This window comes from Gymnoscopelus braueri (assembly GCF_963280865.1).
Source record: "Gymnoscopelus braueri genome assembly, chromosome: 13".
NCBI lineage: Eukaryota > Metazoa > Chordata > Actinopteri > Myctophiformes > Myctophidae > Gymnoscopelus > Gymnoscopelus braueri.
The window spans coordinates 30,976,574-31,048,662 of NC_137615.1; the positions used below are offsets into that span (position 1 = coordinate 30,976,574).

General features: G+C 42.0%; 3 protein-coding genes across 4 annotated transcripts in view; 2 read left to right on the top strand and 1 right to left on the bottom strand.

Annotated features, from left to right (window-relative positions):
* The window catches only part of emp2 (epithelial membrane protein 2), an 18,975-nt gene extending 12,869 nt beyond the window's left edge, over positions 1 to 6,106 (top strand). For both annotated transcript variants that reach the window (XM_080446905.1, XM_080446906.1), the window contains exons 2-5: positions 1,784 to 2,074; positions 2,240 to 2,348; positions 4,081 to 4,221; positions 4,380 to 6,106. In XM_080446905.1, coding sequence (XP_080303031.1) covers positions 1,997 to 2,074; positions 2,240 to 2,348; positions 4,081 to 4,221; positions 4,380 to 4,549 — 498 coding nt within the window. In that variant the 5' untranslated portion in view covers positions 1,784 to 1,996 and the 3' untranslated portion in view covers positions 4,550 to 6,106. The remainder of the gene's footprint in view (positions 1 to 1,783; positions 2,075 to 2,239; positions 2,349 to 4,080; positions 4,222 to 4,379) is intronic.
* Positions 6,107 to 20,219: 14,113 nt separating this feature from the next.
* LOC308098939 (deoxyribonuclease-1-like) lies at positions 20,220 to 27,158 on the top strand. Its single transcript, XM_080447413.1, has 9 exons — positions 20,220 to 20,259; positions 21,663 to 21,801; positions 22,931 to 23,019; positions 24,123 to 24,209; positions 24,446 to 24,561; positions 25,042 to 25,154; positions 25,400 to 25,554; positions 25,746 to 25,842; positions 27,052 to 27,158. Exons 2-9 carry the CDS (start codon positions 21,664 to 21,666, stop codon positions 27,100 to 27,102), a joined length of 846 nt encoding a protein of 281 aa, XP_080303539.1. The 5' UTR covers positions 20,220 to 20,259; position 21,663; the 3' UTR covers positions 27,103 to 27,158.
* Positions 27,159 to 35,007: 7,849 nt separating this feature from the next.
* Positions 35,008 to 45,828, bottom strand: LOC308099508 (GTPase IMAP family member 7-like; the record flags this gene model as incomplete). Its single annotated transcript, XM_080448252.1, has 6 exons — positions 35,008 to 35,064; positions 35,172 to 35,206; positions 35,862 to 36,095; positions 40,881 to 41,498; positions 44,838 to 45,458; positions 45,804 to 45,828. 6 exons carry the CDS (start codon positions 45,826 to 45,828, stop codon positions 35,008 to 35,010), a joined length of 1,590 nt encoding a protein of 529 aa, XP_080304378.1.
* Between the last annotated feature and the right edge of the window lie 26,261 nt (positions 45,829 to 72,089).

The following is a 72,089-nucleotide window of genomic DNA, read 5'->3' on the forward strand; positions in this document are numbered from 1 at the left end:
CATATCACTTGGCACTAGTAGGGCATGGTCACCAATTGGCACCAATACAGTACCCACAAACAATGGGTCAGGACCCATTTGTATCGGTCGTGGATACATTTGTATGGGTCGCGAGTAAATATATATATTTTTCGTTCCCTACATTTAAGATTTAAAAAAAGAAAAAATATTTCATAAATGTTCAAACATTAAATAAACTTTTAACCACCGCGCTCTGACTCCCCTGGTGCGTTATCCTCTTAAAACATAACGGCAAGTGAAGGATCACACTTTTATTTTTCCATATGCCCTAGAAGTGGAAACAAACGCTTCATGGATAGAATATCTAAGAAATTCCATATATTTAAAAACCTTTAAAGAAGTATAGTGAAAATACACGCTGTACAGAATTTAGTTTTTACTAGACTAATTTCTCTTTTGGGTCTCCACCTAAAATGTTTCGGAACCAATGATGAAGATACAGTGTTGTAAGTTGTAAAGTTTCTACCCAACCAACATCATTGTGTCATGAAATGACAGCGTGGCAGAGCTTCTGTGTTCTTCCTAAGACATGTAAATAATCAACTCCTTCTGTCATTAACTCTCACCCTCCAATTCCTGTAAGTATTCCACTCCCACATAAACTGAACTTGTGTATACAACACACACACACACACACACACACACACACACACACGGCTAGATACACACTCACATTAACATGTAAGCAGTATTTTGTGTAATTCGAGGCGGTATCATAATGTAAATATTTCCCTGACTTTATCATTATCCTGCCAGTTTTCTTTTGTTTTGAAATATTTTGGTAATTGGTTGCAGATGTAAGCATTGTAGTGGATGGGTCTGGGAATTCCGTTTGAAATGCCCATATAGCATTGCCCCTCCTCCATGGGTTTGAACTCCCCCAGTCTGGATTGAGATGGGAAAGAGAAACACACACTCCCTTTATTTCAGTGGTTCTCAACTGGTTTCACCGTAGGAACTTGGCTTTTTTTGATTGTGCATTTATAAATTTGCTTATGAAATCACACAATACAAACACAATGCTATACGATGATAGCTCTTACTGAAGGTTTAACTCTGCTTAATTTTGTGGGTTGGGACAATTGTGCTGCAGCACTGCAGCAAACACTCATGATCATGACGTTTTTTTCTTTTTCTTCAGTCGGGGACATTTTCTGTGACACATTCATGGTGTGCATTTGTTTTACGTCAGTGATACTAAAGCACTGTCTTTTTTGGATGTTGTGCCAAACATCTGTGTTACGTCCCCATCTAGGGGAAAAAGGGATGCAACATAAAATGGGTTAATGAATTAAAGACACTTTAACAAAATCATATATGACACATGGAGCAACTCAGAGATAAATATAGTCATCCAAAATCTAACCTTGATTTGACCACTAACCTAACAAACACAAAGCATACATATTCTCTACTGTAATCTAACAAAACAGGATTTATAAAAGCTGGCTTCCATGGCCCAGTGCTTTCACATTCAATTACTTGAGGACTCAAAACATACTAACTAATACAAAGAACACAGCAGAGTCCATGTAGGTGGACAGCATAACTGCAAATGCTACCAGACACCACAGGTGTTCACAGATTTTAAATAGTCTTCTCCACCCAATCAATGGAAGCAGTGGTGATTGGCAGTCAGCAATCAGGTGATGGTCAGCACCTGGAAGTGAACACTCATACTCACACACAATCCCATACATACACTGACACAAACCCACACACACAATCACACAGTACTAACACGTAACAATCTGTCTTCCAGCATCCTCAGCCAGCAACCATCCTGTTGACCATCCACCCTGCCCGCCTCTCAACCAGTCATCCAACAACAAGACACTCAGCCGCACGACGGGTCAGACACTCAGCCAGCCAGACAGACACACAGCCAATTAAGCAGCCTGCAGAGAGACCCGGTTGCTCAGGAAGCAGTGCACAAGTACCAGTGAAACATTCAGTCTAACTCAGAAGGACAGCCATGTTGATCGTCTTAGCCTTCATCATCCTCTTCCATGTGGCCTCAGCTGTCCTGCTCTTCGTTGCCACCATATACAATGTGAGTACATGTACGAATACAGCCTATCGTGGTGGACATGAAGGGTTTCTCTGAATGTAAAGCTCTTTTTGAATAGTTTTTAGATAAATGTTTTAATACAATTATTGAGATGTTTTGATGATTTTCTTTCTGTTCCCCATCTATGTCTGTCTGTCTGTGTTGTAGGCGTGGTGGGTGGTGTCACCACCTGGATTCGATGTGATCTATTCTGACCTGTGGTACTCCTGCAATGCCACGTGCTACCCTGTGGAGAAGAGCCACACAGCTGATGCAGGTAACATGCACAAATCAAGCACACACACACACACACACACACACACACACACACACACACACACACACACACACACACACACACACACACACACACACACACACACACACAGTAGCGCACAGCGAGAGAAAGGAGGGGATAAAGCATGGGAATTATTCTACATATTCTCTCAAGGTATGGGTGCCTGTATATACAGTTCTGTGTGTTTTAGTGAAAGAGTGTCTATGTGACAAATACATTGCTGTTTTCTTTTCCTCTGAGGTGGAAGGGGGGGTGCTTTACCTCTACACCTCTACATAAGAATTTCAATACCCTCATCAGGGAAGCAAACCAAGGTCTACTTATCCTCTCTAAATGGTTCCAACTAAATAAGCTCTCACTAGATATAAAAAAAACTAAATTTATAATATTTTCTGGAAAGAAAAAATACAACCCTGAGGAAGCGAAACTCAATATTGAAGGTGTTGAAATAAGCAGAGTAGCCTCCACCCCTTTCCTAGGAATAATGGTGGATGAGAAATACTGTTGGAAGGATCACATCAACCAGGTAACAAAGAAAGTCTCAAAATCAGTGGGGATTATCAGGAAAATCAGTCCATTTCTAAGTAGAGCCTGTTTAATAACCCTATACTACAGCCTAGTATATCCCTACCTAACCTACTGTAACATTGTATGGGCTAGCACCTACCAAACTTCTCTCCATAAACTATATATGCTAGAAAAAAAGTCTGTCAGGATAGCTACAAATTCTAGTCCCCGGGATCCGTCCTCACCTCTTTTTCTAAACTCAATTTACTTACTATTTTTAATATAAATATACTTCAAACATGTATATTCACCTACAAAACAAAATACCAGTTTTTAGCATTCATTCCTACCCAACCAGGCAAGCGAATCAATTACATGTCCCACTAAGTACCACCAACAGGGGGCAGTTCGCCACAAAATATAGAGGTGTTGTGCTATGGAATGCCCACTTCCACCTAGTGGCAACCACATCCTCCCTTCCTACCTACAAGAGAAGTCTGTTAAGTAAATTGAATACACTAGATGGTAGGCAACCATAATTGGTGTCAAGTATGGACCTTCGAAATATCTTATCTTTGCTATTTTTACATGGCTATACTGTAGTATCATGTTTTTGCCTTGTCCCAATCATTTTATTTCCGTTTTGTTTTTGTCTCTTCTACCCAGTCTGTAATTTATTTTTCCTTTATCTTATGTTTAGTTCACAGATGTTTTTTTTTTTCTTTCTCTGTTCATTATTTTTTTGTTTTTGTTTTTAATAATAAATTAATTAATATATGTAATGTAAACGGTGAGGTACTCACATAAGCCCCCCAGGGTTTCTTACCTCACCGGCACAACAACTAATACTATAAACTTTCCCATGGAAAGAGCTATTATGTATGCCTATGTTTAAGTAACTGTTGTGCAAATCAAATAAATCAAATACACCTCCTGGATAGCTGTGACTTAGTGTACCGTTTCTCAACATCATGTCCGGGGACCACCATGGGTCCAAATGGACCCTTACGTGTCTATTTTACAGTGCAGATTGGGGTCCCAGAGATTAGTTCCAGTCAGTAGGCCTACAGTACAGTACTTTACTGTTTGTCAGTCTGTCAGACTTGGTAGCTCTAATGCGACTGAATATTGTACACAAGGTAGAGTCAATACGTTTATAAGTAAGATTGACTATGTATGTTACTGTGTGTGTTTGTGTTTCCAGCCTACCTCCAGGCGGTCCAGGCCACCATGATCCTCGCCACCATCCTGTGTTGTGTCGGCTTCTTTGTGTTCATTCTCCAGCTCTTCAGATTGAAACAAGGAGAGAGATTTGTCTTCACTGCTATCATCCAGATACTGGCCTGTATGTAATGCGCGCACACACACACACACGCACAGCTGCATCAACACTCAAACAAGAGAATCATTCCACATTCTCTGTTTGTTCAAGGTGTTTTATCTCACATGACCCAATTACAATCATCCCTCTTATATATGTTTTTACCTCTCCTCTCCTCCCAGCTTTGTGTGTGATGATCGCGGCGTCCATCTACACGGCGGAGAGGGACAGCTTTCACGTGGACAGTATTAAGAAGGGCTCCTACGGTGCCTCCTACATCCTGGCGTGGGTCAGCTTCCCCATGACTCTGATCAGCGGCCTCATGTACCTGGTGCTCAGGAAGCGTAAATAGACACAGGATGTTGGGGCTGTGGTGGGCGGGGCTTGCTCTAAATGTGTTTGATGTACAGGTCCGGTGTTCATCACAAACGTACGCACGCCTGGACTCTTCATCTCTATCTCTCTCCCTCTCTCTCACACTCACACACAGGATTTCATCTCAGTCCGATGCTGCCACCTAGTGTCAATATTTCCAAATAGCACAAACCACCAGGTTCATGAACTGATCCAACATTTATGTGGATTTTTGTAAGTTCATGAAGCCTGTGCACATTATTCCTCTATTAACTACAAATTTCACAAATCTACAAAATGGACCATTATGGATCCATTACATTTTTACTCTCACAATAAAACTAACAGAGAGGAATTGGCTGTGTATGCAGAAGGTTGATCTATTAGCTCCTAAACTCAGGTTCAAAACCGAATGACACACACACACACACACACACACACAACACAACACACACACACACATACACATCAGTCCCCAGCCATCGTACCTCCAACCATCTTCATCTGACACCTGCTCCTCTCTCCTCCTCTTCCTCTCAGCACAGGACGTGAGCTTCGTTCCAACAAACGGATTATTCTCCTCTCCTTGTCTCCTGCTTCCTTGCATCTCACTTATAGGAAGGAACCGGTTCTTAATCAGTGCCAATGAACGGAAAGAGTTAAAGGAGGCAAGGAAGGAGACTTGCCTTATTGGGATCCATCCCAGGACTTTCCATTGGGTCCATTCTGTTTTCTTTTTTTTTGTTTTAAGTGAAGCTAAAGACAAAGGAATTTATTTTGTACATATTCACTTTGTATGTATAGTTCAAGTAAATGGCAACAAAAAGAAAACATATTGCTGGAAAAATTAAAAAAAAAAAAAAAAAGGTACTCTTATGTTAACCACGTAGAATAAAGGAAGTGTAATGAAGTTGTAGTAGTGATTATAATATGTAGGATTTTAACACTTTTTGTTTGTTTGCTTTTATCATGTTGCTGACTCTTGTGTTTTAATGGTGACAATGACTCTGTGGTGTGCTGTGACGTTTGGGATTTAAAAGAAGAAGAAATAGAACTTGAAATCAGAATAAAAAGAAGAGACGTGATTTTTTTATTTTATCGTGTTCAAGGCTTCACTGAAAAACAATGAAAGTTATTTATTGTTTGAAACCACTATAAGAGTCTTTAAGGCGTTGTGTGTGAAGTACTGAAGTGACACATCCTTAGCTCTGAAAGTGTCATCAGAACCTCTTTGTGACTGCGTATAGTGTTTCTCTCTGTGGCCAGGCTGCTGTTTCATTTGGACAACACCAACAATAACCACACCCATGACAGTACTCTATGTTCATGTATGTCTGATAGAACTAACATCTGTGTGCTGCCACTTCCATCCAATTTATGAATCCACATTGCAGCTGCATTTACACCGTGACAGAAAATCTGATGTTGTACCCTTGATGGGAAAGATCTGATCTCATGGCCAACTAAAGAATACAAAAACGATCCACGAGTCAGTGTTGTTTTTGTGTGCCATAAGAAGGTCAAATCTGAGTCAAAACACACGTAAAATATTCACATGCATTCTTTTAAACATACGCAAATAAGACATTTGTGAAAATATATTTTGGACTCGAATTTCACCAATATTGTTCACTTTTATAGCCAACCTAGTTTTCTGCTTTGTGCAGAGTTAAACAACGGTTACTAAGCCCAAATGAAAGGGCAGAGAGAGGAGGAGAGTCTAAGGCATTACTCAAACCAAATGTCTTTTAAGGTGGTTTATTTTACTAATCACACATACAATACATTTAGGTAAATAGTTAGGTAATAAAACCTGGTAAGAGAAAACAAGCACAGAACATTCACAGTATTAAGATATGACTTCATCCCATTATGAACACATCAAACATACAATCATTTACAATGCTTTACTTACTATTGACTTTCCACTCTCTTCCAGATGATCAATGGGTCACTCAAGAACCCATATTCGAGGGACAACCCATGGCCAGTTACTTATCGAATCTGAAGTTTGTTCCTAGACAGGCTCCTTTATAAACTTCTCACACAGTGCCCTCCTTCAGGGAGGTTCAAGCAACCGGAAGTTCTGTTTACCCACAAAGCCTTGCGATTGCCTGCCGCTTCCTGTCACACTCTCTTCAGAGCTCCCCCGCTCGGAGTTGCTATCTCTTTTGTTTAGAAACCCACCACCTGATAGCGAGACCTGTTCCCTATCTTCCACACAAAGGCCTATTGTCTCTGGTATGCAAGAAGTCTTTGAAGCTCAGGAGCACAGCAGGGAGCCTGCCTCTGCCCACTCTGTACCACTAGGCTCAACTCAAACAGTACATGTTTGCTAATTCCTGCAGGACAATAAAAGCACATTGCTGTTGCACCAATAATAATACACAGTTATCTTTCATAATCATGGATTATTCCACACCTGCCACCTGTGATAACTGAACCCTGTTCAGTTCTCTCACAACCAACCTCTACTACCACCATTCACTGTGAGCTTTTTTGGCTTCTTAAATCATGGCTTAGGTCAGTATTTGGCGAAAGTATGGCGGAAAAGTTCGATTTCATCTCTGTAAACTGCTCTGATCCCACACTCATACAGGTTACATTCTCAACACAATTTTCACTCATTGTCTTTAAGTGGCTTCAATCCCATATTTTGGAATAATTTACAGTTCAACTTAACTTTCTCAATTTGTAATCTTTAAACTTTTTTAGGAATTCAAATTGTTTGGAAAACTTTTCTTCTCCCACTTTTTTCCCTAGTAAGTCAATGTCCTATTTAGGGCATGTTGCCATGGCAATTGACATAGTAACTTGGGTAAAGGTTTTAAAAGATTTTAAAATGGCTGATCTACAATCTTACCTTTAAGAAACTTCACTCTGCATTTAAACCGCTAGCCCACATCCCAAAATGCTTTTTATACAATCAACAAATAATCAATTCAAAAAGGCCTGATTGCTCAGATCATGAGTCCACATCAGTACTGAATAATTTTGTTGTTATGGAAGAACCTCCAAATTATTGTTGCATTTTGACTTAGTGGCATATTGTCGGCAGTAAATTAATACATTTCATTATGCAAGTTATTTCTTCTGGTAATATCGTAAACACTACAAATGATACATTCATTTACACAATATCTCTCGAAATTCCTAAGTAAACAGTCGCTCAAATAAGACATTTCGATTTTTTAGACACCACGTTGGCATCTTTTTCGCTTATTGTCCGCACTGCGTACCACTGTCCACAGCTAATAACTGGATAGACCTGTTAGTCAAGCCTATTGCAAAGGCCTAAACCCTTGTCTAGCCAGTCACAGCTGCCATGCCGCTTTCTCATGGACCTTTCCATCTGCACTGCCCCCTTACTCTGAGGGTGGCAGTGCAAATGTCAGTTCGTTCGCCAGCGTCACTTTGCTGGCACCACCAGCCACCAGTGGAACTGCTTTTTTAGCAACATCCAACTGGGGGCTCTTCTCGGCCGCTGCCAAGAAAGAGCGTGGGGCTTTGCTCCACCTGGTGGCCCTCTTCCCCTCCTTCGAGGGTGGAGAAGGGATTGTTAGTGTATCTTTAATCTTCACCTTTTTTCTTCTAGTTATTCCAGCCCCACCAGGACGAAGCATTCTCTTTGCCTGGATCCTGGCGGTAAGAACTGAAATGACCTGACGTAGCACTCCGCCCCTCTCTTTCCGAGCGGGCGCACGGATGCCAAGATTTGCCCACTCAGACTTCTTTCTGAGGGGTTTTGGGGGAGCTGGTCTGGCGCCCAGTCCCCGTTTTCGGACAGACCCGACTGGTCTGCCCTCGGCGGCTCCCTTCTTGAACGCCACCGGTCCGCTGGTAGCTGGTCCCCTCTCGCCTTTCTTAGACGGGCGCTTGGAGCAAACGCCACCCTTGACAGGCCTGACTGGTCTGCTTTGGGCCATCTGCCTGCCACCTTTCGTAGACGGGCGCTTGGAGCTAACGCCACCCTTGACAGGCCTGACTGGTCTGCTTTGGGCCATCTGCCTGCCACCTTTCGTAGACGGGCGCTTGGAGCGAACGCCACCCTTGCCAGGCGACTCGGATCCCTTCTTCTCCGTGTTGAGTGGGCTGGCGGCGACGTCCGTCGCAGTAGCGGCGTCTACTGACGCCCTCGCCGGCTTCTTTCCTGGTTCAGCGACCTCCAGTGACTGGCTCCCCTCTGCGTCGAGTGGATTGGTGAAGACTTTCACCGCCGTGGCGACGTCCATTGAAGCTGCCTCCCTGGCGGTCTGCTCATCTGCGACGTTGGCTCCCTCTGGTCGATCCCCCTCGGCTTCCTCCGCAGGCGTCTCGTCCCCAGGTCCAGCTCCATCGATCACCAGTGGCACCTTTGCAGCTGCTCTCTTGATCGCAGCGTGGAATGGGGTCTCCCCTGCAGCTTCTCTCGCTTCTCTCGCGATCTCCAGTGGCACTTCCCCCGCCGCCGATGGCTCCTCTCCGCCGGCCGTCACGACCTCCTCGGCGCCTTCCCTGCGTGTCGTGATGAGGAGATATCCCTCCGCCGCGTTGTCCATCGAAGCTGCTCTCTCGATCTCCAGTGACTGGTTCTCCGCAGTTACTTCCTCAGGATTGACCTCCTTCTCCGCGTGGTCCCTCGGAGCAGCGTGGAAAGGGGTCTCTGCCTCCCTCGGAGCGTGGAAAGGGGTCTCTGCGTTGTCCCTTGCAGTAGTGATGCCATCTGGTTTCACTCTGAGGACTGCTGGCCCAGCTGATCCATCTGTAGGTGTGACATTCCTACCCCCCTCTGCAGCGTGGTCTGCTTCCTGCTTTATGACCGAATCTGCTGCCTTATCTGTGGAGATAGTCATTTGCCCTTCCCCCACAGCAGCGTCCGGCTTGTCTGTATCTGTAGGGGTTACAGTCTCACCTCCTTCAGCTGCTTTGTCCTTTACGACTGGCTCATCTGTAGGACTGGTGATTCCAACCCCCTCTTCAGGTACGACCGGCTCAGCTGCTATCTCTGTGGGGTTAGACAATGGCTCTTCCCTCACAGCAGGGGAATGTGGATTCACTGGGGGCTGTGTGAAGTGGGACCCTCTCTCATCCTGGAGTGATCTCTCCACCTCAACCCAGACCAGCTTCAATGTCTCGATATACTCTAGGACACAGGCATCCAGTATCCTGCAGATCTCAGATGAATCCTTGCCAACTTCTTCTAGTATGGCGATAGAACTAGTAGCAATCTCAAGGAATCTAGCTAAATCGGCTTTTAGCTCCCTTCCCGCTGCACCTATCTCATTTGTTGATAGATAACTAACAATATAGAGTGTGTACTCTGCTGCCATCTCAAAGTCTGACTGCGCTTCCCACACCCTTTCCACTAAATCAGCTAAATCTGCCATTTTCCCCCTTTTACCTTGCCTTCTTGGCTTATAGGACTTTAGGTATAGGCTTTTTCAGTTAGTCTAAATTCAATAGGCTCTGACAGCAATCGTCAGTTATTTTAGCAAGTAGCATTGTTCAGCCTTTAGCTCATAACAACACTAATTAATTAACACTGTTCTAACCTGTAAAATAGCACCCACCCTATCAGCATTCCACGCAAGAAGCCTTTTAATGGTCTACTTACATTAGTTAATTTTGTTAATTAATACTGGATAGGATATATTTTGCTCTACCAATGTACATTCTAGTATTTAACCCACAATGATTACCATTGATCCATTATTATTGTAAACTAATCATCTAGTTACTCATACTTTTAGATCTATCATAAAGTTTAGTTAAACATTGAATTACACTGGTAGTAACCTCCCCCACCCCTTATCAGTATACAATGGCTTTTTAACTTCCAATGATAAGATAACCTCACATTCACTGTCTGTTAGTCTAATTCTTTAGCTACATTGCAGTGTCTGGTCACTCATAAAGCCTAGTTAAACCATGAATACTCTCTTAATGTTTGTTTAATCATCTTAAAGCAAGCATCTCATTGCTATGATTAGATTATTAACCAAACCTAACTACTCCTCATCTCAAGGTGTGTTAGTATTGGCTGTTAGCTTAGCACTGTATGCTAGACAATAGAATAGTTAGCTTAGCACTGTAAGCTAGCGGTGGCTGTTACCTGAGCTAACTAGCCTCTTCTGTGCTAATATAACCCCCTTAGTAACCCGCGCTAGCTTTGCTACACTAACGGTATCTCAGACAATAGAATTGTTAGCTTAGCACTGTAAGCTAGTGACGCTAATGGTAGCTCTCAAGTCGGATAGCTTTAGCTTCTAAACCCCCTCTGGTACGCTAATCAAACTTTTAACGGTAGCCTAGCTACATAACCTGTGGTTAGCTTCTAGCCCCTGCCTCCTAGCTCCTTATTCTTAGCTCAGTCAATAGAATTGTTAGCACGCAGCGTTTAACAAGCTACAGTCTCTGTTCTCCACGGTTTTCGCAAACTGTGGGGCTTCGTTCATAGCAACCTGAGTGAGTCTTTTTCCCGGAAGGTTCCTCAGTAGGCCCGTACGGTATTCAATGCCTCGGTCCTCGCGCCATGCTAGGCCGCCGGCTCCGTGTATCCCCTTTCGCCTCCGTGGATTCGACCTTCTGCAGGCTGTGGTTTTTGGAGACCCTTTGTCCCCACACCGACTCCTTCGGCGCTGATTTTCACGCTAGCACTAGTTCATTACGCCAGTGTTAGTGCTGTTAACCTATTTTAACCTGTCCCATAACCAGGTCTAATAGATACTTTATTTCGTTACAACTCACTTCTCATCTTAAAGAGACAGTGCGTCTTTCCTCCTAAGGCTATAGGAGCTTTTTATGCTATGTTATTTCACAACATAACACGCATAAAATCCAGCCTCTAATGGTTTTCACCATCAGACTATTGGCAGGATCATACAATTATGTGATCCGCTTACAGGACTGACCTAATACCTTTCTAGAATCACATAGGCTCCAAGGGTTTATAATTGTTTAATTACTCTGTAACACTCAATTACTATGTAATTTTACTTTAATTACTGCGTAACACTTAAACTCGAAAGAAATCTAGTAGCTTAATGACTTGGTAATTTCTTTAATTACTGCGTAACACTTAAACTCGAAAGAAATCTAGTAGTTTAATGACTAGGTAATTAATACTTAAACTCTGAAGGCCTTATTAAAAACCAGCATAGTTTAATTACTCTGTAATAAGCGGAGTTCAATAACTGTGTTATACCTCTGTATAACACGGCTATTCTGCCTAAAACTCATAGATGCCTCCTCCGGGGGCATAAATAGTTTTATTACTGTGTTATACCACGTATAACACGGTTAATCAATTTAAACTCATAGATGTCTCTCTTAAGAGACACTACAGTTTAATCACTTAAACTCTAGCTAATCTCCTCCGGAGATTACGATAGTTTAATTACTGCGTAATTTAACGCTTAAACCCTAAAGAAATCCCCTCCGGGGATTACAATAGTTTTATTACTGTTCACTTTTATAGCCAACCTAGTTTTCTGCTTTGTGCAGAGTTAAACAACGGTTACTAAGCCCAAATGAAAGGGCAGAGAGAGGAGGAGAGTCTAAGGCATTACTCAAACCAAATGTCTTTTAAGGTGGTTTATTTTACTAATCACACATACAATACATTTAGGTAAATAGTTAGGTAATAAAACCTGGTAAGAGAAAACAAGCACAGAACATTCACAGTATTAAGATATGACTTCATCCCATTATGAACACATCAAACATACAATCATTTACAATGCTTTACTTACTATTGACTTTCCACTCTCTTCCAGATGATCAATGGGTCACTCAAGAACCCATATTCGAGGGACAACCCATGGCCAGTTACTTATCGAATCTGAAGTTTGTTCCTAGACAGGCTCCTTTATAAACTTCTCACACAGTGCCCTCCTTCAGGGAGGTTCAAGCAACCGGAAGTTCTGTTTACCCACAAAGCCTTGCGATTGCCTGCCGCTTCCTGTCACACTCTCTTCAGAGCTCCCCCGCTCGGAGTTGCTATCTCTTTTGTTTAGAAACCCACCACCTGATAGCGAGACCTGTTCCCTATCTTCCACACAAAGGCCTATTGTCTCTGGTATGCAAGAAGTCTTTGAAGCTCAGGAGCACAGCAGGGAGCCTGCCTCTGCCCACTCTGTACCACTAGGCTCAACTCAAACAGTACATGTTTGCTAATTCCTGCAGGAAAATAAAAGCACATTGCTGTTGCACCAATAATAATACACAGTTATCTTTCATAATCATGGATTATTCCACAAATATATATACTGTATATTTCACATATATGTTGGCTACTCAAATATTTTCTCTAAAATATACAGTATATAATTAATATCTACATTGCAGAGCCTGAATTCAACGTTCTGCCTCCTTTGGCTTGACCTGGCAGATTCTAGAATCAACCCTGTTTCTAGACAACATGTAGCGTAGGCATGAAGCTAGATTCTGAGGCTAGTTGAGTACTTCGGTCTACACTGTACTGGGTTGATTGTTAGGTTGGAGTCCATGACCAGTTTGACCACAGGGATAGGATCGGGCATGGTCATTATTGGAACGCTAACTGGTAAGCGTTCCAATAATGACTATTAAAAGATTGAAGGTGTTTTAGTTTTTTTGCTATCTACAGTAATAATGATACTTGAATAATGATCAAAACAAGATCGAACCTCTATTTGTGTGAAGATTAATTTCTAATTACAATTTACAAAGTAAACAGAAACCAAAGCAGTTGTTTGTGATTTATGATGCTCCTATTGGTTTGAGTTAGAACATGTTTTTGAATAATAGCTGTGAGTCTTTGCCTGTATAGTTATTACTATTTCATGTAGTCATCGTAGACATACAGTAGGTGCACACAGTGGAATCATACTGGCTCTAAATCAATTCAAGCCAAATAAATAGATCCTTAGTTTCAAAGTAAAACTGTATTGATAATGATTTGTTCTTTGAAATTTCTCTTTTTGCAGTTGATAGATAATAATTCATGAAGGCTTAATTCCACAGGACACTGCATCAGTCTCACTTTGCTGTTCATTGGAGACTTGTTTAGATGGGCAGTGTTAATGTTGGTCTATAAATTCCTGAATTGTATCTATCTCTGTAGGCTATTTGACTATTGTAAGATGTAAGTGGTAAACTCCAAATGACAAGGAAAGTGGATTGATATTATAAGCTGGTAATGACTATCTATTTTCTTTTCTGTATTAGACAACCATGAAATGAACACAGATGCTTAGTTTACATTTTCCTGCTTTGTGTAAAATGACAGCAAACATGAGAGCAGGAAGTGAAGACATGGGTTGCCACCTTGCTTCATTAAATGTAATGGTTATCTAGCTACACCCTGTGGACTTATAGAAAACTACATCTTCCTTCTTTTTCTTTTCTTTTTGTATGAACTAGATTTGAACATGGATGTGAACCACACAATGCATTGTGCCTGACCATTGTGCTGCATTATGGGAACCGATACTACACTTGCCTCAACCTTTAAACTAATGTGATGTTGATTCTGCCTTGGTGTCAGAGCGCAGCCATGATGAGGGTACATTCTAGAATAGATTCTGGAGCATAGAAGCATATGACATAGAAACCATGCAGTCTTTTCTGTTCATTCAAATGGAAACGATCACACACCCACATACATACCTGTTGTTCATCTCAATAAATGTATATTATGAAAAGAAAATGTCTTGGAAAAATGAGTATTTTATATTGTTCATTGTCTCTAGACCTTTATTTTACAGAATAAAAACAATCAAAGCTACAAACTGTGAATACATACTATAGCCCCTATAAAGACATGGTAACTGTGTTTCAAAACAGCTCCAATAAGCTCTTCCCCTCTCCTGAGGAACTTCCCACTCATGCCTTGGGTGCAGCACCTCACAAAAGATTACACAGATACAGATCGTCATAATGACCAATCAGCTGAAACAAAATAAGAAGTCATCTTCCGTTGGAAAATCAGTGAGCATGGTCTACAAGCTCACAACAAATGCTCATGTGGTCTAGAGTCACTTCTTTTGGGCTCGTTTTCATAGACCTGGTTCTCACAGAACAGAACAGAACAGAACAGAAGACAAACAAAAAGAAAGCACAGGAAAGTACAATTCAATACAAGGTCTGCTAAGAGGATTTTAAACCCAAGAAAGCCTATGGCTTGTTTCCATTGGGGTCCTTTGTATCCAATTCATCTAAACATTAATGACAGACAAATAATTATACACTACTATGCAAAACATCATATAAACAGTTTGAAAACAAAAACAACTATAAAAAGTGCTCCTCGGAGCACAGGTCTCCGCCAGGTCAGGTACGTTATTGTGGCCTCCTGGTGGCGCTATAATAGGCCAATGTGAAAAGGGTGCCATTTATTCTTAGGTCATTCACGGCAATCGGACAATGCATTCATGATTTGAGGCATTTTGTTCCAAAAATTTGTTTTGCTAAATTAGACCTGCTGGTGGCGCTATAACAGGCCAATGTGAAAAGATTGGCATTTCTTCCTTGGCCTAGTGGGAATGTGCGTGTGCAATTTTATGGAAATGGCAAGCTGCGTTCATGATTTGAGACAGTTTGTTGAAAACGGACCAATCCTGCAAACTTTGGAAGCCAACCTAAGCCAATGAGGATGGAATATGGGAAATCGGACAGATCCGGGTTGATCACATGACTAGAGATACTGTGTACAGATTTGCATGACGTTTGATTAAAAGCTGTAGGAGTAATGGGAAAAAAATGGGTTTTGCACAAATTGGCTTCCTGGTGGCGCTATGACAGGCCCATGTGAAAAATGTGGGGCAGAGGTTCTGAATTGGCATCCAGTGGGTGTGCACAGTTTCGCAGCGACCGGGCCAACGGTGCCGGAGATTAGCTGGTAACACACGGACAGGACACACAGACGGACGGACGGACGGACAGACGGACGGACAGACGGACGGACGCAGGGCCGGACTGGGACCAAAATTCAGCCCTGGCATTTTGGTCCGGACCGGCCCACCACCCCCCGGACCGTTTTGTCAACGGGGGGGGGGGGGGGGGGGGGGGTTGTTTCAGCCCAGCCCTGCACATGAACTCTGCAGCCGCACTGAGGCCCCTGCTGGAAAGCATCCCAGCCCAAACATTAACGTAACTAATAATTGGGCCACACGACCCTGAAATGACCGTAATAATCCTAAAACGGGAGCAAAAATATTTGATTAAAAATTTTTTTTTTTTTTTTTTTTGGGTGGCCCAGCGGCCCACTGGCCCGCGGCCCACCGGGCATTTGCCCGGTACGCCAAATGGCCAGTCCACCCCTGGACGGACGGACGGACGTACGGACAGGGGGCAAAACATACTCTCTCGCCATGCCTTTCGGCCTGGCGGAGACAAAAATCCTCTACCCTGGGCCATCCGAGTCTAGCAAAGTGAGCAGGGGTTAAATGAGTTGTACTGTAGATGTGAGGCCAATAAGTAGCCTTACCAGTTTGTTTTGGGATGTCTGGAGCCTTGTTTTTAAGGCCTAAACTAAATAGAAAGGTGCTCTCTGCAGAACACAATATCTCCAATATGGAAGATAAGGTTTGTAAATGAACTTCTTACTTGATTCAGCGCTTGCATGCCTTGACCCTGTAGCATATAGGCTTGTTGTTGGGCAGCTTATGCAAATCATTACTCAGAGCACTATACTACACGTGAAAAAGAAATAACAATCAAAATGATAACCGATATGTTGCTGCAAACTGTATACTGTATGTACAGTAACTGCACTCCATATCCACCAGAGCCAGCATTGTATCCTCCAATTCTACAAAGTTCTTTCTTGTTTACAGTAGTTACTTTTCTCACAGTCTATGAATGTTTGTGCGCCTTTCATATGAAACACATGACATTCCCGGTGCGCACTATGTCCTTGTTAGTCTTTTTTCACCATGTTTTCGCCCTGATATACAGTATGATAGTAAACGAATGAAAAGGAATTTCCATGTTGTTTGGTCTAAAGACAAACAGTCCACCCTCCTTATCATCAACAGTCTGTTTACAGCACCTGTTGGATTCTCATCGCATGCTAAACTAGTTACCACCACCATTTGTGTGAAGTCAAGCCAAGAAGATTCTTTACAGAACTTCCAGAAACAACAGAGCTGTCCTTTACAGAGGCAACATTTCACAGGAACAAAGCACATTGAATAAAGAGAAGGGGAACAGAATGTAAAAACAAAAACAGAGGAAAATACAGTATTAGCAGTTGGAGAGATGATAATGATTTTTATAATTTCTTATCAGACAACCAGGCACATCATTTGTGCAACACAGGTGCTGACATTAAAGGGCCATTCACACTGAGCACTATAACTATAACTATACAAATATAGTTTAACAAATCATTCTAAGTCAAGTGGATGAGAGAGTTCACACCAACTATAATTTTTTTTTAATGAAGAACGATATAGTTATCGTTATAGTTATAGTGCTCAGTGTGAATGGCCCTTTAGTCAGAGACATTTAGGGCCCCATTCTCAGGCCAAAAATTCCCCGTTAAATCGGGATAATGGACCTGCGCCGCCCCAATAGGTTATTCTAGCACCTGCTCTACCCGTCACCATTATGCCGACGCCGTTATTTGCGCGTGGAGGTGTGCCCGTGGGCGTGTTGTTGCTATATCCCCCACATTGCAATTCTACAGACACACATGGGTACGGCTTGGGGACGGGGGATAGTGGATTCTAGAAGCACCCGCTGGTTTATAAAATCACCCGTCAAGTGCACACAGACACTACAATGGCTTTGTGCGTTGGACCATGAGCCGTGTTGCCAGCCTTGGAGAGAAATAAGCAACCGCAGTCCGCAGGTCTATGAAAACAAAAAGAAGCAACTCTAAGGCCACATGAGCACTTCAAACTACTAACTAGAGCTTTCATATCCCCTAAATATTTCAGCCCGGCTCGACTAATAATTGACAAATTAGACCCAGCCCAGCCCGTCAGTCATTTTTCTAAAGAAGCCTTATTTCTCATTAAATCTTGGTAATATATGAATGATCTGTGTGTGAAATGCGCTCTTTCTTTATACAAACCCATGCTCGCTCACTCTACCGCAAATGCCTCTCTCTCTTTGTACAACCCCATGCTCACTCTACCGCAAATGTGCTCTCTCTCTTCATATAAACCGATGCTCACTCTACCGCATATGCGCTATCTCTCTCTATACAACCCCATGCTCACTCTACCGCAAATGTGCTCTCTCTCTTCATATAAACCGATGCTCACTCTACCGCATATGCGCTATCTCTCTCTATACAACCCCATGCTCACTCTACCGCAAATGTGCTCTCTCTCTTCATATAAACCGATGCTCACTCTACCGCAAATGCGCTATCTCTCTTCATACAAACCCATGGTCACTCTACCACAAACGCCACCACCACTCCCAGCGGGGTCATTTTGATTATGACGGCTGCCGTCTAGTTATCATCAGTGCCAGTGTTGTGAGGAAAAACAACTAACAAGCAACCAGGTCTAGGAAAACCAGCCCAAAAGAAGCGAGTCAAGCGACTATGGGCCACATGAGCACTCTAACATATACATCAGCTATTTGAAAATAGCAGATCTACAAGCTCACAACGCCTCCCATGCAAACGCTACGTTCATGACCCCCCAAAATAACCATATTTGAACTGGGGACCCCCCCATTTTGTTTGACTCGGTTCCACAGATAAATATTGTGAAAATAGCAGATCTACAAGCTCGCCAGGCGTTGGGTGCTCCATTGTGGTCTCGACCCACAGGTTGAGAACCACTGCATTAAAAGCTCCAAGCAAGTTACATGTCTAGTATGTTGTTGACCACGTAATGTAATGTTTTTGGTTTAGTGATAGGCTACTCCGTGGCGCGCGCGCGCCTCATTGTATGCTGCCCAAAATAACAGATCTGTAACTGTCGACACGACATGACGCAGCGCCGTTGATAGCTTGTATGTCTTATTTTGGGTAGGCGACGCACATACGCATCGCAGCAATGTGTCTGGGTTTGAGAGGCTTTGATTGATGTAAACTTAAAGTTTAGCTCTGTTCGGGATTACTGAACAAAGGTGGATGATGAAAGATAACGGGGACAATATGGATGTAAGTTAACTTTGCGTCACTTCAGAGGAAACTATGGAGCAACTTCAGAGATGTTTACACACCCCTGGAATCCATTAGAACGGTGGAAATAGAACGATAACAGCCAACTTGAGTACATAGGCTATAGACCTTTCCTAAAACTGTCCAATTTATTATACCCATGTGCTACTGTTTGTCTGTGTACCACGTAGGAGCGTTGTCGCAACATGATGTAATTAATTATTTGGGAGCAGCCAGTGTGTACCAATAGTATACATATTTTAAATGGCTTTCATATACTATTCCGGATCTGACTAATATGACAAGCTTATTGTGAACACAATAGGCTACAAATTAATATAAAAATGTATTTGGATAAAAAAAAAAAAAAGAAGGAAAACAAGCCCAATGTGGCTTATAATAATCAGACCAGGCAACAGTGCAGACAGGTAGATAGGCTAGAGCATATATTGGATCGGGATGACGGCTAGCGCAGTCTTCTCTTAAAGGCAATGGCTTCTGGCACGTGATTGGTTTTATCATTGTAACGCCCAAACCACACCTATGCATAATGTAACGGGTAGCTCAGGTGTTTGGCGGGTGAGGGGGGTGCCATAGAATACCGAATTTTGCGGGGAAACGCCTCTTGCCTAGTCCGAAATCCCTAATTAGTGGTTTGTTCAAATCTGGCTCTGAATAGAGCCTGTAACAGAGATACTGTTACTTCTTCGATATGTGTTAAGGACTGTATTCTTATAGGCGCTGTGGGCTCTTAATGTTTCTGACATAGCAAATGAAGTTAATAGAACATTAAAGTCTCTCTCTCTCTCTCTCTCTCTCTCTCTCTCCCAGTCTCTCTCGCTCTCTCTCTCTCTTTCTCTCTCTGTCTGTCTTAACTATTCATAACATAATAATAATGATAATAATAACAATAATTATTATTATTATTATTATTATTATTATTAATTATTATCATCATCATCATCATTATTATTATTACATTAATAATTGATTTGTGCAGGTGAGATAAAACATGGGGGTTATGTTACCTAAAACAATAATTGCATGTGTTTTGCGAGTTTTATTATGCCCAATTGAATCCTACATTTACACTGTATCAACAAAAAATAAAACATTCACCTCACCTGAACTTCAAACAGTCCCCCTCCCATCCTGATCCACTCCTCCCATTCACACCTTTACTCTTCTACGCCCTCCTCTACTTCATCCCTCTATTCCTGTACCCTCCTCCACCTCTCTTCCCTTTCTTACTGCCCCCCAACCCACATTCACAATCATGCACACATGCATGCACTATGTCAGTCAGTCAGTCACGCACGCACGCACGCACGCACGCACGCACGCACGCACGCACGCACGCACGCACGCACGCACGCACGCACGCACGCACGCACGCACGCACGCACGCACGCACGCACGCACACCTGCTCTACACACCCCCCCCCTCCAGTCCTCTGCCCTCCATCTTCTCCAGTCCAGCCTGCTTCAGTGTGCTCCAATAAGAATGGCTTCACTCGCCAGCACAGGTAAATAAAACCTGCCACTAGAGACCTTGGGTGGTGCCTCTGAGAACTGACTGGGATTCACACTGTGACCAGAGAAGGACTGACTTTCAGAAGCAGGTATTGTAGCTATGATCCTCAATTTTCTTTTATCTTTATAGAAAAGCTGGAGCTTGTTAACATTGAGAACTGCAACACAGTAACAAATGCAGATGTTACATTCTTTTAGCTTTTTTCTTATTTTTTTTATTTGTTTATTCAGAAAATGGTTAAATTGGGGCAAATGTTTGTTTCAAAACATCTACAAATAAAAGTATGAGATGGAATCTTGAATGGTAAACTCGAATATAGGCCTTCAGGAACAAGTATGCCTATGCACTTGCTTGCCTTTTTTAATTCAAGTATTTAAATTCCTCATTTAAATTCAATAGACGGCATAGTTTTACTCATGGCCAACAACTGAGGGATAAATTACAGATTTGCGTCTCAGATATTTAAACATTTGTATTACTCCTGTTGCATTCCACTCCTCCTGTAACAATAAAATAACAGAAATAAAAAGTAGATAAATAAATCCCTGTGACAGAATATTTTCTCTATTATGTTTATGAGGGCAAAGTGTTCAAATTACTGTAGAAAACAGGAAACCTCAAGAGGAGAATAATGTTATAATCTCCCTTTTGTTGTCTGTCCTCCTAACACAGTGCCATGACCCTCCCTCCAAAATTAGACTTCAGAAAAAACTCACAGGCTGTTAAAGTATGGATTCACATGTCAAGGTTGCAGTCGCTATCTTCCTCTGTTTTCCACTCCCTCAGTGAAATTTAAACAGGGAGGCTGAAATATCAGCACTTCAGCTTTTTACATCTCACATGGACAGCAAAGAGTCCATCTTTCTAATTTGAAGTGATCATTTCTTATTTTTGATTAATGACTTCTCCTGCATCGCTTGACCTTTGTCCACAGTAACAGCTCTGTGACCTTGTATCCTATTAATCCAAGAAATGTGACATTTCAAAATCAAATGTGATTTTTTCCAGCAGCACAAGTTGGCAAGGAAGCACAGTTGTACCTTTTATAATAGCAGTATCAGACCAAATCTTATCTTGTATTATGTGGTTTCTCTTGGAAGAAATGCATACTTCTGCTTAACTTGCTTTGAAGAAGGCAAGTTAGTTAATACTGTACATGTTTTGGTTGCATTGTGATGCACTTAACTGCTTTCTATATATTTTCTTTTTCTGTTTTAACCAGTTTTTTGGAGAAAGTTAATCTTAAGTTCTTGCATTGCAACTTTGTATAAAAATAACAGTTTGGTTTGTGATATTTCCTTCCTAACTATTTTATCCTAGCCCTGGCTTTTGAAATGACCCTATTTCCCTCACACAGTGAACATCCTCAGTGTTAAGTATAACCAAATGGACCGTTCATTTGGTTACATTTGTGTACTCTCAGAGTTAAATGAACACTGACAATTTTACCGGGCACCTGCTCTTACCTGAACTTATCTCACACCATCCAAGGATGCGTTTGGTGTGTTCTCTGGGCCTCTTGCTGGGTCTGTTGCAGCTGGGCAGTGCTCTGCTGCTGGGAGCCTTCAACATCAAGTCATTTGGAGACAAGAAGTCCTCCAATGCCACCCTCATGGATATCATCTCCACGGTATGAAACACAGCAGGCCTTCACACTATTTCTCTGGGAAAACTGATACATACCTGGGTCATGTTAATTAAATAAACTTAGTCCCATGTTTAAGCAGTGGTGGACAAAGTAGCCTACTCAATGCCACAGTCAAAGTGCTCAGTCAAACTTTTACTTAAGTTAAAGTATAGAGTACACTGTACTTTTGAAGTATTCAAAATGACATACTTTTGTATTATCAATGCATTGCAGTATTGTTTTCACAATGCATTTACAGAACTTTGTAACTCTCTGAAGTCACCTACCATGCAATGTCTTGCTTGTAAGAACCACTTTGCTCTACAAACACAGAAATGCAACACAGAATTGCAACACAGAAATGCAACAAAGAAATGCAACCCAATCAACAAAAAGGAAAACACAGTAAACATTCAGTAAACATACTAAACTTTTGAAAATATATGAACTTTATCACATTCCCAAAATCTCAAAGATTGATTGAGATATGGGTGTTCTCGTTTGTCAGGTTTGTCAGACTCATTGAGCTGGTCAGGCTAGCGCGTTTTCTCCTGCCTCCTTCATTACCGCCTTTTGTGTGAGTGAAAGAGGGATAGCATCAATGGATAGCCCTGGATGACCTATATGCGCTTTTACATCAATCCCAGTTGAGAGCAGGTACTGTAATTGGTTTTCTCCCGAGAACACAGCATGTGACCTATTGCATTTTAGTCCAAAAAAAAAGTGGACCTAAAAGTACTTCACAGCCTTCCTAGAAATGTAATGGAATCAAAAGTAAAATATTTGGCTTTGAAATGTAGTGGAGTGAAAGTAAGTATCCAAAAAAGCAAGTACAGATACTTAAGTACAGTACACAAGTAAATGTACCTCGTTACTTACTGTCCACCACTGTTACTTACCTAACCCTAACTCCTAAGCCTAGCCATGTGACATAGTAGCCTACTGTAAATATCTAAACTACCATAACAGTGTACATTTATATTTATTAATTTAGTACAATTAACACATTTGTTATTACAGGGAAACATACGAACTTCTGGATACACTTCTGCTTTAAAAGTAAACTCAAAAGTTGCAAAAGGTCAACAAGTGGTATAATTTCAATATTTCCTTTTTTAATTCTGCTTTGTAGATTGTCCATCGCTATGACGTCATTCTGATCCAGGAGGTCAGAGACAGTGACCTGTCTGCAACCAACAGACTGATGGAGCACGTCAACAAGTGAGACCATCACTGTATTTCAGTGATTGGGTGCCTAAACACTGTCAATTATACAAAAAATAACACATCATATTCTTACATAGGTCAGAGGAGTGCTTAATTGTCTCCGCCAGGCCGTAGGCAAAACAATTTTTTTGACAGTACTCCTACAGATTTTGTCCAAACATCATGCAAATCGGTACACTCTCTAATAGCCATTAAACAAAATGGGTTTTTCATATTTTTCATATTCCATCCTGATTGGCTAAGATTGGCTTCTAAAGTTTGCAGGAGTGCTCCGTTTTGAACAAAATGCCTCAAATCATTAACACAGCGTGCAATTTCCGTGAACTTTTGCTAGGCTGGGGAAGAAATAAACTTTGTCAATTTTTTTTTGTAATTTTTTAAATCAGCCTTATGGTGGCGCTATAACAGGCCGATTTGAGTTTTTATCCATAACTGCACGAATCTGTGTAAAACTTAAGCGCACTCCCTCCCTAGAGGCCAAGGACAAACCTTTGCCCTGCATTTTTCACATCTGCCTTTTATAGCGCCACCAGGAGGCCGATTTATTTAAAACATTACTCCTTCAGAACCAGATTTTATCCAAATTTCACACAAATCGGTACACATGATATAGTCATGTGATCAAGACTAATCTGTTTGATTCTTCGTATTCCATCCTGATTGGCTAAGATTGACATCTATAGTTTGCAGGAGTGGCCAGTTTTGAACAAAATAGGCTACCGATATATATATAATAACTACATTGCATTGAGCAACAAATGCCACCCTTTTAACATTGCCCTATTATAGCACCACCAGGAGGCCGAATTTTGCAAAACAATTACCCCACAAAATGTTGTCCAAACATCACGCAAATCGGTACATATTATCTCTATAGTCCAGTGATCAAGACGGATCGTTCCGATTTTTCATATTCCATCCTGATTGGCGCATTCCGAACATTGCCGGCCCACAATAACCTACCTGACCTGGCTGAGACCTGTGCTCCGAGGAGCACTTTTGCTAGCTGGTTTCAAGTATACTACACCTATGTGTACACCTGTGTACAGTAGTGCATGTGTGTCTGCATCTGTGTTTGTGTGTTTATTCCTCTCCAGAGGTTCTCCAGAGTTCAGGTACCGTCACATTGTCAGTGAGCCACTGGGTCGCAGCACCTACAAGGAACGATACCTCTTCCTCTACAGGTACAGTACACACACACACACACACACACACACACACACACACACACACACACACACACACACACACACACACACACACACACACACACACACACACACACACACACACACACACACACACACACACACACACACACACACACACACACACACACAAATCACTCTGCAAGTACACACTTTATGAATTGCAATTACTTCATACCCCCCCATTTGTGCCTCTTTTCCATTGTTGATAGAGAACGGACAGTGTCTGTAGCTAAGAACTACACGTATGATGACGGCTGTGAACCCTGTGGAACTGATACCTTCAACAGAGAGCCTTTTGTTGTCATGTTCTCCTCCAACTATGCTGGTAAGCTGCCCAAGGTGTGTGTGTGTGTGTGTGTGTGTGTGTGTGTGTGTGTGTGTGTGTGTGTGTGTGTGCGTGCGTGCGTGCGTGCGTGCGTGCGTGCGTGCGTGCGTGCGTGCGTGCGTGCGTGCGTGCGTGCGTGCGTGCGTGCGTGCGTGCGTGCTTACTTGTACGACTATCTTTGTGAGAACCTGGGGACAAGGTCAGAAAGATGAGCAAAATTACAGAAATTGAGGACATTTTGCTGGTCCTCAGTTTTTAATATGCTGTTTAATGGTTACGTTTTCTCTCTGAGTCTGCGGTCTCTCTTGTACACCCTGCTCTCTCCTGCCCATATGACGTTATTTCGCATTCAGATTCAGAATGTATCTGTATTCAGATACATTCATTACACTTTTAGTTGTCACATATCCACTCCACTCTCTCCTCCTCCCTCCCTCTCCTGTATATCCCCGTCTCTCCTCCTGACCCCCCCCCCCATAGCTGTGAGGAACTTTGCGTTGATCCCCCAGCACACCTCTCCAGATTCGGCTGTAGAGGAGACAGATGCTCTGTATGATGTGGTGGTTGATGTCCGTGCTCGCTGGAAAACCAATGTAATTATTCTCTCTCTCCACACACACACACACACACACACACACACACACACACACACACACACACACACACACACACACACACACACACACACACACACACACACACACACACACACACACACACACACACACACACTCACACACACACACACACACACACACTCACACACACACTTCCCTTTGTGATACATTACGGTTCTATATGCTCCGTCTCTCTCTCTCTTATATACTGTATATAACAGGACATACTGCTACTGGGTGACTTCAACACAGGCTGCAGCTATGTGAACGGGGCAGACTGGAATAAGATCCGCCTCTTCACGGACAAGAGTTTCCATTGGCTGATCACTAACGAGGCTGACACTACTGTGTCTCACACCAACTGTGCCTATGACAGGTAGACTGGCGCACACACACACACACACGCACACGCGCACGCGCACGCGCACACACACACACACACACACACACACACACACACACACACACACACACACACACACACACACACACACACACACACACACACACACACACACACACACACACACATCATGTCCTCATCTCCTGTCCTCTCTGTGTTTGTAGGATTGTGGCAACCACCGACATGATGGTGAAAGGAGTTGTGCCTGGCAGTGCTCAAGTCTATGACTTCATGCAAGACCTGCATCTCAGCCACAGTCTGGTAACTGCAACTGGATCTGAAAAACTGTGATATGCCTTAATAATGTACCTGCACATTTCCACACCTGATCAAGACATGATGGGAGTAACCGGCGCTCTGCATATAATTTTCTCTCTGAAGACATGATGTTAAATGATTATACTGTATATGTTTTACAGTATAAGATGTATTTGTAGAAAAATAGAGTTGGTACATCCTCCAAAAGTGATACACATACAGTATGTTGTGAATGTAGTTGACCTTCGATGTGTCCAAAGAGTTTTCCTCAAATCAAAGGAAGGAAATTCTTTGGTTAAAACATACGTTTTTTTTCTCAAAAAGATTAAAGCTCTATATTCAGATAGTAATCATTGCTATAATGTGTCCAATAACAGGGATCTCCCTGTCTCTCCATCTTTAATAAACAGATCAGGTTGCCCATTTTCAGATGGGTTGCCAATTTCACCCAATCAGGAGAGAGTACCCATTTATCAGCTTAAATCTTAAAGTGTTCCAGTTTCAAATTTGTCTGCTAATGTTTTGGCATAATCACTTCCAATTTCACTTGTTCATCCTGTATCCTGTATGAGTTCTCTCTCCTGATTGGATACAATTGGAATCCCGATCTGAAAATGTATTTAGCCTACTAAAGAGCAGGAGAGACGGGGAGACCCCTGTTACTGAATAAACACACTATAGCAATGATTACTATCAGAATATAGAGCTATTTAACAATTATTTTAACAAAAGAAGATCACTTACTGCACCTTTAAGGCGGGTGAGTGATGATTCAGTTGAGTGGCGACCTTGGAGGACAAGATGACATCAGGCAGTATCACAGAATAAGTTTAGAATTGTATTAAGAACATTCAGAGACTATAGTATGGTTCACATTACATGACTAGAAGATATGAGTTGCAACAGATAAAAAAAAAGGACCCAAAATGAATAGAGTATGATATGAAGTACACTATACAACATGATGTTCTACAATGTAGAATAGTGTGCTTCAACAGTTGCATCTTGTATAATTACAGAATGTGATAAAGCAGTGACCATGGTGTCACAAAAGTATATGTAATATGCTTATGTAGATGAGAGTGAATCAGTACAACCAGATGAAGGTTAAGCACATCAAGCCTAAAATATATCATAACAGTTCTGCTCTTTTGTCCTGAAAGACAACACACATGTCTGGCCCTCGTTGATATGAATTTCTCATTTTCACAGGCATTGGCTGTCAGCGACCATTATCCTGTGGAGGTGGAGCTGATTGGCTAAGCCCCTGCTGCCTGAGCCCACCTACAGGAACCACATTCAACAACCCAATCATCATAATAGCTGAATTTGAATTGATTGTGTTCTCTTCAGTGGGGAAACACTCAATGACCATGATGCAATGAATTACATGACAATACAATTAAATCAGTTTAACTGGTGCTTTTACTGTCATGTCTGGATTACACATTTTTTTTTTAAAGTTTTACAATTGAATGGTATTTTGGGACAAATAACTGTTTACTGTGTAATCTCACTTTATTAGGCCTATATATTTGAAGTATATTTAAACCCCTGTCCAAACAAAATAGTGGAAATAAGAAGTTGGTGAGGAAAGACTGATATTCAGTGATATAATATTCATGATATTGAATAGAACCCTGTCACAGAATGTTTGGTCCATGTGTATGAGGGACATGAAACCGTGTTGGAGGAATGACATCAAAGGTGTTCAAATTACTGTATAAAACAGGAAGCCTCAAGATAATAATACTCAATAGTGTTAAAATCTTTTGTTGTAAGTCCTACTACAGTGCCATGACCACGAGTCATGACCCTTATAACTATTGGTAACCTCCCTCCAAAGTTAGACTTGAGTTAAACTCACAGTGCAGTTAGAGTATGTGTTCACATGTCAAGGTTGCAGCCGTTCTCTCTGATTTCCATTCCCACAGTGAAAATGGGGAGGTTTCTTGGGTAGTCTGAAATATCGGTGCTTTTTACATCTGACATGGACACCAAGGAGTCCACAGTTCAGTGTGACCTCAGTTCAGATCTTCACTTTCTTTCTCTCTTGAAATAACAATGTTTTATTTTTATTTATTGCTTCACACACCTGCAGCAAAACCCTTGACCTTTCACCCTTGACCACAGTGACATCACCACTGTGACCTTGCTGTCAGTTATAAATCAACTATTACACTTACATGATGAGACAATTGACCCATTGTCAGCCTTCTGATTGGTCCCTGACTGACTAATCAGCAGGCTCTTTTTGTCTTGTCCTACCCTGGTTCCGCCCAGGTTCCGCCTTATGGTTGTTTATGTGGAATTTTCTAAAACATATAAAAACATCATTTATGCCCTGTCACTATAATGAACCTGAGATGTTCCTTTTTACTGAGACCTGTTACCCGCAGGGTTTCATATGTTGGCTATGTTGATAGCTTGTAGATCTGTTCTTTTTGGCACGCTCAACGCGTGTTTTCCTCCAGAGTGATGTAAACAATGAGACGCAGTAACAACAACCCAATTCCTCTTCCTTGTTTTAACGGTGGTTAGCAGCGATTCAACCCAATTCAACAACTTTATTAGACACTATCAATGTGTGAGTCTACCAATGTGTGGGGGCGGCCATAGCTGAGTGGTTAGTGAGCCCGCCTGCGGAGCCAGAGCCCCTGGTTGTCCCAGGTACGTGTGATTTGGGACTAGGCGTGGTTTCCCCCACACCCCCTGGGGACCATACGGAGGTACTAGGCTCTCAAGGTGACATCGACTCCTGAGGCATTTGACAATGTTCAGCAGCATGTGATAGTATTTGAGAAATTCAAATACACTAATAAAGTCAGTTCAACAGTGGAAACAAAAGCTATCGGGCAGTTAGCAAACATGATTAAAAACTATGTTTTTGTCAATGCCAATTATGCCACTGCGCTAAATATACCTTGGAAAATACATTTTGAATCACATTTACACTCCCATCATGTCTCATGTAACATAAAATACAAATCAAAATAATTAAACTACTAAACTATCCCTCTAAATCTAGGAAGGTATAAGAAAAACCTATTTTGTAGTAACAGTTTCTTTGCAGTGCTTAATTTGTAAATTATTTGGTGCCGGGGCCCATGAGCACGATTATTTTTTAATATATGTAGCCTATATTTTCATAAATTACATTTAATTGATTTAAAGACGGGGTGCCGTGATTTTCAGTGATTCCCCCCCTCCCCCCCTAAAACATAATCATCAGGTATTATGGTTATACTAGGAGGAAGATTTTTTTCAAAAAAGTGTACAGAAAGTGTACAAAAATTATGTTTTTATGTGGGCACGCCTCCAGTTCATTAAGTATACCTGGTTCTCACCTTAGCACCTCCTCCACCACCTTAGCACCACCCACCTGTCCTAGTCCCTCCTCCTCCTCATGCCCACACCTGTTGTGTTATGATAATGAGGGGGAGGGTATATTTTTACTGTGTCATTAAATGGCTGTTTTTCTATTGGCATGTTTGACCCTCAATGTTTCAGCCTCCAGGAAGAAACTCAAAATAGTCAGAGAAGACATACAAAAACCATAAAAACACCACCAGGGGGCTTGATGAAGTTCTATCAACCTCATAGACACATGAAAAACAGAAAAAGTGCAAAACCATGGCACCACCTCATTCACTGCCACTGACGTAATTGACGTAATTATTCCCGTTTACCAATACTGCCACTGACGTAAAAAACGATTTTTTATTTTTTTCAAATTTGACCCAAAGACCAAGGAGATATGATTTTTCGAAGATCTAGACTCCCATCCACTTCCTTGTTAACTTAAAACTTAAAAAATCTGTATCTCGGCTCCTGAGTACTTTTTTTTTTCAATGAAAAATCTCTGGCAGTGGGCAAACGCGGCCAGCAATAATTGTGGCAGTGAATGAGTTATAGACCCAGACGTCCAAATAACAGCACATAACAGGGGCTACTGTTTCCGTATCAAATAATGTAGCAATAGAAGAACGCTAAATTAATTAATTAAACAATTTTGATTTTCTCCATATAAGGTTGAGGGTACCCCAAATTTCAGCAGCTGTCATTGGTTCCCTTAGGGCAGTAGAATCTCAACCTTTTTTAAATATGTCACTGGATACCTTTACAATCGCATTGGTGAATGCATTTCTATTTCCAGCTTTTTATTTATGTAATATCCCCTTGGCTATCATTTGTTCAACTATTGAGCCTGTTACAGTTTCAGTAGTTACGGTTTCACAACCTGACCTGGGGCCTGTTCCTCAAAAGGTGAATTAAAAAAGCCTGGCCTTAAGCCAAATCCAGGCTTGACAAAGTCGGGTCCGAAAAGCCTCGTTTATTCCGTTCCTCAGACGCCAAGCCAGGCTGAAAAGGAGCAACGTTGTCGAGCTAGGCTATGTCAAGCCAGGCTGTGTCCAGCCAGGATAATGAAGCCAGGCTGAATGGGCGGCGATTCGCCGGCGACGTATTTCTATAAAATGAACTCGAGCGCAGATTCCTTGAACTTGACCAATCATGGCAGCGGGGAACAAAACTCGAGCAGCGTTTTTCTCTGTGGCCGAACAGCAGCAGCTCATGCAAGCATATGAGGAAGTGAAACATGTTATCAACAGAAAAGGAAACGCGACCGCAATAAATAGATCCAGGGAGAAAGCGTGGCAAAGTATTGCAAGCACACACAGAGTGTGTGTGTGTGTGTGTGTGTGTGTGTGTGTGTGTGTGTGTGTGTGTGTGTGTGTGTGTGTGTGTGTGTGTGTGTGTGTGTGTGTGTGTGTGTGTTTGCGCCGGACGTGCAACAGGACGTACGGACGGGACGTGACGGGATTGGACGGGACGGGACGGGGGACGCGGGACGGGGGACGCGGGACGGGGGAGTATTATATTAATTTATAATACTGAAGGCTACTGTATATTGATCACATGAACGCCACACACAATAGCCTAATAAATCTTACAATCTCATGAGGAAACTTGTGGATGAAAGCTGTGTCCAGAAGATCCCCATTACGACGTAGGACAGTGATATATTAATCCAAAATTAACTAATTTAATCGATAAGTATTCAATAAGCTCTGGTCCATAATCAGATAGCAGGGTTCCACTTTTATGCCCTGGATTTCGACATCATCCTTTTATCTCAGTAAAAGTGAGCAATGTTCAGTAGAAAAGGCTTATATAATATCCTTTCCATGTTATTAGTCTATTATTTGCTGGTGCAGGATTAAACGTTGTAAACATTACACATGAGAGCATTACGTTCAGCTGATCCATCATGCAATAGATGGACTCGTTTTCAGACAGATCACAATGATGTTGACAAGTTGACATCTGTATTTTTGGACGAGACGTTGAACTTCTCCAGCACCAGTGTTGCCAGATTTTGTGAGAGAAATAAGCAACCAGGTCTATGAAAATAAGCCCAAAAGAAGCTAGCCATATGAGAACTGTAAACCTATATATACACATTGAAAATAGCCAATTACAATCACAATGCTTCGTGATGCGACGCGTTGTGAGCTTGTAGATCTGCTATTTTCAAAAACAATCTTGAAATGTGGAATATTTTGAATATTTTTTAAACATTCTAACAACACAAATCTGGTACGGGGCTCCAGCTGGCACAAACAATTTTGAGATGGGGTCATAGGGACAAATTAGCCTACATATTAACGTGGGGGTCCATGACATGAAAATATTTGAGAAACAATGGTTAAAATAATTGAAAAATTGTGAAGCAAGCCCAAATAAGCAACTACACTTTAGAAACAAGGCCAAAAGACTGCAACCTGCAACTACCAATATTTACAAGCAACAGAAAAATAAGCCCAAATTCGCTTATAATAAGCGGATATGGCAACGCTGTTCAGCAAGGTGACGTTGAAACTGGATATTTAATTTCCTGTTGCCTTTTATGGTGCGAAAAGTGGAATGGAACAATGCAAATGAACCTCTCGGGAACGCGCTTGAGATTTACGACCAGCTGGCAGCCGTCCGGATTCATCATGATACACACCTGGTGAAAATTTAGTTCTTGGTGATACTCTGGGCCAAAAACATTTAAATACGTTTCTGAACATTCTACGTTTTAAAATGCAAGACTTTCAATCTGCCTGAATGGCACTGACAAATGACTCTCTTTATGTGTAAATTACATGCTGACTCCTTTGCACCGTCCATTGGGACAATGACTGATTTATGTATGTATGCTCAACTCCTTCGCACATTCCACTGTGAAATTGCTGCTATTGATTAGATGTGCATAATATGCACATCACCTACACACTTCTGAAACGGCTGCATATTGATAAGCTAATGTCCTGTCAGACAAGGTCTTATATTTATTTCTCACTGTATAGATTTATTATTGAGGGTTCGAGGCCTATAGGCTCGAAGCCTCTTTGCATCTCTTGGCTTTCATTACGGGGCCAGGCACAAGCATGGCTCCGTTTTGATATTGCCATTATTCACTATGCTTCTCCTTTTTCTACCATTTTTAGCAGTTCTGGCTTAACCGTGCATACGCTCTTTACGAAACTCGGCCATATGGTGTCATGAAAAACTATCAAGAAATGAATCTCACGCTCATTTGTCAAAGGGTGGCGCTATAGCACTCAATTGAAAATGCAAACTTTTAACAGGTGTATAGTAGGGGGTGCTAAGTGAAAAATCGTTACGCGGCGGATAAAAGCATGACATTTGATAGAGATGTCCCTTGGGTCATCCTAAAGCATCCTAGAAGGGGTGCCCAAAAAAATCTTAAACAGGAAGTGAGTTATGGACAAAATCCAAAATGGCCACCTAAACTGTTGACCGTTGACTCAAAAGACATCAAAAGAATCTCCAAAAAGCATAAAATTTGGCACACATGTCCCTTGGGTCATCCTAAGACATCCTAGAAGGGGTGCCCAAAAAAAATCTGAAACAGGAAGTGAGTTATTGACGAAATTGAAAATGGCCGCCTAGTGTTGTCGATTGACTCAAAAGACAACTAAAGAATCTCCAAAAAGCATAAAATTTGGCACACATGTCCCTTGGGTCATCCTAAGACATCCTAGAAGGGGTGCCCAAAAAAGTCTTCAACAGGAAGTGAGTTATTGACAAAATTGAAAATGGCCGCCTACAGTGTTGGCGATTGGCTCAAAAAGCCTATAGAATCTCCAAAAAGCATACAATTTGGCACATATGTCCCTTGGGTCATCCTAACACATCCTAGAAGGGGTGCTCAAAATAATCTGAAACAGGAAGTGAGTTATTGACTAAATTGAAAATGGCCGCCTACAGTGTGAAAGATGATGCAAGATACCTACAGAATCTCATAAAAGCATTAAATGTGGTACAAATGTCCCTTGGGTGATCTGAACGCATCCTACAAGGGGTGCCCAAAGAGGTTTTAAACAGGAAGTGACCGCCTAAAGCAGTTGACACAAAATAAAACATAAAGGGACGTCATAAAAGTGTATCATTTGGTACGTACATTGAGTGCTTCTTAATATATCCTAGAAGGGGTTATTTATTTGTTTGTTTGCTTGTTTATTAAACTTTTTAGGAAGGGACCATGTTGAAGAAATTCTAAATGGCTGTTTAAACAGTTGACCACGGCAGTCTGCATATTATGCAGACTCAATACGACAGGTTATGCAGTGCATAACCTGCCGTATTTTGTAGTCTACCTTCTGTTTTCATTTCTACATCATCTTATTTATTTTACTTTCTGCATTATTTATCTAACTCTCTGCATATTCTTATTTATTTTACTCTGCATCTTATCTTACTCTGCATATTCTTATTTTACTCTCTGCATCTTATTTATTTTGCACTCTACATCTTCTTGCTGGTTTTACACTTTATCTTCCCTTGTATTTTCTTCTTGATCATTACTGTTTTTTTGTGATTAGTGTTTAGTAACTACATGTATTCATGTGTGCCATTTCGCAATTACCAGCACATTGGCATAATGCTATGCAAGGTAACCCAGCATCCCGGCATCTACACTTTCTCGAACAGAAGGGCTCAGCTTTGCAGCCACACTTGAGTTCTCTACAAACTTTGGCAGCCTCTGGCAAGAGTGTCCATAAAGGTGTCCACGAATCAGCGACTTTAATCCATCCATATTTGTCAGGAGATGGTAGAGATTGCATAGCTTTCAGGCTTCTGGACCAAATGCCAGATTGGCAAACTGCTCGATTTGAATGTTGTAGCAGTGCAGCCCGTGGGGGAGGAGTGTTTTCCATTGAGAGACTATTAAAACTTTTTTTTGGCACCCCTTAAGATGCATTCAGATCACCCAAGGGACATTTGTACCAAATGTCATGCTTTTATGAGATTATTTTTTATGAGTGTCTTTTGCATCATCTGTCAACACTGTACACGTCCATTTTCAATTTAGTCAATAACTCACTTCCTGTTTCAGATCATTTCAGGCACCCCTTCTAGGATGTCTTAGGATGACCCAAGGGACATGTATGCCAAATTGTATGCTTTTATGAGATTATTTATTTGTCTGTTGAGTCAATCGACAACACTGTAGGCGGTCATTTTCAATTTTGTCAATAACTCACTTCCTGTTTAAGATTTTTTTGGGCACCCCTTCTGGGATGTCTTGGGATGACCCAAGGGACATGTATGCCAAATTGTATGCTTTTATGAGATTCTTTAGTTGTCTTTTGAGTCAATCGATAACACTGTAGGCGGTCATTTAAAAATTTGTCAATAACTCACTTCCTGTTTATCTAGTTTATATACGTTGGTTAATGATTATGCTTAATCAAAAGCATAATCATGGTTAATTAAAAGCTCACCTTTTTCTGCAACCGTTATTTCTGCATCCATCTTTTCTGAAGTCAAGCCGCCATCATCATCCTGTTGAACACAACGGTTATACTTTAGTTCTATTGAACAACATTATTGATTCATTGTATACTTTATTAGACATAAATGTAAACAGCACAACGCACAGACATTTGGGCTAAAATCATAACACGAAAAAGTCCTGGGGACTTGTTTCCATTGTGGTCCTATAATCATGTCTTGTATAGTATTGGCTGCAATAGTGGTTTTCAACCTGAAACCATAAACACACTGTGCACCTATATGAACATTCCTGTGAGTCACCTGTGTGCCTAGACTGAGTGTTACACCGTGACAACTCTCCATCACACTAGATTGTGTCCATCACACTAGACTGAGTACACTGTGACAACTCTCCATCACACTAGACTGAGTGTTACACTGTGACAAATCTCCATCACACTAGACTGAGTGTTACACTGTGACAACTCTCCATCACCTCCATCATGTTAGACTGAGTGCTACTGACACTGACAACTAACTCTTACCTGGGTCAGCTGAGGTTCTGTCATCATGTGGTTAACTGAAAAATAACAACAAGAAATGTAAGCATGAACACAAGAAGATCAATAACAAAATGAAAAACAGAAGAAACAGTGTTTACAGTGTTTAAAATACAAATACGTTAAGCATAGGCGGTTTAAAGGTATTACGGTATACCAGGTTATTTAGAAATCCCAAAGATGTGAGTTTCAGAATCGTCTAAAATACAGACGCTGCTCTTTCTATTAAACTGACACAGAGATGATGTATTGAACCACAGCATAATGAAATATTGTATTGAGGTGACGTATTGTAGTGACAGCATTATGAAATATTGTATTGAGGTGATGTATTGTAGTGACAGCATTTTAAATATCTACACATATATTCTGTATTGAGGTGATGTATTGTATCACAGCATTATGAAATATTGTATTGAGGTGATGTATTGTAGTGAAAACATTATGAAATATTGACACAGAAGTTTATCTTCATATAACTACAAACACAGTTTGTGAGTCATATGGTTGTCACCAACACATTCCATTATTTAAAAACGATTTATCCTTTGAAGTCTCACAAATTTGTACGAATGCTACTACAAATTATATTAAGGTTATTGTGCTTTTCTTTTAAATTAAATAAATGAATAAATGTCAATAAAAAAGTCATTTAGTAGTACATCTGGATCGTACCAGGCGTCTCAGAGAGGTGTAGTGTTAGAGCATCGTAAAAGGCTGCTCGAACATCTGTTTCCCCTTCATCTAGCAGTGATATGTATAGTGTCTTCATTTGGGCCACACTCGTCTCTGCAGCTTCAATCTCAGCATAGATGTCACGTTTGACCCTGGTCCCTAGACTGTCTACTATAGACATGACTGTGGAAACCTTGCGAATCAACGGTGTCCTGTGCTGCATCACAAAGTTTACTGTTAGGAATAGAAAAAACAGTGGTTGAGATAAATACATCACAGAAAATGAAGCTCCTGCATCTCTACATCTCCATATAAAACTGCTACATTTATGGGTTTGGAATAAGATATATGATGTACATCCAACAACCTACTCAGTGGTTAGCTCAAGTATTGAACTGTCTGGATAGTAAAATCTCACCTTTTTCTTCGTCTGTTTCAGGTCAGATGTTGTTGAGTCATCATGTGGTGATATGGAATATAACAAAAAGAAAATAAATGTAAGAATGATTAAATGTGCTGATAATCGTTTTGCACCTTTATGTCTAAATATCATGCAAAGTATAAACCTGCTTCAATGTTGATGTACCTTATGTATAACCTCATGTACATTCTGTACCTTATGTCTAACCTCATGTACATACTGTACCTTATGCACCTTATGTATAACCTCATGTACATTCTGTACCTTGTCTAACCTCATGCACATTCTGTATCTTATGTCTAACCTCATGTACATACTGTACCTTATGCACCTTATGTCTAACCTCATGTATATACTGTACCTTAACCTTATGCACCTTATGTTTAACCTCATGTACATACTGTACCTTATGTCTAACCTCATACATACTGTATGGATGGATATGGTTTAAAAGTTTAGCTGGCCTACGGCACCCCTCAGGTGGGTAGAGGGTAGATTGGGGGTGGGGGTCACTGTATAGCTCCCTGTACTTGAAGCACAGAAGAGCAAAGTTATAGGGGCCAAGAAGGCCCTGGGCTTCTCCCCTCTCCCATGTATGAAGTGAAAAACCTCCAACACCTGGTTCAGGCATGTCCCATCAAGGCTACATAGTGATGCACTTGGGAGCCCAGGAGAATCAAGAAGGTTTTATGTGTCACTAACTTATACAGGTACAAGCAGTGAAATGTAGGAGGAGTGCCCATAGGCGGTTAGAGAGAGTGGGGCGAGTCAGTCCTTGTGGTGGTGGTTCTAAGACCTCCATGAGGTGCACAGCTATGCATTAGGCCATCAGGGGAGTCCCCCGAAACCGGTCGTAGCACCGGGCACCAGGAAAACTTAATCCGCCCCTGGATGTCCCTACTGTATGCCAGACTGACTCACAGGAGAGTCATGTATGGTTGTTCTGTATTTCACTTGATGAAGCCCTACGTGGGCGAAACGTTGTTGTTTGGTTAAAATAATAAAGAAAAGACAGGAGAACAACCGATTGTGTGCAGACATTTCCTTTTTCTTCACTTGATTATTTTTTGGGTCCTTTGTTCTGTATTTAACCCCAGTAATATTACAAGGGATCCCCAGTGACTTATCATTGTGACCCAGAGGGTCCCTACCTAGACACCCAGTAGACATTTACAGTAGGTTCTGACAGCTCTGTGCTGACCACATCCATAGAGGGGAAAGGGGGACATCCCATGAGGACCCCTCCCCCCTTATACCTCTATACCATCACCCACCCCTTATGCTGCCCTCTACCCACGCGAGATGCACCCTAGTCCCGCTACACTCCTCCACTCCACCCAGGGGGACCCTCCGGAGGAACCAGGCCTTCTAAGTGACCTTATGGAGCAGTATCTCGTAATATTCGAGACATATAAATTAACTTATTATGCTACTTTTTAATTTGCCCAGCAATATATATTTCCAGACAAAAAATAGGTTTGCGACGAGCAGGAACAGTGGGTGTGGCTGTTCTTCTGTCAGGGAGTGGTTTTGGTGCAAAAGAAATGCTTGTAACTGACCCAGAGTCATGAAAAACCCCAGTTTGACCCCTCACAAGTTACTTAAGGCAGAAATAAACATTTTCATTGTTTCATGGATAACGTTGTGGGTAGCCCAACTTTCAGCAGCTGTCACAGGTTCCACTAGGAGAGTTGAATTTAAACTTTTAGAAAATTGTTGCTAGGGTAGAAGACAGGGTAAGCAATTAAAAATGGGATTGTTTTTTTAAGATCAAGTCAAAAGGGACAATGCCATCAATGCTCTCAATATCCTCATACCTGATTAACTATACTTCACCAACGTGAGTGACACCCACAGCCACAATACTAGAGGGAGCGACAACGATCTGGTGCCACCCAAAATCTCTGACACCAAAATGTGGAAAATGTGGAATGTCCTGACACCATTCCTTAAAAATGTGGATCACTGGCTTCTTTCAAAACTGGCCTGAAAATCCATCTTTTAGGTTTAGGAGACCACAAGGGGAGGTAAACACATTTTTTCACATATAAAGAAGATGGCATTCACTGCAGACATTTTTTTCCCTTTTTCTACTTTGTACATACAGTAGTTGATGTTATGTATGTTGGTGTTATTTTTATGCTATGTTGATTAATTGATACATAGGACCACAATGGAAACAAGTCCCCAGAACTTTTTTGTGTTATCCTTTTAGCTCAAATGTCAGTCATTTCTGTCTACTAAAGTATTCAATCAATCAACACCTTTACAAACACGGAGTTATTTCAAACACTAATTTTTATTTGGAATGGCAATGGCAACGCATTCTCACTCAGAGGTCTCGCTCACTCCTAATTCTCAACGAATCTCTGTGATTCAAAGTTTCCTATAATCAGCAGAAGTGAGAGTGTCAATTCCTTGTGTCAATTGTGTTTATATAAGACGTTAGTCTATTCAAACACAATGATTTGTGCTGCACGATGCCACTCCGAACCACACACAATTAATTTCATTAATTCATTGTGCAGGATATAAAGAACGGATTACAATCATTTAACATTCTCAATACAGTATGTTGGTGATACTTATGTCTATCAAATATGGTTTTGTTGAAAGGCAATCAAAGGTTAGAGCTCATGATTCAAGCACCGGGTAATGTCTGACATTACATAAGCTGCAACTCGTTGCATTAACTAGAACAATGAGGCATCTACAGGTGGTCTGGAGGTGTGACAATTTAGCCTGGGCCTGCACTAGTAAACAGTTAAGTTGATTTAAGTGAACTGTTCAGTTTGATCAGTTTATCCAATAAACAAAGGACTCACCTGAAGATGCTGCAGTCAGGTTCAATGAATTCATCAATGTTTTCAGCTCTGAAACATGAGAGACAATTCATGTTACAGTAAAATCATGTTTTCAGCTCTGAAAAATGAGAGAGACAATTCATGTTAGAGTAAAATCATGTTTTCAGCTCTGAACTTGAGACAATTCATGCTAGAGTAAAATCATGTTTTCAGCTCTGAAACATGAGATAATTCATGTTAGAGTAAAATCATGTGTACTGATCTGTACTTGAGGGACTCTATATGGTAACACTATGATATTAGAATCTGCCTCCTGGTGGCGCTATAACAGGACAATGTGAAAAGGGTGGGATGTCTTCCTCGGCCTAGTGGGAATGTGTGTGCAAAGTTTCACGGCAATCGGACGCTGCGTTTATGATTTGAGGCATTTTGTCCAAAACAAGCCACTCCTGCAAACTTTACATGCCAATCTTAGCCAATCAGGATGGATTATGAAAAATGTGTTGATCACATGACTATAGAGTTAATGTGTACCGATTTGCGTGATGTTTGGACACAATCTGTAAGAGTAATATCAAGAAATGTGTTTTGCAAAGATCGGCCTCCTGGTGGCGCTATAATAGGCTGATGTGAAAAATGCAGGGCAGAGGTTTTTCCTTGGCCTCTAGGGAGTGTGCATGTAAAGTTTCACGCCCATCAGTCCAGTTATAGGTAAAAACGTGAATCGGCCTCTTATAGCGCCACCATAAGGCATTTGAAAAATGTAGGGTGGCATTTCTTCGTTGGCCTAGTGGCAATGTTTGTGCAAAGTTTCATGGCAATCGCACGCTGTGTTCATGATTTGAGGCATTTTGTTCAAAACGGGCCACTACTTTGGAAGCCAATCTTAGCCAATCAGGATGGAATATGAAAAATCTGACAGATCTGTTTGGTTTAATGACTATAGAGATACTGTGTACAGATTTGCGTGATGTTTGGACAAAATCTGTAGGAGTAATATTAAAAAAATGCCAGTCTTGGCCTGGCATAGACTATGTAGTCCTTCTCCATATAGAATCCCATTGCCTGCAGTAATATAGAAAAATGAGATGAAATGTAGAATGAAATAGTTACCAGAAGGATCTTTGTTCTGCCCTCTAATGGCAAGTGTTGCCAGAGCCACCTACTGGCCATTCAATTTATTGGCAAGTGTTGCCAGAGCCACCTTTATACAACAGGTGTACTGTATTGCCCTGATTAGGAGAAGCACACAGGTGTATGTGCTCCTAATTATGTATGTGCTCTGAAATTCTTCATTACACCATCTCTTGTTGACCAGTCGACAGCATTGTCTGTAAGTGTGATCTGTTCCTTTTTTCTTATGACAGGAGACTGTAGTTCTGATTTGTATGCAACTTTGTAGAGTTTATTTCATGCATAATTGATTTGTTTTACATTTGCTATGGTAGATTAGGACTTTCACTGTGTAGATTAGCTCAGTGATTCACCTGCTTGGTTGTTTGTTTGTTTTATACAGCCTGTCATTTTCTTTATTTTTCTCTTAGTTTTACTCCATTTCTGAATGTACAAGTGTGACAATAAACACCGGAGCTTGGACGCTACTTCCTGACTCCCATGTCATTTTTGAAAGGAGTGTGGCTGACTGTCTAACTATGTACACTAATGTACACATAGCAAGGACAGTACAATCTTAATCGAATCAAATCATGAGGCCTACCCTGTATGACAAAACCCTCCAACCAGTTACTTCTCCAATGACCGCTCCTTTAATGAGTAATGACTGGTTTCTCTCACCTTGTTTCCTTGCTTCTTCTTGGAACATCTGATTGGTGTAGTGGCTTCCACCGTTCTCCTTCACCATCTTGTTGATTTTCTCCAGCAGCTCATTGACCTGAGAGGGATCCTCAATTTTGTTGTCAAAGACATGATAAAGATCACGATACTTGCTGATTAATTCTTGTATTTCCAGAGACTCCTTCACAATTTCTTCAAATGAACCTTCAAGCTGGTCACCATGAGTGAAGAGAATCATGGTGTATTTTTCTGAACTTGGTCCAAATTCTTTCTGGATCTTTGCCACAACGTTCCTCTCCTCATCTGTGTATCTCCCCAGTTTGATCACAGCCAGGAACACATGGGGACCAGGAGCAGCTAAATAAATACAGTTTTTGACCTCTTGAATGGTTTTATCATTACTGAACCCTGTGTCAAACAAGCCTGGAGTGTCAATAACAGAAACCTTTCTACCAGCCACTACACCAATGGCCTTATTACAGGTCTGTGTCACTGATTTGAATGCAAACTTGGATTCAAATGCTTCAGGACCCATGATGGTGTTTCCTGTGGCACTCTTTCCAGCTCCAGTCTTCCCCACCATCACAATCCGAATTTCTTCATCATTTGTTATGAGATCTAAGGAAAGAAAGAAAGAAAGAAAGACAGAAAATGACAGCATGTATGTTATTAATCACTTGAAGTGTGTTGATAATGTTACAGCAACATGAGTTTAATTGCTGCAAAATGTTAAGTTTAGGCTCCCTAAATTATAGAATTACTATTGTATTTCATACATTTTTTATTTATAACTACTTAACTATCTCTGAATGCTTAAAGGACGACTTTACCCATTTTCAACCCATCTTCATATAATTGGTCCTCACTAATGCTCATGATAAAATGGTACAATTATTGTCTCCGCCAGGCCGAAGGCATGGTGGAGAGTATGTTTTTTTCTACTCAGTCTGTGTCTTATAGACAAATCCACAGAGCGCTGCGGTGTCAGACTCCTGCTGTGGTGTGCATTCTGACACCGCAGTCATGATTGCGCCAGGGGAAAGCTCTGTCTATAGGAGGGCTGTGGACACTTCAGAAGCCCGCCTACCAGTGAAATCATCATTAGGCAGTTTTTTTATTTTTATTAATGCGAGAACAATTATAAAAGAATGCTAACTTTCCAGGTATAGAAAGTCGGCAGATTCTATTAGCTTGGATTACCCATCGATGATGTTACTGGTAGGTGGGTTTCTGAACTGTCCACAGCCCTCCTCTGAGACCCAGAGTGAGGACCAATTATATGAAGATAGGTTGAAAATGGGTGAAGTCCTCCTTTATTAAAGTATTAGTCAACTTTTGTGACAAAGAAATGACTAGGTACTAGTCAACAGTTTTAAAGAAGAATTGTCATTTATTTAGACATTTAATTACATGGAGAACTTAATAGAAATGCCCACACTCTGGTGTACACCCCGGGTTGACCAGCACACAAGCACTCCACTTGCCTCCAAACTTGCCACAGACTATTGATCAGTGCTCTGGCTAATGCCTAGGCTTATTTCCCCACCTTCAATGTACTTAGATATTGTACAGTTAATATAAAACTACATTATTTTTATTCAGGCACATTTTAGCCACCTACACTACCCTGTTACCAAGGTTTCCGATGCTTAGCGGCAAACCCATAGAGTTAAAAATAATAGAGAGGGCACCCGAAATCTCCTCCCATCCACTTGCATTGAGTTGCTCACCCAGCGCATGGGCCTAAATCACCCCTTCTTCCGGGTTGGAAATTTGGTGGCCGCGGCCTATTTAGGGCCTCAGTGCGCCACAGAGGTGACGCGTTTTGCGTCACAGAAGCACGCAGCCCCGTGCGCAAGCACGCAGCCCCGTGCGCAAGCACGTGCGCACGCTCGTGAGTCGAGCCCATTGGTCGAAACCGTTTTCGCTCGTTCATGTTGAGGCCCCAGGCCTGCAGTACCATGAATGGCCAGCATGTCCATTTGGCTTCAATGAAACCACTGGGTTCTGGGAGCTTGGGCAAACCACCTAATTTGGAGCACGATGCCAGCGTGAAATTGCCTTCAGGGAGGATGGGCAGGCGGACAAACACATCGTCAAGCTCATGTCACCATGATCAGCCACAAACATATAATGACTTCCCAATGCAGCTACCACTGCCAAATATGGACTGTGTTATCTAACCTCAATGTGTCATCATGGCATCAGGCCCTAACAAATCAGTCAGCCATATATGGCCATAAACGGGACAAGGACTGACAGATAGAGATCTCCATATATGGCCATATCAGTTGGATCACTGGTGCAACGTAGCTGTGAGGGCCGCGAAGCGGCCCGATCTCTAGGAACCTCTAGTAATAATAATAAATATAGCTACAAGCAGCAATATGGGGGCCAAGCAAAGCAATATGCAATGTATGCCAAACACAATATGCAATATGTGCAATAAGTGCAATAACTTGAGAAGAAAGCCCATACAATTAACAAATTCAAGCGATTGTGGATATTCATGTTGCATGTTATCATGTTGCATAATGGCAGATTTCAAACCCGTGTAAAGATGCAGCCGTCAAGACAAAAGTTTACCAAATTGTGTCCTTCATCTACACAACATACAGAGATACTTGTATTCTAATTAGCCTATGGCTTTGATCACCATTCATGGCCAGTCGGTTTAGCTAGGGCCAGGAATTGAAACTGTGACCTTCTGTTTTCTAGACGGCCTCTCTAATTTCTTAATGTTGCGCATTTGGATGAATGAAAAGTTGAACAATGAATAAATGTGTACGTTGTCTTGGCTCTGTTTAAACTTGTAATGTAATGTAATCGTTAGGTATTAGAAAATACCCATGGACAATGGTTGATCATTGTGGTGTTTGGACTGATGTGTAGCCTACCCACAGATTATCAATACATTCAAAGTTGTTGAGGCACTTAGTAGTCGCTTTTTTGCATGTAAATCAGTCCCCTTCATTATGTTGTTCACTTTGTAAATATAATGTAGGTGTTACATTGAAAATACTGTATTATTGTTGTATTACTGATTTCTATGGGATCATACTGGATATAAATATTTCAGCAGTGCAATTACTTCCACATTATGCACAAATAATAATGCATGCCATGGGAATGCCATACAATGGATCTCCAAGCAATGCATCACAACGTGTGAATTAATGCCCTGATGCTTCATGGCACTTATTATGGCCTACAATAATAAACAGGACTTTAAATATTACAATAACTTCTGCAAAGTGGGGTTCACAGAGTTAGAGTTTCAGTAGAACTAGCGAGAGAAATGCTATGAACTCATTTCTTGTCACATTGCTCTCCTCATTAAACACTTCATAGATTTTAGACATAGAATGAATTGTTTTCATAACATTAGCGTCAGTGCTAAGTTTGATAAATAGGTACAATGCAAAGTTTTAACAGACTACGGGGGGAAAAAAACAGTAGTCTATCCCCGTTTGTTTATCTGCTGAGTGCTCCGCGGCAGCTCTGCCTGTGTGTGTGCACTGACTGAGACACGCAGTGGAGAGGGGGTGGAGTTGTGTGGTTTGACGGATAGTTTGAGGATCCAATGGAATTGGGAGGTTTTGTCAGAAGCGTTTTTTTATACTTTTCATTGGTTAATTTTTTTTTTTTACACAGACGTAAGGGGGTTCAATAGCGTTGATTTATGAAAAAAAAACTATATATATATATATATATATATATATATATATATATAGCTATATGCTATATGCTATATGTCAAAACATTCCCATCTCTATCCTTTATTACTCTAACCTGTTGCACATCCTTCCCATCCTGGTCCCTCTGTCTAGCCAATCGGTGCAGGTCCTTTTCTCCCTCCTCGGTTTTACTCGGGGAGGGAGTTAATCGAATCAAATCATGAGGCCTACCCTATATGACAAAACCCTCCAACCAGTTACTTCTCCAATGACAGCTCACCTCGTTTCCTTGCTTCTTCTTGGAACATCTGATTGGTGTAGTGGCTTCCACCGTTCTCCTTCACCATCTCGTTGATTTTCTCCAGCAGTTTAGTGACCTGAGAGGGATCCTCTCTTTTGTTGTCAAAAACATGATAAAGACCACGATACTTGCTGATTAATGCTTGTACTTCCGGAGAATCGTTCACAATTTCTTCAAATGAACCTTCAAGCTGGTCACCATGAGTGAAGAGAATCATGGTGTACTTATCTGAACTTTGCCCAAATTCTTTCTGGATCTTTGCCACAACGTTCCTCTCCTCATCTGTGTATCTCCCCAGTTTGATCACAGCCAGGAATACATGGGGACCAGGAGCAGCAAAAGATATACAGTTTTTGACCTCTTGAATGGTTTTATTATTACTGAACCCAGTGTCAAACAAGCCTGGAGTGTCAATAACAGAAACCTTTGTACCAGCCACTACACCACTGGTCTGACTACAGGTCTTTGTCACTGATTTGAATGAAAACTTGGATTCAAATGCTTTAGGACCCAGGATGGTGTTTCCTGTGGCACTCTTTCCAGCTCCAGTCTTCCCCACCATCACAATCCGAATTTCTTCATCATTTGTTATTATGAAATCTAAGAAGAAAGAAAGAAAGAAAGAAAGAAAGAAAGAAAGAAAGAAAGACGACAACAGCATGTATTAATGAATGAATCATTTGATTGTGTGTTGATAATGTAACAGCAACATGAGTTTAATTGCTGCATAATTTAAAGTTTAGGCTCCCTAAGTTATAGAATTATCATTGTATTTCATACTAATTTTATTTAGCCAACTACTTAACTATCTCTGAATGCTTGAATCACCCATTTGGTCATATAATTGGTCCTCACTAATGCTCATGATAAAATGGTAAAAAAATATATATATTCTACTCGGTCTGTCTTATAGGAAGGCTGTGGACACTTCAGAAGCCTGCCTACCAGTGACACTGACTTCATTAGGCATTTATTCTTAATAATGCGAGAACAATTATCATAGCATGCTAACTTTCCAGGAATAGAAAGTCTGCAGATTCAATGAGCTTGGATTACCCATAGATGATCTCACTGGTAGGCGGGTTTCTGAACTGTCCACAGCCCACAGTGAGTAGATATCTTGCAATGAGTAATTAGTGAGGACCAATTATATGAAGATAGGTTGAATATGGGTGAAGTCCTCCTTTATTAAAGTATTAGTCAAATAATTAAGAAGATATTTATTAAGGTATTTTGTGCCAAAGAAATTACTAGGTAGTTTCAACGGCTTTAAAAAAGAATTGTCATTCATTTAGACATTGAATTACATGGTGAACTTGTAATAATAATAATAATAATAATAATAATAATAAATATAACTGCAAGCAGCAATATGGAGGCCAAGCAATGCAATATGCAATATATGCAAAACATAATATGCAATATGTGCAATAAGCCATAGAAACAGAATAGACTGCACTTGAGAGAAGAAAGCCCATACAATTGACAAATTCGAGGGATTGTGGATATTCATGTTGCATGTTATTATGTTGCATAATGGCAGATTTCAAACTTGTGTAAAAATGCAGCCGTCAAGACAAAAGTTTACAAAATTATGTCCTTCATCCACACAACATAACATCTAATTAGGCTATGGCTTTGATCACCATTCATGGCCAGTCGGTTTAGCTAGGGCCATGAATTGAACCTGTGACCTTCTGTTTTCTAGACGGCCTCTCTAACCATTACAGAAGCCTTGTTTAATTCTGCTGATATGCAAATAGGTTTGCCTTCTGTCATTCCCCTTTTTAACTAGGATATAGGTCACAATACTGAAATTAAATACTTTCAAAATGCCATTTCATGTTGTCTTCAAAAAGTGGACAAAATGGACATGCATAAGGTCATGATTTGTGTGCGGCAATTAAAATTATACCTGGATAGGTTGATGTTTGAACCGTAGGCGAGCACCGATAATTGCTGAGCAATTTCAATGCATTTTCTATGGTAGTCTTACACACTATGGATGCGTTACTGTTTAGTCAGAATGCTGTGGTGGCCATCATTTAAACAAAGAAAATGGTTATGGGACGATTTTTGGAACTCATTTGATACGTGGTTCAATTCACTTTGCAGTTTGAATATCCGGTCTAGAGCGGATACGGACACAACTGAGTGCGATACAGACCATTCTCTTGTCTGTGCCAAGGTCAAACTGCACCCGCAGAAGATGCAGAGGGAACTAGAAAAAGTGCTCCTCGGAGCACAGGTCTCCGCCAGGTCAGGTACGTTATTTTGGCCTCCTGGTGGCGCTATAATAGGCCAATGTGAAAAGGGTGCCATTTATTCTTAGGTCTTTCACGGCAATCAGACACTGCATTCATGATTTGAGGCATTTTGTTCCAAAAATGTGTTTTGCCAAATTAGACCTGCTGGTGGCGCTATAACAGGCCAATGTGAAAAGGGTGGCATTTCTTCCTCGGCCTAGTGGGAATGTGCGTGTGAAAATTCACGGAAATCGCAAGCTGCGTGCATAGTTTGAGGCTTTTTGTTCAAAACGGACCAATCCTGCAAACTTTGGAAGCCAACCATAGGCAATGAGGATGGAATATGGGAAATCGGACAGATTTGTGTTGATCACATGACTATAGAGATACTGTGAACCGATTTGCATGACGTTTGGATAAAATCTGTAGGAGTAATGTAAAAAAAAAAGGGTTTTGCACAAATCGGCCTCCTGGTGGCGCTATAACAGGCCCATGTGAAAATTGGGGTAGAGGTTCTGAATTGGCATCCAGGGAGTGTGTATGCACAGTTTCGGAGCGACCGGGCCAACGGTGCCAGAGATTAGCTGCTAACACACAGACAGGACACACGGACGGACGGACGGACGGACAGGGGCGAAAACATACTCTCTCGCCATGCCTTTCGGCCTGGCGGAGACAATAAACACCAATGCGATATTGCAGACCATCATGGTGGAGAAGTTCGTCTCTAGAAGCTGCACTATCCCACCAACCAGGCAAAGATGCCACCGAGACCTGGGCACAACTCAAGGAAGCCATTCAGAGCACTTCCCTGTCTGTATTTGGCAAGAAGGGTAAGACCCAGGACTGGTTTGAGGCTCACTCCCAGTCCTCGAGGAGAAACCCAAAGTGCTTGCTGAATGAGCACACCCTCAAGCTCTGACAGCCGCAATGAGCAAGACGCAGCAGACTGGTAGACGCTGTGCGAATGACTATTGGCTCAATTGACTGTAGGCAACATCAGAGGCATTAATTACCAGGACATTAATCTGTGAATATTTCCAACTCGAAAGCTATTAAAAGCAGAATGATTAAACTACACCCGTCGACGCTAGGAGCGTCACCAACACATTCGGAAGCTGAATGTAAATTCACTGGACAATCACCGCGTCCCTTCAAACATAGAGCGGTTTGAACCAAATGGGACACTACCCGGACTTCAGTCAAGGGTCCTGCCCGCTTAAAACCCATTGCATGTCCGATCCTACTATTCCGGAATGTTGTGTTCTCATTTTTGTGACAGATAGCTACACTGTAGCAGCATGTGGGCTAAGCTCCCTCTGTTTAGAGTGTGAGTGTGTGTGTGTGTGTGTGTGTGTGTGTGTGTGTGTGTGTGTGTGTGTGTGTGTGTGTGTGTGTGTGTGTGTGTGTGTGTGTGTGTGTGTGTGTGTGTGTGTGTGTGTGTGTGTGTGTGTGTGTGTGTGTGTGTGTGTGTGTGTGTGTGTGTGTGTGTGTGTGTGTGTGTGAGATGGAGAGAATGTCAAACCAGCTCCCACTGCCACCATGGGCTACAAGCGCTTGCAGGACTGGACTTGTTGATTCAGACTGATGTCTGATCGCCGTCCTTGATAACTGTAGGCGAGACTGACTGGGTCACTCTTTTGTGCGCAAGAGATTTCAGATGTGCGTGTGAATGTCCAGACTTGTGCGGGTCATAAATTTGAACCATTCTGGTCATAGTGACCGGGAGTTAAAAATCCTAGCGTGAACTCTGAGTGGCTGAGGAGGCAGAGCTGTCCTCTTGGAATACGAAGGTTCCAGTTTCGATCGGTGTGTGAATGGGTGAATGTGAAGTACTGTACATTGGAGAAAAGTGCCATATAAATGCAGTCCATTAACCATATATATATACATATAATAATAATAATAATAATAATAATTATTATTATTATTTTGTTTGTATTACTTTTTTTATATTTTCTCCCCCCCATCGCCCAAATCCGTCACTACATTACTATTTCATGCATACACATTTTTATAAAACAAAATGATTGATGAAGAAATACAATGAATGAATGTTATTATATTTGGTTTTGTATTAAATAAAATGTTGAGCAGGCATGTAGGCCTAGTGACAGGTTTCCCTGTACCCTACACAGGTGATAGAAGTGGAGTGTTTTAGAGCCAGCAATTCATATGGATTCAAGTAAAGCTTCAACACATCGTAACAGCAAAAACAAAGTGGACGTATGCAGGATTCAAAACAAGGTGTTGACTTCTATTCTACTCTAGGTATGTTGTTACTGTATATTTTTACAAGCCTACATAACAACTGATGACACATTTGTGCAGTAGCATGTATGTGTGCATATGTCTGCGTGCACAGCGTGAGTATAGCCTCTATACATATTTCAGTTTTCTCATAAACAAAAATAATGTTTTTTTTATATAGGATATGGTTCTCAGTGCACTCTGTGTGCTTCAGTTGTGTGTACTCATGTACCAAAAACAAATAGCCTACGTAAGTCTATGTGGGATAGATGTGGTCAGTAACTCCTTTGATTGTTTTCTGGCATGTCACCAACCTTAGAAACTTAGAAACAACCAGAAGAGATTAATCAAAGAGAAAAATAAAACAGAAGACGTACCTAAATCTGTCATAGGCTGGTCGGATGGATTTGGAGCCCTCGCTGAAACACATTAGAGATATAACCTGTTGAATGGAGCTTACAGTATGTGTGGCAACACCTCATGAATATTATATTTAATTAAATAATTACTTAAGGGATAGAGCAAATAAATATATATTGTTTACACTTTATTTTACGTAATCATAGTAAAATGACAGATGCAGTACAGCAGCTGCAGTGGAACTCAGCTATAGCATTTAAGTACATCATGGATTTTATCTTACCTGCATCATGATGGAAACCACCATCTATGATGGAAAAAGATGACAGGTATGTTACATGCAATGTAACTCTTAAAACACTATACATTTACCATATGAACAAATGTTTTATCAATGTAATCAATAGATTGAAGAAGCTTTGACATGATCTGTAAAAGTTAAGATGTGAGACAGTTGTTGGTCAGTGTGGAGACATTATCATTATAGATACATAGATGGATGATTTATCATTGTTATCATTATAGATACATAGATGGATGATTTATCATTGTTATCATTATAGATACATAAATGTATCTATCATTGTTTTCATTATAGATACAGTACATAGATGTATTTATCATTGTTATCATTATAGATGCATAGATGTATTTATCATTGTTATCATTATAGACACATAGATGGAAGGCTTTTTCAAATATACATTTAAAATAATAATCAGTTCAAGTCTCACCAGGGTGCCTATTTTTCCAGTATAAATATCCCAGTACGATACGATACGATACGATACAACTTTATTGTCAGTTTTCACTGAAATTTGCTTTGTGTCCAAGACGTCATTATTTCAAGGAGTCAAGGACACACATCACAGTACAAAAACAAAAAAAGAACAATAGAACCACCAGTACTAGTATCGCTGGCACCAAGATGATCAGTGTAACAACAATCACTGCTCCAGTTGATCCTCCCTCTGTAGGAATGTCACTCTCTGAAACACAGTGAGATTGATTGATTGATTGATTGATTGATTGATTTAAAACGTTATTAACATTTTGCAAACAGTACAGCAAGTTCAATTACACAAGCAATGTTAAAAGGATAACACAAAAAGTCCTGAGGGCTTGTTTCCATTGTGGTTCTATGTGAGTCATGACACAACTGACATCAATGAAATCAACAGTGGTGTTAAAGTGGTTGGAGGGGGAGCGTGTCTATGTTCCCCGGGTTCTATGTTCCCCGCTTACCCAACCCCAAACCTAACCCTAACCCTAACCTTAGTGGGGGAACATAGAACCCGGGGAACATAGGGATGACCCCATTGGAGGAACTGTCCTGTGGTCCAAAGCTCACAGGTTTGATTCCTGCCTGTGCTCCATTAACAGCCTTGTGTCCTACATTCTACACTAAGTCACTCTGGATACATCCATTAATCCATTAATAAATGTACATTTAGGAATACATTAATAATACATGTACATTTCCTTTGCTTATCAAGGAGCTGTGAGAAACATCCTTCTGCTGTTGTGAGTTCAGAGTAGAAACAGCTTCACACATTGATGAAGACTAGACTTTATGATGAAATAACAACCTGAAATGGTCCTTTATACTGTAAGTTTTATGTTTTTTACATGTTGATGACATAGTTACGTAGTTTAGGACCAATAGTTTTGATAAGTGGTTTATCAGTTGACAATCATGGATATAATAATGTAGAATGTAATAATGTGCATAACTTCACTACAACTATAGTAATAAGTAAATTAAAATTAGTTATATACTGTAGCTCACTGTTGTACTGTACATTGCCCATGTTAACTAAACATAGAGAAAATTGTGTGCAAAAATATCAAGTAAATCATGTGGCAGATAAAAACGGTTGCATGCATAGAAACCTGTATCATGAATAAGTACCAACTACACAAATATTTGTGCTATTAAAGTGCTATTGTATTTAAGTAGACATACTTCATGTTGTCAGACTGTGTTAGTGTCTGTATTCACCTTTTGTAAACTCGCCATAAAGTGAAGTTACTGGTGTAGAAGAGAGAAACTAGTCTAATGATAGTTAGTATTTATACTGTAATGCATAACATTATGTATTTTTAGCCATTATTTTCAATGTAGCATTTATAGAATGTATATATAATGTTAGAGTGGATACAGTGTGTAGTATTTATTGAATGTATATAGAATGTTACAGTAGGACAGAGGTGTTTACAGAGGTTCTTCAAGGTGTTAAACAGTGATGTAAACATTCATTACCTGAGATGTAACGGTGTGTCTCAACAGTGTAGTTGAAGTGTGGCAGGTGAACTCTACAGGTCACATGACCTGGTAGTGACACTGTCAAATTGCTCTGGACAATGTAACAGTGTTGAGAAGGTCTGTGTGTCACTGAGGGTTCAGCAGTGATGTTGTTTTCATCTCTGTGCAGCCAAGACATCTCAGGTTCAGGATACCAGCACCCAGAGTCACATGACAAAGATAAACCACTGTCTGTTGGTCCATTTGAAGAGATCACTGGCTGAGACACTGACCCTGTAAAAACACATAAACATGATTATATATGATTATACATCCATTCATCCTATAGCACTGTAGTGGTTCAATTTGCTCTTTTCTATTGTTATTTATTTCTCCATCCATGTTTTGGACACTGAAACTTACCAACAAGGAGCTGGATCAAAGTGCTGATGTACAGTTGTGGAGCAGAACATCTGTACTTCCCCTCGTCTGAGAGCTTCACTCTGGACAGTTTCAGTGACATGTTACCATCAGGAAGCTGATCAGGAAACAGAGACGTCCTCTCTTTGTACAACAGGTTCAGGTCTTGGTCAAGTTTGTAATGTCCATCTTGGAGATGTATGAGGTACGGCTTCAGGTCAGGTCTGGACCATTCCACTGTCTTCCTGTTCATGTTGAACGGTGGTTTAATGAGACATGGAAGGATCACCTCATCTCCCACTTTGACCAGGATGTCCTGAGACCCGATCACCTGATTTTGTCCTTAAAACAAAACCAAATGAAGCATGGTGTTAGTTTATGATGCACACTGGAGTCATATGCTGTAATCAGCTGTCTGTCTGTCTGTCTGTCTGTCTGTCTGTCTAAAAATAAAACAGGTTATCTGGCTCCTACTGCTGGTGTATTATTTATTTATAGAATGTATATAGAATGTTACAGTGAATACAGTGTGTAGTATTTATAGAACGTATATACAGTATAATGTTACAGTGAATACAGTGCTACAGTAGGACAGAGGTGCAGAGGTTCTTCAAGGTGTTAAACAGTGATTAAACATTAATTACCTGAGATGTTATGGTGTGTGTCAACAGTGTAGTTGAAGTGTGGCAGGTGAACTCTACAGGTCACATGACCTGGTAGTGTCACTGTCACATTGCTCTGGACAATGTAACAGTGTTGAGAAGGTCTGTGTGTCACTGAGGGTTCAGCAGTGATGTTGTTTTCATCTCTGTGCAGCCAAGACATCTCAGGTTCAGGATACCAGCACCCAGAGTCACATGACAAAGATACACCACCTTCTGTTGGTCCATTTGAAGAGATCACTGGCTGAGACACTGACCCTGAAAAAACACATAAACATGATTAAATATGATTATCCATCCATCCATCCTATAGCACTGTGGTGGTTCAATTTGCTCTTTTCTATTGTTATTTATTTGTCCATCCATGTTTTGGACACTGAAACTTACCAACAAGGAGCTGGATCAAAGTGCTGATGTACAGTTGTGGAGCAGAACATCTGTACTTCCCCTCGTCTGAGAGCTTCACTCTGGACAGTTTCAGTGACATGTTACCATCAGGAAGCTGATCAGGAAACAGAGACGTCCTCTCTTTGTACAGCAGGTTCAGGTCTTGGTCATGTTTGTAATGTCCATCTTGGAGATGTATGAGGTACGGCTTCAGGTCAGGTCTGGACCATTCCACTGTCTTCCTGTTCATGTTGAACGGTGGTTTAATGAGACATGGAAGGATCACCTCATCTCCCTCTTTGACCAGGATGTCCTGAGACCCGATCACCTGATGTTGTCCTTAAAACCAAACCAAATGAAGCATGGTGTTAGTTCATGATGCACACTGGAGTCATATGCTGTAATCAGCTGTCTGTCTGTCTGTCTGTCTGTCTGTCTGTCTGTCTGTCTGTCTGTCTGTCTGTCTGTCTGTCTGTCTAATAAATAACAATTGTAGCCCACATTCTGTACTACTTGCAGATGTTATAATAAAACAGGTTATCTGGCGCCCACTGCTGGCGGAATTGAAAACAACATGCGCGTTCACGTTCAATCCTAAGGGGGACAATGACGGCACACCCGGTCAGCTCAGATCACACAGACTGAAGAAAGCATAAAGTAACCTACTAGTCAGGGGATATTAGCAGAAAGATTTCAAATCTTGGAATAAATTCCTTACCAAAAAAAATCTTCACCAATGTGTTTGTAAAGGTGTCTAGTAACACATCTCACAAAGACTGAAATTCAGTTTCCCTAGGAGAATTTTTGACAGCTGCTGAAAGTTGGGGTACCCACCATTTCCCTGCATTTCCATGCAGGGCAAAAAAAAACCTAATTTTAATTCTGTTTTAAGTTAGCATGTGAGGGGTCAAACTAGGGTGTTTTTATGATTCTGAATCCATTGCAAGCATTTGTTTTGCACCAAAACCACTCCTTGGGCTAAAAACAGCCCAATCTCAAAGGGCTTTTTACACAAAAAGTATACCTGGACAAGGATGGCTATGGCCGTTTTTAGCCCAAGGAGTGGTTTTGGTGCAAAACAAATGCTTGCAATGGATTCAGAATCATTTGTGAGATGTGTTACTAGACACCTTTACAAACACATTGGAGAAGATTTTTTTTGGTAAGGAATTTATTCCAAGATTGGAAATCTTTCTGCTAATATCCCCTGACTATACTATAGTTATACTGTAGGCCTATGTGACATGATTAAAATGAAGTGAGGGAGGAAGGGTACATTTCTAGGAAGGCGAAAAGTGCATTACGAATCAACCATGTCAGCATATTTTATCATTTCCTTTTGAATAGGAATTTTAGTGTCACCTTAATAACTGTTCCAGCCTGGGGGCTGGGTGGATACTTGCAAGTGGATACTTGCCTATAATAGCTTGTAGATTAGCTATTTTCTGACAAGTTTAGCAAATGTTTTTTTGTGAAGTGTTTACTCAAAGACACTCCTGGGTGCGAACAGCCTTTTTGCATGTAGTTGGGAAGCCTCGCCCCTTTAGGGCGAGGCTTCCCCTATTGGGCGGGCGCGCGGGCGGGGACTTCTTTCCTCTACATTAGAGGAGTTAGGACGTCACATTATAATACAGCCCAAATACCCATTATCAACACCGGCCTCAGTGGCGCACCTTGCTAATCATTAGACTCTAAATCCACTACCATTGAAAGTCTAGGTTCGATTCCCGCTTGAGACAATACTTTTTCAAACATCCGCAGACTACTTTTTTTCGCCGATAAAGCATAGTTTTGGACCATGACGGAGGCGCGACGACCGGCCGATGGTCTGCTAGTCGACTAAGCGCCGTCCGAGTTATGTACCGATAGGCACAGAATCGTAAATGATGTTGTGGGGACTGCGTTTGCCCCAACTGCCACTCACTGCGCTAACATAGCTCGCGTCGCCAGGCTCTCTCCCCACCCGCCACCCGCCCCCTTGCGCTTCAACTACATGCAAAAAGGCTGTTCGCCTCCTGGGTACCCTGGGTACCCATGGTACTATTCCTTCTTTTTGTCCTTCCCCATCTCTCTTTTTCTGGAAACAAAAACAATGGAGCTTACACAAAAAAATATTTGACCCATTGCTTTACACCGGTAAACCTGTGATGTGACAATACAGATGATTGAGAATAGCTACAACATGCAAGTACTGTAACAGACTACATGTACTCAGACATCTATGTACTCAGTTAGACCTATTAGGAAAGCTGCCTTAGAGTGTGCAAATGGAACCAAATGGACCCAGTCACTCCAGTACAGGACTTAAGTACAAGGTAATATTACTTTGCTTGAATATGTGTACTTTATACTTCTTGTTGAGAGTTAATTGACTGACGTCTTAATGACATCTGATTGATTTAGGACGCTTTCAATATTCTACTCAACTACATCTAGTAGGCAAATATTGTACTTTTTAGTTGGAGTTAACTCTCTACAGATTCATTAATTTCATGGAAACCCCCTTCCCTCATGTGGCCTCTGGATGATTTTCATGATGATTTTATGTATTGATTATCCTTTTTATCATTTTATTTAAATGCCATTGCAATGGCTGCCCTATGTGTCACTTATGTTTAGTTATTAGCTAGTTGCAGTTATTACAGTTTTAATTTGTACATTTTCCATGAATTATATGAAAGAAATGTATAAATGTACCTGCATGACATTGCATTTCCCCATTATGCAGAGGCTGGAAGGTTCCCTCAGGACAGAGTTCACATGATGTTGCTGTGAACTCTGTGCAATGTTCAGACACATGGCTTCCTGTTGGACACACAATCACATTGGAATTTAATTTGTTTGCATTTCATAAATACTTTTGTAGGACTAAACTTATATATATATATAAACAGCATATATATATCTATATATCTATATCTATATCTATCTATATATCTATCTATATATCTATCTCTATCTCTATCTCTATCTATATATCTATATCTATATCTATATCTATATCTATATCTATATCTATATCTATATCTATATCTATATCTATATATAATCTACACACAATTCCGAAGTGGAAATAAAGAATATCTTATAAAAGCATACATTGTTGGCCTTGAATATTAATATTTATTTTGTACCGTCTTAAAGTTACAAAAACTCCTAAAACGGCTTTTGTAAGCCACTTGCTCAAATTGAACATGATGTGTGCCTCTGCAAGGGCTTGTGTATGTTGTCTTATGTTGCTGCTGGTTCTCGGTCGGTTGGAGCTGGGTGAGGAGTCAAGTAGACGTTCTCTTCACGTTGGTCGCGGCGACCCCACTTTTTTCTTGGTTGAACAAAATGTTTATATATTTTTGGTTGTCAATGCGTGACCCCAACGGTACCATCCCGCGACCCCACTTTGTGTCGCGACCCATAGTTTGAGAATCGATGATATACACTAATACACAACAAGCATAATACACCTAGACAATTTAAAAGATGTAGTTCTTACCAGGGCCACACATGGGGCAGCATCTGTCCTCTATATAATACTCTAAACTGGAACATGCGTCATCAAATCCAACTTCCATAGGCATCATAAACATCTATTGAACAATGAAAATATCATCAGTACTTATTCAGTTTGCTTTCTTTAATAAAATATTAAATATCAAAGATAGAAATAGCTTAAATTAAACTTCTGCAAAGGTGCACTTGAGTGTGTGTGTGTGTGTAGAGTGTGAGTGAGAGGCCGTTTCCACAGCTAATTATTTTACCAAAGTAAAGACAATCACAGGAATGACAACCCCCATCATGAATAGTCCTGTCCAAAACAAATCTGGGATGTCTGTAAGAATAAAGAACAAAATAAATCCATTATTGTATGAAATGTTATATGTCAGGGAAATAATGCTATAATGCTATAGTGCTTAATTCTTTATCACTATCACATTGCATTATGGCTTATAACTAAAATAGTACTTCTGTACGATGTTGAGCTCTCAGGCTGTCAGCTTATAGTGGAGCTGTGTGTGTGTGTGCGTGTGCGTGTGCGTGTGCGTGTGCGTGTGCGTGTGCGCGTGTGTGTGTGTGTGTGTGTGTGTGTGTGTGTGTGTGTGTGTGTGTGTGTGTCCATCCATGTTTTATCTCTGATAACCCAGACATCTTTATATCTGACAGCTAATACACCAGATGTTGTTGTGGTTGAGGACTCCAGGGCCTAATGGTCATTAAATATACCAACCACTCATACATACAGTAGCCTACCATCTCAAAGCTAGGTTATAGGTGCAGACTATTTGTTTTTATATTTGTCAGCCTAGGACATTATACCCACAGACTGGTTATTAGAGTTTTCAACAACTTGGGATGCCCAAAAATGATGTGTAAAAGTTATGTCCAAAGTCACCTCACTATTTACAAACTATTTTAACTTAATATTTTGGAGTTCACCCTCTGCTCTCAAGTCTTTTCCATCTTTTTTACACATTGGTTTTGTTGTGAGAAAAACAATAGAACAAAGAAGTGGATACCACCACCGTACAAACAGCCTGATCTCCAAGAAGGTAGTCATTCCGTGCATAGTCGCCTAGAAACCCCGAAAATCCGTGCATATGTACGGCGAGTCCCACGGTGGGCGTAACCAGTTGCAACCCGGAAAAACCCGGAAGCAGAGCAGTCCCCACAACAAAATTTACGATTCTGTGCCTATCGGTACGTAACTCAAACGGCGCTGAGTAGGCTCAACGGAACGTCGCAACTCGCTCGCTTTAGCTCACTCGCTTTAGCTCACTCGGTGGTCCCTTACGTGGCGACAGTTCCCTTGAGACTGCGCGCCTCCGAAATGGTTTAGTCACAATGGGGGAGATGCGAGGCGGCTATGCACGGATTTTCGGGTTTTCCAGTTGTCTGTGCACGGAATTTGAAAAACGTTCAATGACAACGTTTCCTCTGGCGATCGGGTTGGTACAAAATAACAAATTGCTCTTGGCCAATCAGCGTTACTTGACAACTGTGTTATCAGGTTTCTATCTACAGTACAGCTGTTACATGTTAAGATTTTCACTTTTTAAGCTATAAAAACGTATTCGCTGGAGCACTTAACCAGACCGGATTTGAGATTTTGAAGTCAATTAACGAGAGTAGGACGCTCTCAGAAAGATCCCTTTCCTTGACTTTTCCTAAATATTTGTTTAGGTCCTATCTGATCTAGACACACAGCTCTGAGGTCCTATCTGATCTAGACACACAGCTCTGAGGTCCTATCTGATCTAGACACACAGCTCTGAGGTCCTATCTGATCTAGACACACAGCTCTGAGGTCCAATCTGATCCAGACACACAGCTCCGAGGTCCTATCTGATCTAGACACACAGCTCTGAGGTCCAATCTGATCCAGACACACAGCTCCGAGGTCCTATCTGATCTAGACACACAGCTCTGAGGTCCAATCTGATCTAGACACACAGCTCCGAGGTCCTATCTGATCTAGACACACAGCTCTGAGGTCCAATCTGATCTAGACACACAGCTCCGAGGTCCTATCTGATCTAGACACACAGCTCTGAGGTCCTATCTGATCTAGACACACAGCTCCGAGGTCCTATCTGATCCAGACTGACCATGGAAGCGGAAACAGGCGCCACCTACGACCAACATTCCTTCCTAGTGAGACAGACAACATACAGGTGAGCGAGTAACCATCACCACCCCTGCTTTCATCTCCAAGTATAACCTGACAGAGACAGTGTATGGAGAGACAGCTGGAGAGACTGTTTCCCCTGTTAGAGAGACTGTCCCGGGAACTTCCAGGGGCAGAGTCATCTGTCCACCTGAGAGGTTTAAAGACTTTGTGTGTAAGTGAAATATAGCTTGCCTCAATGGAGCAGAATAACCTTTGGCAGCTATAGAGGTGACTGGGTAGGCTACCACATAACCTCATTAAAAAAGGGACAAACAAAGAAGAAAGAAATGTTGGCTTATGTTGTTCTGTTTTTTGGGGGGGGGAAACATTATTTTTTTAGTACAGGACTTTGGATTATGGCACTTTCCTATTGTTGGTTGATTTGAACAGAAAAGGAAAAATATATATATATTGGGTTTACAGTATTTTCTTGCATAAATGGATGATGATTACCATAATTTAGCTTGGGAGAGGAAGCTGCACTTTTCTCTGACGTCTCTGGAACATCAGTCGCACCTGCAAAGATATTCAAAGTCAAACAGAGGGAGAAAGAATGTCAGCGGGACTTGAAACCAAGGCTTGTAAGACCATCAGCCAACAAATTAGATGATTTCTAGACAAGCAGTACTACAGGATCATACACTGACCTACATTCATCACTTGTAGCCCATCAGAATGATGCAACACCAGTGTGTATAGTGACTCACTACCTCCTGAACTAGTGACTGCTGTCCTTTTATCTTTATCAGAGAAAATGTAGATAGAGTTCTAAAATTGGTTCACTAGACATTGAACATCACCATGTAGTTAGGGAAAGTTAGCCAAATGTTTGACCAATCTGCAAAATAAATGCTTACCAATAGCTTTCTTCGCAAAAGTATTCATAAAGGTGGCTACTAACGCCTCTCAATTAGTTCCAACCTAGGCTGCGCTAGCCCTCCTGCTTTCGTGCCTAGAGGGCCGGGTTTAACATCTCCGGCGAGAGAATGCGTGTGATCCCATTGGTTCACCGATCTGTCCGTCAGCCCCCGCCCCGTCAACACAACATTACGAGCGATGCCCACTGCACTCTGGTTGGTTGAGGAAATGAAACACTTCCTATACCGGGTACACCGACGCGCTGGTCCAGGCTTTTATTTTTTAGCAAAACTAAACAATAAAAGCCTGGAGATCGAGGCTAGTTCCAACCCAACTCCCAGGGGAAACGTTGTGGGAGCCTACTGCAATGTAGAAGTACTCTGTTACAAGTAAAATTTTATTTAATTTCCGGAATTCAAAATGTACTTGAGTAAAAGTACAAAAGTATTGGTATCAAAATGTACTTAAAGGTAGGGTAAGTGATATTTTTTGGTTAAAACAAAAAGTATTTTGTTAAAAGGTTAAAACACTATATTCTGATAGTAATCATTGCTATAGAGTGTTTTTTCAGTAACAGATGTCTCCCTGTCTCTCCAGCTCTTTAATAAACAGAAAATACATTTTCCGGTAGGTGTCAAAATCTCAGCCAATCAGGAGAAAGTACCCATTTGTAAGCTTAATTTGTATAGTGTTCCAGTTCCAATTTTGTCTGCTCATTTCTTAGTGTCATCACTTCCAATTTCACTTCTTTAATCTGTATCCTGATTGAGTTCTCTGTCCAGGTTGGATAAAATTGGAAATTAAACGAAAACGCATTTTCTGTTTAATAAAGAGGTGGAGAGACATAGAGACTCCTGTTACTGAACAAACACTCTATAGCAATGAGTACTATCAGAATATAGAGCTATTTAACACTTATTTTAACCAAAGCAAATCACTTACCCTACCTTTAAAGTACCAAAAGTAAAAGTACTAAAATATCTGAAAATAGGTATATTGTAGGTATAAAATAGGGCTAAAGTGGTAAATGTATGTTTTATAATGTAATGTGTATCTACAAAGTAACAAGTAACTAAAGTTTTCTAATAATTGTAGTGGAGTAAAAGTACAATATTTGCCTCTGAGATGTAGTTGAGTAGAAGTAAAAGTACAGTGTTTCACTTAGATCATTTGTGTCAACAACAAAAATAGTCTTATGCTTAGGCTATGAAAGTTAAGTGCAACCCTAATCCTAAGTGAAACCACCTTTCAGGGTGAAAATCTTTGAAAACGCGCAGCCTCGCTTCTCCATCTAAACGTGCAATACAGGGGAATCCGCAAAAGTGTGATGTTATGTTTCACGTAGAATGACAAGGCTCTCTTGCATGAGAGGAATAAGCAGTCAGTTCTATGAAAAGAAGCCCAAAAGAAGCGACTAGGCTACATGAGCAGTAGCACAGACTAGTACATTGGCTATTTGAAAATAGCAGATCTACATGCTCGCAAAGTGTTGCATTCGCGACGCTTTGTGAGCTTGTAGATCGGCTATTTTCAAAAAGATCTTGAAAAGAAAAAGTTAAATAATATTTGGAATATTATATATATATATATATATATTAGAATGAATTGATTACTACAACAAATTAATTATATATATATATATATATATATATATATATATATATATATATATGTGAGAGGTAGGACATTAGGACCTGGGAGCTTAGAGCAGGCAGCACCAGCAGCCTATATATGGTCAGAGGAGCTCTCGTGAGAACAACAGAGTCGCGTTTGTTCTCGTCCGTCGTGTGTGTGTGTTCTGTCCTGGGTTAGCGTCGCTCACCGGTGGCCAGCACCGTGCGTCCAAACTTAACTAAAGAGGTATGTTACAATGCGGGTTATGTTTTATTTGTTTGTTTCTGGAGTTGTTTTATATGTACTTATCACTGTGACTGCACTTCCAGAGTTTCTGGTGGTGCTGTGCAGCAGGACTGGTGGGAACCACATTATATGCACTTTAGAAAGAGTCTGAGGTAGGAGTTAACTTATGTTTATATTCATTAGGTTTGATAGCAACCCAGAGGCTCATGTACATAATAGTGTATTGCATTCACCCAGCATGGTGGTTTATGACTACACCTATATACCATTTTGTGATGTGTAAATAATATTGTTTTCTGTATTGTAGAGTGCCAGTCTGCCAGACCAGACCCTGGTCAGCCCATGCTCCTATCTGTTGGGTACACAGTTGGCTCCTACCTAGGAGGTAGGAAGTTGGGCTTGCCAGTATATTGCATGCATTGTGTAATGATGATGGTGCTCAGTGATTAATTTGTGTTTTTGTATTATCGTAGGCTGAACTGGTGACACAGGATTGTGGTCAGCAGGCAGCCGCTGCTCTTTTTCTCCAGTTAGTTTATTTTATTAGTTGCTATGCTCAGTGCCTCCCTTTTTGTGCAGTTGTATAAAGAGTCCTTATTGATCGTACCTTCACATTGATGACCGTGCTTGCCCCTTCCCCCCCTTTTGTAAGAGTGCAGTGTTTTAACCAGAGTGTTTCATTTCATGAGTTTGTGTGCGCAATTTAAGTCGCAGTGTCTTAACTATTTGCAGTGTGTATTACTCTATAGTTTTATCAGTGTGCGGTGTTATTATCATTAAAGTGTTACTATTGCCCCCCCGGTCAATGATCGTATTGGTACAGACACACTTTGGATTCTATCCATGCTGCTATTTAATAAAATGGTCGAATGATTGTACACACGAAAGCCTCTGTCAGTCTTGTCCAACTTGTGTGGGGATATTATTTGGTCACAACAATAACAGAGTAAATGCATAGTTTCAGGGTCTCTCCCCTTAAAGAGAGTGGCGTTGTCACGTTGAGTTATCCAAAAGTATTATCAGTGTCCATTTGGTCACATTTGGCGTTAGTCGGCAGCGGACACAGAGGCTTTTTGTGTTTTGTTAATTTGAGGCACTGAGATTGTAGAGCAACAGGTTAGGGTTGGAGAAAAAGAGCAGTGGTTGTCCAGGAGGAGATCAAGAGGACATCCACCGCCCTCTAGCTGCAATACCATCCTTCTGCACTGTGGACATTCCTTGCGGTGTTATTCACCTCTACCCAGGTTACTGTCATTTTTGGCCTGTGGAAAAAAAAAAACAGTAAAATGGCTGAATCTGATGAACAAATCAGGGCTTTGACAGAACTTGTTAAGCAACTACAGGCAGAGAATAATAGGCTCAAAGACAGGGGTACTGAGACAGTGAATGTAGAGGCCCCTGAGCCATCTAGCCATGTAGCTGCCAACGATGGCAGCAATAATCCAGCACTGGAGCGGGTGTATGTTTATGCACCAAGAGAGAGGAAATGTCCACGCTTTTCAGGAGTTATGGTTAAGGATGGTTTGACTGTAGAGGATTGGGTGGAGGAGGCGCGAAAGTCATTGTCTGTGCGGCAAACATCCCCAGCTGAACAGGCAGCGTTCCTCTGTGATCTCTTAGACGGGGAAGCTAAAAGGGAAGTTAAATTTGGCTCTTTAGCAGATCGAACTAATCCTGACTCAATTTTCACTATACTGCTTGACAATTTCGGTTGTGATCAAACATATGTGACACTACAGAGACAGTTCTTTCAACGCCGGCAACAGGACAATGAGTCCATACGTGAATTTTCTCATGCTTTGTTACATTTGATGGAGCTGCTTAAATGCAAAGACCCACGTGGTGTTTCACACCCAGAATTGGTCATTCGTGACACTTTCATTGAAAATGTACGTGATGCTAAATTACAGCGAGAATTGGCTCACCTGGTTCGGCAACACCCAAACCAGTCATTTACCGAAGTACGTAACGCAGCCATCAAATGGGAAAAGCGAGGGCCCCCTACTAGTACACACAGGGCACGCGCCTACTCTTGTGACTCCCATGCCTCAGGAGTTAGTCTTGGTGAGGTGGATACTAATGCCATTAATGTTACGCCCAGTGATGAGTTGGGGGAATTGAAGGAGTGTTTACGTAAACAGCAGGTACAACTTAACGCCATTCTCAAACACCTAGGCCCCTCTTCCTCTGTCCCTAAATATGTAAATCCCCAGGACTTCCCCAATGGCAATAGGCCGAAGCCATACCAGTTTCAGCCAGATGGTAAACCAATATGCATGCGGTGCAGCAGAGCAGGTCATATTGCAAGGTTTTGTCGGGTTGACACTAGTGGGCTCCCAGGTGGGGTGGAGTCAAGGGGACAGGGCCAAAGGGTGGGGGTAAGGGTGAATGCCGTTGAGCAGCAGGAAAACTAGCGCCCTCTGTTGTTGGGAACCCGGCATCAGGAGGGGGTTTTATGGGTTCAAAACAGGCAAGTTTAGCATCCAGGCTAATTGGACGTTGCCCAGTGGTTAAGATCATCATAGGGGGGGTGGTGGTGCCGTCCTTGCTTGATACAGGGTCAATGGTAACTACCGTAACACAGGCCTTCTTTGAAGAACATCTTAAGCCACAAACTAATGAACAGCTGAAATCTTGTAACTGGCTTCACTTAACAGCAGCCAATGGATTGGACATCCCATACTTGGGATATGTGGAGATGGATGTTGAGGTCCTGGGCACGGTCCTCCCACAGATGGGTATCCTGGTGGTAAAAGACCCTCCTGACTCAGTTTCCATGCGTAGAAAAACTGCTGTGCCTGGCCTGCTGGGAATGAACATCATCAGTGGTTGCTATTCTGTATTATTCAGGGAACATGGTAACAACCTCTTTTCTTCTCCTCTAGTCCAACAAGCTGGGAAGGAATGGGTGCGGGCATTGTCAGAGTGCCAACAACTGGAACTCCTCCTACAGACTGGCTGTGTGGGGGAAGCGGTGGCACTGCCAGGTCCGGCACTCCGCATACCAGCAGGCTCCCTAAAGTTCGTCCAGGCTACATGTAACCAAGGCCCCGGTCCGGCACTGGACAGTGTAATGCTGGAGCCCCTGCCCTATGGAAAAGGTCACCTCCCTGTAAACCTGCTTATTTCCAGTGCCCTCCTCTCTGTTTCCAGGGGGACTGTCAACATCCCCATCGTAAACGTTGGAGAGGAAGACCAGTGGCTGAAACCAAAAACTGTGCTCGGGTCACTACATCTGGCCGATCTACATTCCCCATCCCAGTCGGTGCACGTGGAGGAGCAGTTTGATGACCCGGACAGGCAGGTCGTATTCATTCGCTCCATGTCAGCACAGCCCCGTCCCCAGTCTCCCTTCCCCCCTCCCCCCCTCCCTGGTCTGGACGAGCTGAAGTGGCCTGACCTGCCCCCTGATGATGTACAGGCAGCCAAGACATTGTTAACTAAGTACCGAGACGCATTCAGCCTTGCCGGGGAGTTGGGCTGCACCAACTTAATCCACCACAACATTCCAGTGATGGACGAGGCCCCTGTACGCCAGCGGTACCGCCGCCTCCCCCCCTCTCAGTTCTCACTGGTCAAGGCCCATATACAAGACCTACTACAACAGGGCATCGTGAGAGTGAGCTGCAGCCCCTACTCCTCCCCCATCGTGGTGGTCCAGAAGAAGTGTGGGGATATACGGCTGTGTGTCGATTACAGACAACTCAACGCCAAGACGAGAAAAGACGCCTACCCTCTGCCACGCATCGAGGAGTCGTTGGATGCCCTCACGGGGGCCAGATGGTTCTCGACTCTCGACTTGGCAAGCGGTTACAACCAAGTACCAATGGCAGAGAAAGACAAAGAGAAGACGGCTTTCTGTACCCCGTTTGGCCTCTTCGAATTCAACAGAATGCCATTTGGACTTTGCAACGCACCGGGCACCTTCCAACGCCTGATGGAGCGCATCTTTGGCGACCAGAGCTTCCAGTCACTACTGCTATACTTGGATGACATCGTCATCTTCTCCACGACCTTCAGTCAACACCTGCAGCGGTTGGAGATGGTCCTGAGTCGACTCACGGAGCACAACCTCAAACTGAAGATGTCCAAATGCCACTTCTTTCAGCGGGAGGTGAAATATCTGGGCCATGTCATTTCCTCTGTCGGGGTGGCCACCGACCCGGAGAAGACCAGGGCGGTAGCAGAGTGGAAACATCCATCAACCGTGACTGAGCTCCGTTCATTCCTAGGATTCTGCTCCTACTATAGACGTTTTGTGGAAGGATTTGCCAAGCATGCTGCTCCACTCCACCGGCTGGTCGGAGAGTTGGAAGGAGGCCCCAAGAAACCACGGTCAAGGGTCAGTGTCAAGTTGGAAGGACATTGGAGTGAACCCTGTGAACAGGCCTTCCAGACACTGAAGAACATGTTGGTCACTGCCCCTGTCCTGGGCTATGCCGATTTTAAGCAGCCCTTTATCCTGGAAACTGATGCCAGTCACCAGGGCCTTGGTGCGGTACTCTCCCAAGAACAGGATGGCGCACGCAGGCCAATCGCTTTTGCCAGTCGGGGACTAAAGCCAACAGAAAGGAACATGTCCAACTACAGCTCCATGAAATTGGAATTTCTTGCCTTGAAGTGGGCCGTCACGGAGAAGTTCCGAGAATACCTCCTAGGGACGACCTTTACTGTGTATACAGATAACAACCCCCTGAGCTATCTCCAGACGGCTAAATTGGCAGCTGTAGAACAGCGGTGGGCATCCCAGTTGGCCAGTTTCAATTTTGACATTAAGTACCGCCCCGGCAAAGCTAATGGCAATGCCGACGCCCTTTCCCGCCAGCCGAACACCCCAGTGCTTCAGTCCCTCCCTGCCATTGTGCCTGGCTTCTCCGTCCCCCCACAGGTAGCCAATAGCCCCATACAGCGCCCGGTGGGGCAACCACGGCTTACTGTCAATACCATGGCCGTGGATGCAGCTCCAGTGCGGGAGAAGGCTGACCTGCAGGCCCTGCAAGCCACTGACCCAGTGATTAAACCATTCCTCACTTACTGGAGGAGAGGGCGCCCCCCAAACAAAGTAGAACGTTCAAGGGAATCTGACCAGGTCTTGGAGCTCGCTCGGCAGTGGAAGAGAATAAGAGAGAAGGACACGGTGCTGTACCGAGAAATACAAATGCCCCCAGGCCGAAAGGCAGTGCACCAGCTGCTATTACCAAAAGCACTACACACTGAGGTACTGACCAGTCTACACGACAACCATGGCCACCAGGGGGCAGAGAGGACAACAGCCCTTGTCCGGGAGAGGTGTTACTGGCCCAACATGCGCTCGGACATTGACCAGTGGTGCAAAGAATGTGAACGATGTGTCATTGCTAAAGCAGTACGGCCATCAGTCAGAACCTTTATGGGACACCTAATGGCCTCCAAACCGTTGGAAGTGCTAGCCATTGACTTTACCACGTTGGAGAAAGCCAGTGATGGGAGAGAACACATCTTGGTCGTGACCGACGTCTTCTCTAAATTCACTCAAGCATATCCAACGTCAGATCAAAAGGCCCACACAGTAGTTAAAATTCTGACTGAGAAGTGGTTCTACACCTACGGGGTTCCTAAACGGATCCACTCGGACCAAGGCCGGAGCTTTGAAGGGGAACTACTCAAACGCCTCTGCCAGCTGTATGGCATAGCAAAAAGTAGGACAACCTCTTACCACCCAGAGGGAAACGGACAATGTGAGAGGTTTAACCGCACACTTCACGACCTGTTGCGCTCCCTCCCAGGTGGGAAGAAGCGAAAGTGGCCCCAAATGCTCCCCCAGTTGTTGTTTGCCTACAACACCACGGTCCACCAGTCAACTGCTCACTCACCATACGAATTGATGTTTGGCCAGAAGCCCCAGCTCCCCGTGGACTTACTGCTGGGACGAGCCGATGACGAGACAACTTCTACTACCCCAGATGATTGGGTGAAGGAACACCAAGAGCACCTGGCCACGGTGTATGTGGCTGCCCGAAAACATCTGGATGCAGCCGCTACAGCCAGGGAGCGGCGTCAACCCCCCACCACCACATCCATTCTTCCAGTCGGCACCCTAGTCTATCGGAGGAACCATGGAACAGGACGATGGAAAATTCAAGACGTGTGGGAATCGACAGTCTACCAAGTGGTGGAATGCCTTGACAACGTGGGTACAGTATACAAGATCCAGTCCCGTAATAACCCAGAACAGCAGAAGAATGTCCATCGCTCACAAATAAGGCCGATCACAGAGAGAGGAGCCCTGATGTCGGAACCACTGGCAGTGCCCCCCCCACCCAGCCAAATGGACAACAGTCTGCCTCTAAGAGGTGAAAGTGATGAGGATGATAGCAACGACAGTTTTTCAGGTTTTGTGACCCTCCCAAATGTCCCCCCTCAAAACCGATGGAATTCAGGACATAGTACAGAATGGGAACCAGACCCAGACACCCCGCCCCCAGACACTGGTGCAGTGTCCATTCAAGAGCCCCCAGAACTCGTAGAAAACAGTCCACACACCCCTGAAAGGTCGGACCCAACCTTACAGCCTCTGGAGCCGGTTGTAAGGCGCTCACACAGAACCACGGCTGGCCAACACTCAAACCCATTTAACTTACCCCTGCCCTTGGCCCAACCAACCCCACACCCATCAGTGCACTCCCAGCAAGTGACATTCAGGCCATGGGACTAATGCCCCTTTAGCCAGGGCCAAGTTATGTTACCGGGACGGCAACCTTTTAAAGTGGGGGTGTATGTGAGAGGTAGGACATTAGGACCTGGGAGCTTAGAGCAGGCAGCACCAGCAGCCTATATATGGTCAGAGGAGCTCTCGTGAGAACAACAGAGTCGCGTTTGTTCTCGTCCGTCGTGTGTGTGTGTTCTGTCCTGGGTTAGCGTCGCTCACCGGTGGCCAGCACCGTGCGTCCAAACTTAACTAAAGAGGTATGTTACAATGCGGGTTATGTTTTATTTGTTTGTTTCTGGAGTTGTTTTATATGTACTTATCACTGTGACTGCACTTCCAGAGTTTCTGGTGGTGCTGTGCAGCAGGACTGGTGGGAACCACATTATATGCACTTTAGAAAGAGTCTGAGGTAGGAGTTAACTTATGTTTATATTCATTAGGTTTGATAGCAACCCAGAGGCTCATGTACATAATAGTGTATTGCATTCACCCAGCATGGTGGTTTATGACTACACCTATATACCATTTTGTGATGTGTAAATAATATTGTTTTCTGTATTGTAGAGTGCCAGTCTGCCAGACCAGACCCTGGTCAGCCCATGCTCCTATCTGTTGGGTACACAGTTGGCTCCTACCTAGGAGGTAGGAAGTTGGGCTTGCCAGTATATTGCATGCATTGTGTAATGATGATGGTGCTCAGTGATTAATTTGTGTTTTTGTATTATCGTAGGCTGAACTGGTGACACAGGATTGTGGTCAGCAGGCAGCCGCTGCTCTTTTTCTCCAGTTAGTTTATTTTATTAGTTGCTATGCTCAGTGCCTCCCTTTTTGTGCAGTTGTATAAAGAGTCCTTATTGATCGTACCTTCACATTGATGACCGTGCTTGCCCCTTCCCCCCCTTTTGTAAGAGTGCAGTGTTTTAACCAGAGTGTTTCATTTCATGAGTTTGTGTGCGCAATTTAAGTCGCAGTGTCTTAACTATTTGCAGTGTGTATTACTCTATAGTTTTATCAGTGTGCGGTGTTATTATCATTAAAGTGTTACTATTGCCCCCCCGGTCAATGATCGTATTGGTACAGACACACTTTGGATTCTATCCATGCTGCTATTTAATAAAATGGTCGAATGATTGTACACACGAAAGCCTCTGTCAGTCTTGTCCAACTTGTGTGGGGATATTATTTGGTCACAACAATAACAGAGTAAATGCATAGTTTCAGGGTCTCTCCCCTTAAAGAGAGTGGCGTTGTCACGTTGAGTTATCCAAAAGTATTATCAGTGTCCATTTGGTCACATATATATATATATATATATTAGGGGTGTGCCGATATATCGTCCCGCGATATATCGCGATACGTTTTCGTGACGATATGTATCGTTTTGGAGAAAAAAAAAATCGTTTTGAAAAAAAAAAAAAAAAACTTTTTTTTTTTTTTTTTTTTTTTTACAATAATAATAATCAGGCATGCAAACAGCCCCGAGGTGAAAAGGGTGACAACATGTTGTTTTTTTCGGTTCAGGTGTCACACTATTGCCTTATTTGGATTCAAAACGGCTATTGTAGCTGACAAGCTACAAGTTTGCGTCTGAATAATGCAAAAACTGAATTATTTGTTTGCATTTTTTCTCCCCCATATATTTTCATAATAAAAAAGTGCGTATCGTATCGTATCGAAATCGTATCGAAGTTGTGAGCCAAATATCGTATCGTATCGTTTGGTGAAATTAGTGTATCGGCACACCCCTAATATATATATATATATATATAATTATATTATTACAACTTGTGCAACTATTATTTCAACTTTCAACAATATAATTATGTGCATGCAAATATGCACTGAAAGGGTGCACGTTCAACAGTGGAGAATGCATGGGCGTCCTTAACAAATAAACGCTCTCCACCTGTTTAGGAGCAGATCACTCACCCCAGACCGTTCGTTGCGATCCGGGGCGACTGTGTTTAGGGCGAGACAGTTAGGCGCTGATCGCTCACCCCAGACCGTTGCGATCAGGGGCGACCGTGTTTAGGGGCGAGATAGTGAAACGGCCGCAGAGCAGTGGCTCGGAGCCTCGACACGGTACACTGACTAGCAGTGTTGATTTTGTCAGCAAATTTTTATTTAGTTTTAGTCATATTCTTTTGAATAAAATTCCATTTAGTTTTAGTCATATTTTAGTCATCTGAAATGTTTTAGTTTTTGTCTAGTTTTAGTCGACTAAATATCATAACATTTTAGTCGACTAAATCTACAGTTGATTTAGTCGACTAAAATGTATTTTGTCAGTGCCGTGATGGCGTCGTAATGGCTGATTTTACACTTGGTTGCATGCTGAAAATAGCCGATCTACAAGCTCTACAAGCTCACAACGCGTCGCAGCGCGACGCGTTGTGAGCTTGTAGATCTGCTATTTACAGGGCGCAACACCCGAGTGCAACCAAATATAAAATGACTTCCCTCACTAACATTTTAGTCTAGTTTTTATTTGTTGACGAAATTGTCAATATATTTAGTCTTAGTTTTAGTCGTCAAAGCTTAGTTTTATTTAGTTTTTATTTAGTTTTCGTCAGTGAAAAAAGGTAGTCGACGAGCATTTTTCGTCATAGTTTTAGTCGACGAAATCAACACTGCTGACTAGATAAGAGTAACCTTTGTGTCTCTGGTGGAACATGTTCATGGACCACCAGATTAATATGCATTTGTCCACAGACCCCCCGGTGTAAAGTAACTAAGTACATTTACTCAAGTACTGTACAATGATTGTGAGCTTGTAGATCGGCTATTTTCAGAGTATTTCAGTATGCTCGTCTGTTAGAGGTGTAAAGTAACTAAGTACATTTACTCAAGTACTGTACAATGATTGTGAGCTTGTGATCCGCTGTTTTCAGAGTTTTTCAGTAGCGCGTGTGTGAGTACTCTGTGTCGGTGATTGAAACTGACGGCATAGCCGTTTCAGCCATTCAGTCCAACTTCACTGTAGCCTGTAGTAGCCTTTTCATGTTTCCTTTATCCTCATCTTGCGCTAATGCACGCAACTGTTGCGCCAGGTTGTATTTTTGTTGTTGTTGCATAAGCGTGCATCCGTTGTCCGCCAACAACACAGCCAGGCTCTCTCCCCAACTCCCTAGGAAAACGCCGTTCGCGTCTCTACTGGGTTGGGTGCCTCGGAGGCGATCGCGTTCGCTCAAACATGTTCATGGACCCCCAGATTATGTATTTGTCCACAGCCCCCCCCCCCCATATATTTTGTGGCAGGGACCCCCTTCCCTGCGGGGACGGGCGAAAAAAAAAAAAAAAAAGCCTGGAGGAACGCGGCGGTGTACCCGGTATAGGAAGTGTTTCATTTCCCCAACCAACCAGAGTGCAGTGGGTGCTGCTCGTAATGTTGTGTTAACCGGGCGGGGGTTGACGGACAGATCGGTGAACCAATGGGATCAGGCGCAATCTCTCTGCGCCTCTATACACCCGCCCCTCTATACAGGAAATCAGGAACGTTGATGCAGCCTAGTCTGCCTACAACACAGAGGAGGTGTAAAGTAACTAAGTACATTTACTCAAGTACTGTATAAGCGTGCATCCGTTGTCCGTCA

What these genes read in the sequence shown, in the direction of transcription:
- LOC308098939 (XM_080447413.1), top strand. Translation starts at nt 21,664, where the DNA reads ATGCGTTTGGTGTGTTCTCTGGGCCTCTTGCTGGGTCTGTTGCAGCTG. An exon ending in ACCAACTGTGCCTATGACAG is followed by an intron (nt 25,555 to 25,745) that starts GTAGACTGGCGC and finishes CTGTGTTTGTAG; the next exon opens with GATTGTGGCAACCACCGACA. An exon ending in TGCATCTCAGCCACAGTCTG is followed by an intron (nt 25,843 to 27,051) that starts GTAACTGCAACT and finishes TCATTTTCACAG; the next exon opens with GCATTGGCTGTCAGCGACCA.